The 72,089-nt window shown below is 45.2% G+C and overlaps 1 protein-coding gene, 1 long non-coding RNA gene and 1 pseudogene across 4 annotated transcripts; 1 reads left to right on the plus strand and 2 right to left on the minus strand.

Annotated features, from left to right (window-relative positions):
• Window positions 1–3,494: 3,494 nt before the first annotated feature.
• On the minus strand, window positions 3,495–24,715 carry LOC120060857 (annotated as a pseudogene).
• Window positions 23,011–34,463, minus strand: LOC120060916 (myc-associated zinc finger protein-like). 3 transcript variants are annotated; one of them, XM_039010348.1, is made up of 7 exons: window positions 33,600–34,463; window positions 29,852–30,002; window positions 29,508–29,614; window positions 28,671–28,912; window positions 28,147–28,219; window positions 26,968–27,139; window positions 23,011–25,325 (listed from the first exon to the last, which is right to left on the minus strand). In XM_039010348.1, exons 1-7 carry the CDS (start codon window positions 33,630–33,632, stop codon window positions 24,979–24,981), a joined length of 1,125 nt encoding a protein of 374 aa, XP_038866276.1. In that variant the 5' UTR covers window positions 33,633–34,463; the 3' UTR covers window positions 23,011–24,978. The 3 variants fall into 3 exon arrangements, with proteins under 3 accessions (XP_038866276.1, XP_038866274.1, XP_038866275.1); XM_039010346.1 differs by having other exon boundaries at window positions 29,217–29,614; XM_039010347.1 differs by having other exon boundaries at window positions 28,156–28,219; window positions 29,217–29,614; window positions 33,600–34,462.
• On the plus strand, window positions 33,416–40,590 carry LOC120060917. Its single transcript, XR_005478283.1, has 4 exons — window positions 33,416–35,287; window positions 37,786–37,897; window positions 39,036–39,154; window positions 39,999–40,590. It is a non-coding gene; the product is annotated as an uncharacterized LOC120060917 (long non-coding RNA).
• The last annotated feature ends 31,499 nt before the right edge of the window (window positions 40,591–72,089 follow it).

Below are 72,089 nucleotides of genomic sequence, written 5' to 3' on the forward strand. Positions count from 1 at the left end.
CATAGGCCAAGTTGTACTGCCAGGACTTCTGATTGGTCAATCCCAGGCTGGGGGGGGGGAGTTATAAATGGCATCCTGTTCCTTTGTTCAGTGGAGAAATGCTGAGGACAGGGGAGACTGAACATCTACCTCCCTGCATAACATCTTGATTTGACCTTCTCAAATAAACCTATTTTTCTCCGCCTGATTTTCTTTGGAGTTTGTTATTGAAGAATAACATAAATTGCTAACAATGGTGACTTTGCCTTGCTCCTCTGCCTCCTTGTCCTGGTTCCAGAAAAGCAGACTTTGCAGTGCCTCCGTGTGCGACTACCTTGAGCAGCAACTTGAGGGACTTCGCAGGGAAAATGCCATGCAGTGAAGCGTAGGGCATTGTCTGCAGCAGGACGGCCCCCAGTGGATGGGCGTTGAAGGGTGTGGTGCTCCTCCAGCAGCTCTCTCATGAGGTTCTCTCTGTACTTTTGGTAGGTAATTACTTATGAGGGAGTGGGGAGGATGAGGGAAGGGAGAGGATGATGAGGCAGTGGGTAGTTGGGTGAGATATCGTCACTATAATTGCATAACGGAACTGTATGTGATTTGTATGCTAACTGTACGTCCAATTAGAAAAAATACCTTGTTCAGTAATCATCTCACCTGTTAGTTGGCAGAATATATGTGGCCATTGAGGGCAGCAGTGTTGATCAAATGGAAAAGTATCTTATACCACTTGGTAGTTTTCCGAGCGCATTCCACAAAGCTGTTTATCATGTCTGCCTTATCCACTACCCCCATTTTGAGGTTATAGTCAAGCAGTCTGGTTTGATCTTTCTCTCTTCCGTCAGGTGGTCCACCTTCCCTGTGACCAACACACACACAGCAAGGATGGAGTGACACAGTGCGGGGCTTAAAGACCTGGAGAATAAACCCTCCTCCTCACAGCTGCCCATGTCCCTTAATGTTAATGTTGTGGTTGTTACTGACAAGGAGCACATGGCGGAGCTCTTTAATGACTACTTCATTAAGTCAAGATTCCTATTTGACTCAGCCGTGTCTCCTTGCCCGTCCAACATTTCCTCATCTCCCACCCCTTCTAATGCGACTAGCCCGGATGTTCCTCCCTCTTTTTCCCCTGCCCTGCTACAAAGTTTCCCCCTGCAGCCGGTCACTGAGTCTGAGGTGCTAAAGGAGTTCCTTAAACTTAACCCCAAAAAAACATCTGTGTCAGATGGTTTGACCCTTTCTTCTTTAATTCTTATGGCTGCGTTAACGGGATCAATATGACAACAGCCAGTAAAAGTGCAGGGAGCCAAATTCAAAACAACAGAAATCTCATAATAAAAATTCCTCAGACATACAAGTATTTTACACCATTTAAAGATACACTTCTTGTTAATCCCACCACAGTGTCCGATTTCAAATGGGCTTTTCGGCGAAAGCACCACAAACGATTATGTTAGGTCAGCACCTATTCACAGAAAGACACAGCCGTTTTCCAGCCAAAGAGAGGAGTCACAAAAATCAGTAATAGAGATAGAATTAATCACTAACCTTTGATGATCTTCATCAGATGACACTCATAGGACTTCACGCTTGCAAGCGTCCCTCTTTTTCCTCCAAACATAACGATGGTCATTATGGCCAAACAGTTCTATTTTTGTTTAATCCGACCAGAGGACATTTCTCCAAATGTACAATCTTTGTCCCCATGTGCAGTTGCAAACCGTAGTCTGTTTTTTTTATGGCGGTTTTATGGCGGGAAAAAACCTGATTATTTGCAGTAAGATGAGCAGAAAATTGCAGTTCTCATTTCCTGGTGGAACAACATCACCCAAAATCAAGGGAACATTTCTCACAAGACACAGAGTTTGAATAGAATTATGCTATTGATAGATGCTATTTCCACTGTTCTCTAGGTTGACTTTAGTTGGACAGTTTTTGCACTCCAAGTACTCATAGTCAAACGAGTAGATTCTAGACAGAAGCACACGTTTTGGATTTTTTTTCAGAAACATATTCAAACAACAATTTGAACTCAAACTGAGCCACCCTTTCAAGAATGTCATGTATTATGTCCACAGAAAAATTACTACAAACATGGAAGTGCTGCAAACTATTTAGTTTAGAATTGTTCTTTACATAATACACAGATAGGAGCTGTGGGTCTGATTGCAACTGATTCAAATGCATTTCAAATGGATCTTTACCACGCAAGACAATCTTAGGGTCATCCTCACTATAAACCATCTGAGCATTAGACTTTTCTATTAAACAGAACCGGTAAAAGTAATGACCACTGAAGGACTCTGAAACCAAGGACTGCACGCGTCCCCAAATTGTCTCCAGTTATCTGGCAGATAGTGCCATAAACTCTTATCAGTTAAAAGAGTCAAATTTACACCATCGCTCTCCAGTTTTTTTAACATAATTTTCCACAAAAAATGACTACAAACATGGAAATGCTGCAAATATTTCTTGAGATCTTGATAATGAAATAATGACGATAATTAATATTAATCACGGCAGAGTTAAACTTGGGTGGCAGATCACTGAGTACAAACTATATGGCACCTATCTTGTGAACACCACACATGGATCCAAGTGGGTTGGCAGTTTCAAAGTCATCATAGTACAATTATATCTGTAAAGCATTTATATGTTTTGAAAACAAGGGATGAGTCTTAAAGTAACTTCCATCACAAAAGTCTTAATAAGTGTCTTCCACAGATTTATCCCTAGGTGCATTTTCCAATAACTTACAGATTTCAGAATTGCGACACATGAATGTTAATGTTTCCAGCATAGGAATATATACAAAAGTGTCTTTCACTAGGACTTGATCATACATGCCTGTTTGTTTATTTCGCCTGCTATCATATATAACTCCCAACACTACTTCTACTGGCTCCACAACACCGCATTTCTGGTTGAAGTACTTTGTTCTCTTGGTTTCTGTGTTAAAACTGGCAAATGGGTTTTCAAAAACGATCCTTTCCAGCAGATGTCGAGGGGTTATCCATAGGCATAACTGACTGAACATCCGGTTTATTTTGGGAGTGTAGCCCAGTACTAAGCTCTTCTAAATCACACACTACTGTTGACACAACACTATCTGCAACACCACTAGCTTGCAACTTGGAAATAATGGAGGCACACATATCTTGAGCAAGACTCTGTCCATTCTACCCAAAACAATCACTTTGAGTGTTATCATGTGGGACACCAATGTCGCCACCCATTTGTGGAGCTTCTGACTGGACTGGAGAATCAGCAACATGAGAGGGCCCTTCTTAAGCTTAATGCATCAACTACTTGACCAATATCCTTATGAATACTATTCAAATGTTTTCTGAAACCTGAGTATGTTGAAAACTGCCGTCTGCAACCATCTGGCGCACAGACCAATCTAAACTTGGTGGAGGGATGGAAGCTATGCTTAATTCTCAAATGAGATATCAATGACTGGCTGTTTCTGTGCAACGCTTGACAACAAAAGCACCGTAAGATACATTTATCTAGTTAAGAAGTTTTGTCCTCAATGCTATCACGCCAGATGTCTCTTGTTTTGCCTATATCAATGTTGTAGATGGATGTCTTGCAGAAGTTCTTCTGTAGAAGTTGACAAGAGCATCATCATATGTCAAGTTAAAGACAAAGTGGGCTTTGAACAGTAGTTAATCAAACGCACGCAGACTACTAGTTGCCTGGCAGGGAACAAGCCTCTTGTCCACCACGATGTTGTCAATCTGGCTCTGTCTTCTTCCAACGGCAAGGAGGTACGGCTGTCGACCATCATGATGTTCTTCAATGCTGCAGCATGACTGCAACACACAAAGGGTCTTTCTAAGTCACTCTCCACATGTTAAGACAATGAAGAAACAACCCAAAAAATAAATTACACAACAATTACTGTATCATCTTACCTTATGAAAGTGCACTAGTCTGCCCACAGCATCACTGGCACTGATCTTGGATCTCTTCCCTCCTGCTGGTGGTGGGATGAGATGAAGCAGCAGCAGGGAGGACATATCCTTGTCTTAGTATGAGGGCAAGAAAAGGCAAACACCCCAAATCACAAAAAACAATATTGCTGAGTTTGAAACATTGCACTACCCACGAGAGAATCCACTTACTGGTTTCGCAGTCATTCTCCGGTGGTTTTTCTGCAGACTTCAGGAGGCGACGCAAAACGGTGGTCGTAGTCAGGGATTTTGCCAGTTTGATGACTTTCGGCTTCAATATTGTGTCCCACTTTTCAAGGAGCTTAGAGGATGTTTCATCGTCGAACATCGGCAAAAAGTCCTGATTCACCTAAAACAAAGTGGATCAACTGAACTTCATGACCAACACAAAATCATGTTCTCAATCAGACAAATAGCCTGTAGTTCTGATTCCAAGACACACTACATCACTCACCGATCCTTTCATGTCCAGAAACCTGGAAAAGACTGTGAGGACATCTGCGCTTCTGTCGGGACTATAAACTAGCTCCTGGCGATCCTGGAACACCTCCTTCATCTTCTGATATATGTGTTTTTCATTGGCCGAGTGGACAAGGAATGATATGGCCTCCTTGCATGCATCACCAACAAGCTGCTGGTCCAGGTCAGTCTTCCTCCTATGGGTCGGGCCTCCCGACTGGGGTGAAATACTCTTCTTGATGAGTCTTCCTTGATACCGTCTTCAGGCGATAATTCAGATATCCTTTGCCTGTGTCAGGATCATAGAAGGGTTCCTTAGATGTGGGAAAAGGTGACCAACATGGTAGTCAAATGGTTATTCTTTTTAGACTTGATTCTATGACTGTTTGTTGTCCCGTTCAGTCCACAGAACAAGTGCCAAAATATTAAAGCAAGCAAGCTCTACCAGCACTTACATAGCCTTTGGGGGGAAAAGGATCTCTCAACGAAGGAAAGAGGGTCACAATTCCAAGTGCCTAACGTTCTCTCTGTTGACGAGTTGGAAGCCTCCTGCTCAAAAACTAAAGCATACACACGCCAAATATGTTTCTACAGTCTCATAATGATGCCAAATAAAATCAATGTATAGTTTGATTGTTTTGATCCATTGTTTGTGGCCAGATTGGCTAATGAGAAGCTTACCCATGCATCTATTTCATGTGGCTGACTAAAATGGCAATCATCTCTCTCCTGGTTCTGTGGTCCAATGTTTTGGTTCTCTGGTACTCTTCTAATACGTCTTGCACACCAGGTCTACTAGTCAGGCATCTCGGATCATCTGTTAAGACAAGAGAAAGGTTTAACAATTTAGGGTTGGTTTATGCTGTCGGAATCTCCATAAAGAGCAAACACAGAAATGGGATTATCAACATCCAATATCAGTTATACCTCTTTTGCTACTGCGGAGTCGATGGCCTCATCTCCTAAAGTTGTGTTGGCCTTTTCAGATGGTCTTTCTGGAGATTTCAGGTCTAAATCACTTGACGAGAGGGATAACTAGGTGTCGAACAGCCTGCAGGAGAAAAGTCTGAGCAGAAACAATGGATCAAAGCAATCAATCTATACATTCATGTTATTTTATATCATTATGTGGGACTAGAAAGATACCTTAATCAGGATCTTTGATTGTGAGGCACAGGTCTGGATTGGCCTCAATCAGGTCCAGCAGGACATCCTCTTCCACCTCCGTTTGGGAATCATCAAAAATGTGTATTTGTGCTGCAGACAAAAAAAGAGAGACTAATCAGAACACAGGGAGATACGCCACCTAGGGGGAAACAGAATGGGTCTGACACAAATCAAGCCCAAGGGTTCAATAAAGAAAACACATCAGACAGTTCATATATTCACCTTGATCTCCATAAGAGATGAACCTCTTGCATTTTTGGTATTGGACCTTCACCCAACATGTTACACTGCACTCCTGCAAAACGCAATTACACACAGTGTCATGTTGAAGTTAAATTTGGTTGCAAACATTTTATGGTGTAGCTGTACATTACACAAAATGCCCCTTTATACCCTCTCCCCTTTGTCTTCCCTGCAGTGGATCAACCATTTGTTCCAAATTCCACTTTAATGATGTAAAAGGTGTATGCCTGCCTGCGGATCTGGAGCTTGGCAAGGCAATATTCCAGTGAAATCAATCAATCAACCTATCTAGCTAGCTATATAACTAGCTACAAACAGTTACCACAACCACTCAAATCTATAGGAAAGAAATTGGGCAATACATTTCAAGCCGTACTGGCTTGAACACAATGTCTGATCTGTGATCAACAACAAGCACACACCATAGACATGCTAATCTAAACGACCGAGGACAACCCTATCACGTCTGGCCACGTGCCCTAGCTAGCTAACGTTAGAGCTCAGTTACAAGATGTTGAGGTCGGTATTGTAGCTAGCTATATAGCTATCTATCTAACAATTTTTGACCAGACAAATATATGCGTTTTGAAGAATAAATTTGTAGATATTAGCCATGTTGTTAATGTCACTTCCTGGCTAGCTACATGCTGCACCAAAGAAGGCTCAAATTGATCACACTAGGTCACACCCCAATTAATACCATGCATCTGCTGCACCACTAATGTTAGTTGGCCTTGTGAACTCAACACGTACATGGTTGAAATCACCTAACGGTAAAGCCTAACTCTGATTCTTTAGGATTTTCATTCATTTCCTCAAATTGAATAGTTTGCTAATTTTAGCGAACAAATGAAGCTGAGACAAAGTTCCTGCTAACATTTAGCTTGATAGCTAATTAATCTAGCGCTAACTAACCACGTTAGATAGCGAGCAAACTTCTAAATCTAAACTTTGCAGATGTAGCTATATCTACAAATAAAGATCTCGACCATTCACATAGCCGGCATAACACGTTTGGCCACCAGCTAAATATACACTAGCGTTCAAAAGTTTGGGGTCACTTAGAAATGTCCTTGTTTTTGAAAGAAAAGCACATTTTTTGTCCATTAAAATAACATCAAATTGATCAGAAATACAGTGTAGACACTGTTAATGTTGTAAATGACTATTGTCGCTGGAAATGGCAGATTTTTTATGGAATAGCTGCATCGGCGTACAGAGGCCCATTATAAGCAACCATCACTCCTGTATTCCAATGGCACGTTGTGTTAGCTAATCCATGTGTATCATTTTAAAAGGATAATTGATCGTTTGAAAACCCTTTTGCAATTATGTTAGCACAGCTGAAAACTGTTGTCCTCATTAAAGAAGCAATAAAACTGGCCTTCTTTAGACTACTTGAGTATCTGGAGCATCAGCATTTGTAGGTTCAATTACAGGTTCAAAATGGCCAGAAACAAAGAACTTTCTTCTGAAACTCGTCAGTCTATTCTTCTCCTGAGAAATGAAGGCTATTTCATGCAAGAAACTGCCAAGAAACTGAAGACCTCATACAACGGTGTGTACTACTCCCTTCACAGAACAGTACAAATTGGCTTTAACCAGAATAGAGAAGAGGAGTGGGAGGCCCCAGTGCACAACTGAGCAAGAGGACAAGTACATTAGAGTGTCTAGTTTGAGAAACAGATGCCTCACAAGTCCTCAACTGGCAGCTTCATTAAATAGTACCCGCAAAACACCAGTCTTAACGTCAACAGTGAAGAGGCGACTCCGGGATGCTGGCCTTCTAGGCAGAGTTCCTCTGTCCAGTATCTGTGCTCTTTTGCCCTTCTTAGTCTTTTCTTTTTATTGGCCAGTCTGAGATATGGCATTTTCTTTGCAACTCTGCCTGGAAGGCCAGCATCCCCGAGTCACCTCTTCACTCTTCACCCTTGCACCATCGGCAATTAGATGAAAAAATACGTTTCCAGTTAAAACCGAAAGCTCAATCAACACTGCTCAGTGCTTCTTAACCTCTGTACAGTAACTCTCACCTGGGAGTTATATTAGTACAGAGGGTGTAAAAACAACTTTAAAATCAACACCTCTTAACACAAAAAAATGTAATACCAAGAAAATGAACACTTGTCTGGCCAATTTGCTGTGTATAGCATAAGGCATCACAGAGTTAAGCATTGTTATATAACTTTTATATTATCTGCATACTTTTTGTTTATTTCAAAATGTAAAGCTAAGAATAGGTATCCTTTTGCCCTTTTCCTTAACAAATGGTTTTAACCGAACACACCAAGCCCTTCCCAGACACGGCGGTATTTAAGGAGTGCATGGTGACAATATTGGATTTGGCTATACCGACAAATCTATGGATAGCATAATTGCATCTGCCAAACAGGCTTACCTCTTATTTATTTTTAAATAGGAGGAAATAGGCACCAACAAAGCCCTCTTGTTGTTTGTGAAGTCTAATTAAAATGAAGACAACTGTTGAAATGAATTACTGTCAGCACCATTTGCTGTCCAGCTCTGTTTGATTATGCCGCAGCCACTCGAAAGCTGTCTGCCCGCTTGCCTTTTCTTTCTCCTGCACTCTCTCTCATTAATGAGTTAATGATTGAAAAAGTGTCTGTCTTTGTAAAACATTTGGTCTCCAGTCTATGGGAAACAGAAAAAACACATAGGGAACTACTCTTTCTACCGTAGGTTACATAATTGATGTTAAATTAATTTAATGGCGTGTTGGTGGAGCTCTGCAGCGCTGTGTCTCTTCAACAGCGCCCTGGAGAGGTGCTGGGAATCCTCCCAGAAAACCTTAACTTTTCGTGTGTCAGAATAGTAGAGAGAATGATTTATTTCAGCTTTTATTTCTTTCATCACATTCCCAGTGGGTCAGAAGTTTACATACACTCAATTAACATTTGGTAGCATAGCCTTTAAATTGTTTAACTTAGGTCAAACGTTTCAGGTAGCCTTCCACAAGCTTCCCACAATAAGTTGGGTGAATTTGGGCCTACTCTTCCTGACAGAGCTGGTGTAACTGAGTCAGGTTTGTAGGCCTCCTTGCTCGCACACACTTTTTCAGTTCTGCCCTCACATTTTCTATAGGATTCAGGTCAGGGCTTTGTGATGGCCACTCCAATACCTTGACTTTGTGGTCCTTAAGCCATTTTGCCACAACTTTGGAAGTATGCTTGTCCATTGTCCATTTGGAAGACTCATTTGCGACCAATCTTTAACTTCCTGACTGATGTCTTGAGATGTTGCTACAATATATCCACATAATTTTCCATCCTCATGATGCCATATATTTTGTGAAGTGCACCAGTCCCTCCTGCAGCAAAGCACCCACACAACATGATGCTGCCACCCCTGTGCTTCACGGTTGGGATGGTGTTCTTCGGCTTGCAAGCATCCCCCTTTTTCCTCCAAACATAATGATGGTCATTATGGCCAAACAGTTCTATTTTTCTTTCATCAGACCAGAGGACATTTCTCCAAAAAGTGCAATCTTTGTCCCCATGTGCAGTTGCAAACCAAAGTCTGGCTTTTTTATGGCGGTTTTGGAGCAGTGGCTTCTTCCTTGCTGAGCGGTCTTTCAGGTTATGTCAATATAGGACTCGTTTTACTGTGGATATAGATACTTTTGTACCTGTTTCCTGCAAAATCTTCACAATGTCCTTTGCTGTTGTTCTGGGATTGATTTGCACTTTTTGTACCAAATTACATTCATCTCTAGGAGACAGAACGCGTCACCATCCTGAGCGGTATGACAGCTGCGTGGTCCCGTGTTTATACTTGCGTACTATTGTTTATACAGATGAACGTGGTACCTTCAGGCGTTTGGAAATTGCTCCCAAGGATGAACCAGACTTGCGGAGGTCTACAATTTTTTTTCTGAGGTCTTGACTGATTTCTTTTGATTTTCCCACGATGTCAAGCAAAGAGGCATTGAGTTTGAAGGTAGGCCTTGAAATACATCCACAGGTACACCTCCAATTGACTCAAATGATGTCAATTAGCCTATCAGAAGCTTCTAAAGCCATGACATCATTTTCTAGAATTTTCCAAGCTGTTTAAAGGTACAGTCAACTTAGTGTATGTAAACTTCTGACCCACTGGAATTGTGATACAGTGAATTAAGTGAAATAATCTGTCTAAACAATTGTTGGAAAAATTACTTGTGACATGCACAAAGTAGATGTCCTAACCGACTTGCCAAAACTATAGTTTGTTAACAAGAAATGTGTGGAGTGGTTGAAAAATGAGTTTTAATGACTCCAACCTAAGTGTATGTAAACTTGAGCTGTATGTGCAATTGTACATAGGGGGCCTGTGTTTGAGACAGAATGTTTGCATACGGGTGTTGCAGATTCTAGCAGGACAGATATCAGTGTGTTCTATGGAGTCCCAAATACTAAGGCTGTAAGGGAATTGGGAGAGAGGAATGGAATGTGACTGGGCAGGAGATCTGTGTGGCTCAAAAATGTAAGAAATGGGTAATAGAGTCTCTGGGGAACGATACCACTCCTCTGTGTATAGTAATACCAGGGGATAGCTCGTAGGAGAGGAAGGACAGCAAATTGTGCACAATATAGAGACTACTATGAAGACAAGTTCAACGTCACACACATCATGGTGGGAGTAGCAGAGATAGTGTTGACATTTCAGACACTATTGGCAACTTTCAGTGAGAAGTTCATCAAAGAACATACAACTCTTGAAAGACTAGCTACAGATTCCTGTGTACAGGAGGCCAGCTCACTGGAAGGGAAGTTCAATGTAATAATAACATCACATCTCCTGCAGAGTGGGATTTAAGAAACATGTGACTCAGAGTTTTGTAAGGTTGGATACTCTTCCAACGCCACTAATCTCTCCCTCTGTAACGATCGTCTGTTGAAGAAGGAGTGGACCAAAGCGCAGCGTGGTAAGTGTTCGTTATTTATTAATAAAACTGAACACGAAATAACAAAACAATAAAGAGAACGAACGAAACCGAAACAGTTCTGTCAGGTGCAGAAACACAAAACAGAAAACAACTACCCACAAAGCATCGGTGGGGAAAAGCTACCTAAGTATGGTTCTCAATCAGAGACAACGATAGACAGCTGCCTCTGATTGAGAACAACACCCGGCCAAAACCAAAGAAATACAAAACATAGAAAATGAACATAGAATGCCCACCCAAATCATACCCTGACCAAACCAAAATAGACATATAAAAAGATCTCTACGGTCAGGGCGTGACACCCTCATTCCTAACCGCCAGAAGATTGGGCCTGAGTGATGGTAAAAGGAAAGTGTTAGAAGGTGGCTGCCTATCAACCGTTGGGGCCCAAAGCTTACACTGTAACGAGGGTGTTCATAAAGGGCTGGGGTGTAGATCGGCCTTGGGATGAGAGATGTATCTAACCTGAGCACAGAGAAGTATTATCCACAGATACCGACTGTAGCAGAACATAGGATGTCATTGGAAATGTTGGTGGCTAGAAAACCGGGTATGAGTTGGGAGACAGGTAGGGAATATCTGAACGATTCAGTCCTAAATCTATCAGTGAACCACAAAGGCAACAGGAGATCAGGAGCAGGAGACAGATTCAATGCAATAGCTATTCTAAAGGCAGTCGCTGTAGGGACAGTAACTGAAGGAGCTGTAGGGACAGTAACTGAAGGAGCTGTAGGGACAGTAACTGAAGGAGCTGTAGGGACAGTAACTGAAGGAGCTGTAGGGACAGTAACTGAAGGAGCTGTAGGGACAGTAACAGAAGGAGCTGTAGGGAGAGTAACTGAAGGAGCTGTAGGGACTAACTGAAGGAGCTGTAGGGATGTTACGATCGTCGAAGGGAGAGAGATTGGACCAAGGCGCAGCGCGTGAAAAATACATATTTTTATTATAAGAAGGAAAAACGAAACAAAACAACAAACAGACGACCGTGAAGCTATAAATATAGATAGTGCTGACACAAACACTACACATAGACAAAGACAATTACCCACAAAAACCTAGTGCCTATGGCTGCCTTAAATATGGCTCCCAGTCAGAGACAATTAATGACATCTGTCTCTGATTGAGAACCCTTCAGGCAACCATAGACACAGCTAGACTTCTATACTAAACATAAACCCAACTACTCTAATAAACCCCCTAACCTTACAACCACCCTAGACACTACAAAAACACATACATTCACCATGTCACACCCTGACCTAACTAAAATAATAAATGAAAACAAAGATAACTAAGGCCAGGGTGTGACAAGGGACAGTAACAGAAGGAGCTGTAGGGACAGTAACTGAAGGAGATTTAGGGACAGTAACTGAAGGAGCTGTAGGGACAGTAACAGAAGGAGCTGTAGGGACAGTAACTGAAGGAGCTGTAGGGACAGTAACAGAAGGAGCTGTAGGGACAGTAACAGAAGGAGCTGTAGGGACAGTAACAGAAGGAGCTGTAGGGACAGTAACAGAAGGAGCTGTAGGGACAGTAACTGAAGGAGCTGTAGGGACAGTAACAGAAGGAGCTGTAGGGACAGTAACTGAAGGAGCTGTAGGGACAGTAACTGAAGGAGCTGTAGGGACAGTAACAGAAGGAGCTGTAGGGACAGTAACAGAAGGAGCTGTAGGGACAGTAACAGAAGGAGCTGTAGGGACAGTAACTGAAGGAGCTGTAGGGACAGCAACTGAAGGAGCTGTAGGGACAGTAACAGAAGGAGCTGTAGGGACAGTAACAGAAGGAGCTGTAGGGACAGTAACTGAAGGAGCTGTAGGGACAGTAACAGAAGGAGCTGTAGGGACAGTAACAGAAGGAGCTGTAGGGACAGTAACAGAAGGAGCTGTAGGGACAGTAACAGAAGGAGCTGTAGGGACAGTAACTGAAGGAGCTGTAGGGACAGTAACTGAAGGAGCTGTAGGGACAGTAACAGAAGGAGCTGTAGGGACAGTAACAGAAGGAGCTGTAGGGACAGTAACAGAAGGAGCTGTAGGGACAGTAACTGAAGGAGCTGTAGGGACAGCAACTGAAGGAGCAGTAGGGACAGTAACTGAAGGAGCAGTAGGGACAGTAACAGAAGAAGCAGTAGGGACAGTAACTGAAGGAGCAGTAGGGACAGTAACTGAAGGAGCAGTAGGGACAGTAACTGAAGGAGCTGTAGGGACAGTAACAGAAGAAGCAGTAGGGACAGTAACTGAAGGAGCAGTAGGGACAGTAACTGAAGGAGCAGTAGGGACAGTAACAGAAGAAGCAGTAGTTGTTGTGAAGGATGCTATAGTAACAGCATGGAACTGGACTACGGTGCAAATGAGGGGGATTTTGAAGTATGCATCATGGGCAATGTTACTGGTATCAGAGGTTACATTGTCAGCATTGTGGGGATATCACCTTCTGAGGGCATTGATGTTGAAATGTATATACAGCGCTAATTTGCCTCAAGATGAGGTAAAGTTGATTAAGGTTACCACACGGGTATATCGGGTGGCCCTGGAGGATGAAAGACGGGGGCCGAAGTAATTATCTGGCATGGGAACACCTTTTTGTAACCTGTGACTAACGGGGGAAGACTGGGTGAAAGCATGAGTTTTTTTTAGGGCCTTCATTTTTGTGGAACCCAGCAGAAAAGTATCCCAAAGGTACAGTCAGGCTAAGAGAGTGGGAATCGTCATGTTATCAAACTTCGGTTTTTCTTTGCATATATAATTTTGTATAGCTTCACACATTATTAATACTTCCTGTGTTTTGCGTTTCCTTTTGCTTTTCAAGTCTTGGGCTATCACTCTCTTAGGAACCCGAAGGAGGAAATGGAGAAAGTAAAAAGCTCCAGCTGAAATGGAGGAAGTCAAAAAGTTCCAGCTGAAATGTCATTATCAGTTGTAAGAGTGTGCATAGTGTGGTTATACAGCAGAGGCCATATATCTCTGAGGTGTAAATATTCAAATCAACTGTTAATGTTAATCATGTTTTATTTTTTCTTCCATTTATAAGTAATTTCCAAGTTAATATAATTTAAAATAGCATGGAGTTACTGTTAAACGGGAGATTTGTTGGATTCTAACTTCTAACTTGAAATATCCTTATTCATGTTACCATGTTATAACTGAGTGTATGGAAATCTACTGAGTGAGAAAAGGGGTGTAGAAAGTTTACATTCTGTCAGAACATGTTATTGTTAAATCTCATGTATCCTATGGAGAGGAGAAGGGCAGCCGTCTGGGTTCTGTCGCTGATAAGGTAGAACAGCCGTGAGTTAGGGAGCAGTGAAGAATGTGGGCCGAGGTCAGGTCAGATGAATTGAGAAAGGAACAGTCGCCACTTGAGTTCCTGCCTAGCAACAGAGATGTATTGGCTGTCCAGATGTGCAAGGAGGAGCCTCCGCCAAGAAAGAGGGTTTTGTCACGACTTCCGCAGAAGTCGGTCCCTCTCTTTGTTCGGGCGGCGTTCTGCGGTCGACGTCACCGGTCTTCTAGCCTTCATTCCCCAATTACATGTTCATGTATTTAACCCTCTGTTTCCCCCATGTTTTTTTGTGTGTGATTGTTTCTATGTTCATGTCGGTTTATGATGGCTGTTTTTTTTGACGGGTGCTGTTTTCACCCGTGCGTAATATTTACCGTTTGTATTTGGTCAAGTGTATTTGTTACCTTGTGCCTTGATTAATGAGTAAAGTACGTTGCTCACTCATTTTGCTCTCCTGCGCCTGACTTCATGCACCAGCTACACTCACCACCTGACAGGTTTACATATATGTGCTTGTGTAAACATGTCTTTGTCTTTTCAGACGTTTTACCCAGTGGGTGAATAAACTTGGTTTGAGCTTTGACTAGTTGTCCGTTAGTTTTTTACTCTGTTTGTCACACCCTACAGTATATTGAAACTAATATCACACAACAATAATAATCATCATAATAATCATATTAATAATAATATATGTGGCTTAAAGACAATATTAAATCGAGAATAGTCTGGTGTGTGACGATATTATCAATTGTCGAATAGAGAATGAAGAGACTAATGACCTGTGCAGCGTACATTGACAGCTTGCATTGACAAATAGCACTTCTTCCATTTCATGCTAGAGGCCCATGCAGGCCAGTTGTTTTGATTGCTATACCCTATCAGAAATAGCAGATTCCAACGTTTCTAATGAACCTATCTTTGCCAAACAACTGTACAAATTGTGCGGATGGTCTCTGTTTCTAAATATTACATTTTCCTAGAATTTCTCATGTCAGTAGGCTGACAATCAGCAATAGCCATTTGGGATTTTCCATTATATTCTTACTGTAAAATATGTCTGTTGACTGGGGTAGGGCCTGTGATGTCTACTTAATGAACAAGTTCATTTCATTGGCATGGAGCATCCATAGCCTTGATTACTAAGCACAGATATTCTGTTGTTTTGAAATAAATAGCCTTGTATCATGTTTTTTTATGACCTTCCTAAACAAAATATTAATGGATTTATTTGTGACTGTGTAAATGAACATCTGAAAGGCAGAGAGCGTCAATGTCTCAAAATAAATGTAAATGTTTAATAAGTCTCCAGGAGAGGACTGGCCACCGCTCAGAGCCTGGATCCTCTTTATGTTTCTTCCTAGGTTCTGGCCTTTCTAGGGATATTTTCCAAGCCACCGTGCTTCTACATCTGCATTGCTTGCTGTTTGGGGTTTTAGGCTGAGTTTCTGTATAGCGCTCTGTGACATCTGCTGATGTAAAAAGGGCTTTATGAATAAATGTGATTTGATAATTAGGCAATCACCAATTGTGAATAAATAACAGGAAGGGCCATTCTATTGTATTCATCTATTCTAATTATAATCTCACAACGGTGTACATCATATCAGTCCACCGAATCCAAGCAATTTTATTAGTCTACTCTAGGCCTACTTGGAGTGGGCTACACAGTGAGAGCTTGCATAATTTACAATGGCAAGACCAAGATGAATGGGTGCACATGCTGCATTAGCGTTGCTACAAGATGTGAATGAAAACGACTCAGATGGAAGAAATGGGTCATGACATATCTGATGATGATTATTCTGATTCGTGGTTTTTCATATGCATGGGAAGGATCCATATCGGGCAGCAGGTAAGCGAGTGTCGTATAATGGTTTGGATCGGATGGCACGGCTGTACTAGGTGAAAGGAGGAACTCGCCGCTGTCCTGTTACTGTGTTCTACAAAGTGCTTGACTTGGCTGCTATCAACACACGTGTTGTTTAAACAGTGCATGAACAACACCCTTCTGCATGAGCAGAAGAGACTTCATCGTGAGTCTGGCACATGGGCTACGAGAGAAACATATGAGAGCCAAAGCAGCAGCAAAGATTCAATGCGAGCCATTGAGCGCGCCAAATTGCGCACAGCTCCCAGGGAGGGGAAGCTGCAAGGCGGGCAGATGCACTCGGAACAGAACCCAGACACCTGTTTTTGCTGCAAGCGATTTGTTTTGTGGGAGGTGTTGCAATCAAGTGTAAGTGCCGAAGATCTGTGGTGAATGTTAGGGGTAACAGCTAAATGAGATCCAGTTGTTGAAGACACACCCTACACACCCTACACCCTATTTACCCTATTCACAAGAACGCTTGGAGCCTATACTGATATTTAGACTACTGATATTTTCTGTTATTTTCTCCCTTCACTGTGTGTGTGTCATGCGGTTTGGGTATTTTCATATGTTTTGTCGTTATAAAAATAAGCTTTTACAGTGTGTTTCAATGTACTATGCCTTTTGTTTCATGAACTCAGCAACAAAAGAAACGTCCTCTCACTGTCAACTGCGTTTACTTTCAGCAAACTTAACATGTGTAAATATTTGTATGAACATAACACGATTCAACAACTGAGACATAAACTGAACAAGTTCCACAGACATGTGTCTAACAGAAATGGAATAATGTGTCCCTGAACAAAAGGGGGGTCAAAATCAAAAGTAACAGTCAGTATCTGGTGTGGGCTGCATCAGGTACTGCAGTGCATCTCCTCTTCATGGACTGCACCAGATTTGCCAGTTCTTGCTGTCAGATGTTACCCCACTCTTCCACCAAGGCACCTACAAGTTCCTGGACATTTCTGGGGGAATGGCCCTAGCCCTCACCCTCCAATCGAACAGGTCCCAGACGTGCTCAGTCCGATGATGCTGTGACACACCGCCCCAGACCATGACGGACCCTCCACCTCCAAATCAATCCCGCTCCAGAGTACAGGCCTCGGTGTAACGCTCATTCATTCGACGATGAAAGCGAATCCGACCATTACCCCTGGTGAGACAAAACCGTGATTCGTCAGTGAAGAGCACTTTTTTGCCAGTCCTGTCTGGTCCAGCGACGGTGTGTTTGTGCCCATAGGCGACGATGTTGGCGGTGATGTCTGGTGAGGACCTGCCTTAAAACAGGCCTACAAGCCCTCAGTCCAGCCTATCTCAGCCTATTGCGGACAGTCTGAGCACTGATGGAGAGATTGTGTGTTCCTGGTGTCACTCGGGCAGTTGTTGTTGCCATCCTGTACCTGTCCTGCAGGTGTGATGTTCGGATGTAGCAATCCTGTGCAGGTGTTGTTACACGTGGTCTGCCACTGCGAGGGCGATCAGCTGTCCATCCTGTCTCCCTGTAGCGCTGTTTTAGGCATCTCACAGTACGGACATTGCAATTTATTGCCCTGGCCCCATCTGCAGTCCTCATGCCTTCTTGCAGCATGCCTAAGGCATGTTCACGCAGATGAGCAGGGACCCCGGGAATCTTTCTTTTGGTGTTTTTCAGAGTCAGTAAAAAGGCGTCTTTAGTGTCCTAAGTTTTCATAACTGCAATTTCTGAGGCTGGTAACTCTAAGGAACTTATCCTCTGCAGCAGAGGTAACTTTGAAGAAACTTCACCAAATCAATGCAAACTGGTATTGTTCCTGAAGATTTGAAAATTGCCAAAGTTATCCCCCTCTATAAATCTGGGGATCCCAGATCTTTTACACATTATCACCTAATATCTGTACAAACACGTTTCACTAAAATCCTAGAAAAATTGGTGTATAAGAGAATGTTGAAACATTTAAATCAACACTTTATTCTATATGAGCACCAATATGGTTTTCGTAAAAACTACTCCACAGATATGTCTCTTTTGCAACTTGTGGATAAAATCTTTACAGCCCTGAACAACAACGAATACGCACTTGGCATTTTTTTGATTTATCAAAAGCGTTTGATCATGAAATATTATTGATTGAATTGCATTATTACGGTTTTCATGATTATACATATAATTGGCTATAACTTTATGTTTGTGATAGAGAACAATTTGTTTATACAAACATCTGTGCCCTTACCAGGTGTCACGATCGTCTTTGGGTGAGAGATTGGACCAAGGCGCAGCGTGTGGAAAGTACATCTTCTTTTATTCAGAAGAGGGAAAAAACACGAAACGAACACTATACAACTAAACAAACAAAATAACAAACTGACGACCGTGAAGCTATAATAACAAAATGGTGCTGACACTGACCATTACACACTGACATAGACAATTACCCACAAAACAGCTAAAGCCTATGGTTGCCTTAAATATGGCTCCCAATCAGAGACAACAATAACCAGCTGTCTCTAATTGAGACCCAATTCAGGCAACCATAGACTTTCCTAGACACCTACACTGAACACTACACCATCTACTCTACTAAACCCCCTAAACCATACAACACCCTAGACAATACAAAAACACACAAACTTCCCCATGTCACACCCTGACCTAACTAAAATAATAATGAAAACAAAGATAACTAAGGCCAGGGTGTGACATAACCCCCCCTTAAGGTGCGAACTCCGGGCGCACCAGTATAAAGTCTAGGGGAGGGTCTGGGTGGGCGTCTGTCCACGGTGGCGGCTCTGGCACTGGTCGTGGTCCCCACCCCACCATAGTCACTACCCGCTTTCTTAACCCCACTGGAATAAGGGGCAGCACCGGACTAAGTGGCAGCACCGGACTAAGGGGCAGCACCGTACTAAGGGGCAGTACCGGACTAAGGGGCAGCACCAGGATAAGGGGCAGCACCAGGATAAGGGGCAGCACCAGGATAAGGGGCAGCACCAGGATAAGGGGCAGCACCAGGATAAGGGGCAGCACCAGGATAAGGGGCACCACCAGGATAAGGGGCAGCTCCGGACTGAGGGACGGCAGCTCCGGACTGAGGGACAGCACCGGACTGAAGGGCAGCACCGGACTGAATGGCGGATCCTGGCTGGCTGGCTCTTGCGGATCCTGGCTGGCTGGCGGATCCTGGCTGGACGGCTCTGGCGGATCCTGGCTGGACGGCTCATGGCTGGCTGACGGATCTGGCTGCTCATGGCTGGCTGACGGATCTGGCTGCTCATGGCTGGCTGACGGATCTGGCTGCTCATGGCTGGCTGACGGATCTGGCTGCTCATGGCTGGCTGACGGATCTGGCTGCTCATGGCTGGCTGACGGATCTGGCTGCTCATGGCTGGCTGACGGATCTGGACGCTCATGGCTGGCTGACGGCTCTGGACGCTCATGGCTGGCTGACGGCTCTGGACGCTCATGGCTGGCTGACGGCTCTGGACGCTCATGGCTGGCTGACGGCTCTGGCAGATCCTGTCTGGTTGGCGGCTCTGGCAGATCCTGTCTGGTTGGCGGCTCTGGCAGATCCTGTCTGGTTGGCGGCTCTGGCAGATCCTGTCTGGTTGGCGGCTCTGGCAGATCCTGACTGACGAATGGCTCTAGCGGCTCCTGACTGACTAACGGCTCTGACGGCTCGGGACAGACGGGCGGCTCTAATGGCTCGGGACAGACGGATGGCTCAGACGGCGCTGGGGAGACGGATGGCTCAGATGGCGCTGGGGAGACGGATGGCTCAGATGGCGCTGGGGAGACGGATGGCTCAGATGGCGCTGGGGAGACGGATGGCTCAGATGGCGCTGGGGAGACGGATGGCTCAGATGGCGCTGGGCAGACGGATGGCTCTGGCCGGATGAGGCGCACTGTAGGCCTGGTGCGTGGTGCCGGAACTGGAGGCACCGGGCTAAGGACACGCACCTTCAGGCTAGTGCGGGGAGAAGGAACAGGGCATATTGGACCCTGGGGACGCACATTAGGCCTAGTGCGTGGTGCCGGCACTGGTGGTACCGGGCTGGGGACACGCATCTCAGGGCTAGTGCGGGGAGCAGCAACAGGATGCACAGGACTCTGGAGACGCACAGGAGGCTTGGTGCGTGGTGCCGGAATTGGTGGTACCGGGCTGGAGACACGCACCATAGGACGAGTGCGTGGAGGAGGAACAGGGCTCTGGAGACACACTGGAAGCCTGTTACGTGGTGTAGGCACTGGTGGAACTGGACTGGGGCGGGGAGGTGGCGCCGGAAATACCGGACCGTGCAGGCGTACTGGTTCCCTTGAACACCGAGCCTGCCCAACCTTACCTGGTTGAATGCTCCCCGTCGCCCGACCAGTGCGGGGAGGTGGAATAACCCGCACCGGGCTATGTAGGCGAACCGGGGACACCATGCGTAAGGCTGGTGCCATGTATGCCGGCCCGAGGAGACGCACTGGAGACCAGACGCGTTGAGCCGGCATCATGGCACCTGGCTCAATGCCCAATCTAGCCCTACCAGTGCGGGGAGGTGGAATAACCCGCACCGGGCTATGAACACGTACAGGAGACACCGTGCGCTCTACTGCGTAACACGGTGTTCGCCCGTACTCCCGCACTCCACGGTTAGCCTGTGAAGTGGGCGCAGGTCTCCTACCTGCCCTCGGCCCACTACCTCTAAGCCCCCCCCCAAGAAATTTTTGGGGCTGACTCACAGGCTTCCTACCGCGTCGTCGTGCTGCCTCCATTCGCCGGTATCCCTCCTCGCACTGCGCCAGAGAATCCCAGGCGGGCTCCGGCACTCGCCCTGGGTCGATCGCCCACCTGTCGATCTCCTCCCACGTTGTGTAGTCCAGATTACGCTCCCATTGCCATTCCTCCTTGCGCTGCTCCTGTTGCCGCTTTTCACGCTGCTTGATCCTGGATTGGTGGGTAATTCTGTCACGATCGTCTTTGGGTGAGAGATTGGACCAAGGCGCAGCGTGTGGAAAGTACATCTTCTTTTATTCAGAAGAGGGAAAAAACACGAAACGAACACTATACAACTAAACAAACAAAATGACGACCGTGAAGCTATAATAACAAAATGGTGCTGACACTGACCATTACACACTGACATAGACAATTACCCACAAAACAGCTAAAGCCTATGGTTGCCTTAAATATGGCTCCCAATCAGAGACAACAATAACCAGCTGTCTCTAATTGAGACCCAATTCAGGCAACCATAGACTTTCCTAGACACCTACACTGAACACTACACCATCTACTCTACTAAACCCCCTAAACCATACAACACCATAGACAATACAAAAACACACAAACTTCCCCATGTCACACCCTGACCTAACTAAAATAATAATGAAAACAAAGATAACTAAGGCCAGGGTGTGACACCAGGGCCAAGCTATCCTGCCACAGTTTTCGATAATTGAACATTTTTTATTCCTAATTTTTATCAATGACCTTGCTGCTGTGTATTCTACCATACTTGCCATTCTCTTTGCTGATTACACCAATTTGATTTTATCACACAATAATTTGTATTCACTAATTAATGAAGCCAACTCAGGCATGGCCAAATTATCTGAATGGTTCCAGATAAACAATTATCTTTAAATGTTAACAAATGTAACTTTATTGTATTCATTAGTAATAAAAATACGTATTGTTAATAAAAAGAAAACAAAAGAGCCATAATCTTAATTGGTGGTAATGAAATGGAACATCCAGTAGATTCCTCTGAGTTCTAACTAATGAAAAGTTATCCTGGAAACATCATACTTCATTTGTCTGCAGGATAGTGATGAAATCTGTTGGTATCATCAGAAAGTTTAATGGTTTGGTTCATCGAGCTTGCTTCCTAACTCTATACTAAAGCTGAATTTACCCATATCTCATTCACTGTAATGTTGTCTGGGCCAGTATATACTGTATGCCTCCTACCTACACAAATTACTCATCATACAAAAGAAATTAGCAAGACTAGCCACCTCTAATTACCTGGCTACATCTGCATCTTTCTTTAAGAAACTCAATATCTTGTCTAATGACGACATTAATGTGCGCCAATTATGTACTTTCATCAGTTTACTTAAACCCTTCAATGGATTTTGCCACGTTAATTCTGAAATCCAACTATATAACACAAGACACTGCGATAACATTCACAATCCCCACTCTCGCACCTCACATAGTAAATTCTCTATCAGATTTACAGGTATCATATTCTGGAATTCTTATCTTCATAATGCCAAAACATCATCATCCCTCAATAACTTCAAGCGAAGACTGAGGGTCAGCCTGATGAACCAAACTACCCAGTAATCTTTTCCATATAGCCTATCTCTCTCAAACTCACATGCACACATACAGTTGAAGTCGGAAGTTTACATAAACCTTAGCCAAATACATTTAAACTCAGTTTTTCACAATTCCTGACATTTAATCCTAGTAAAAATTCCCTGTTTTAGGTCAGTTAGGATCACTTTATTTTAAATTCCCACAAAACGTTGGGTGAATTTTGGCCCATTCCTCCTGACAGAGCTGGTGTAACTGAGTCAGGTTTTTAGGCCTCCTTGCTCGCACACGCTTTTTTAGTTCTGCCCACAAATTTTCTATCGGATTCAGGTCAGGGCTTTGTGATGGCCACTCCAATACCTTGACTTTGTCCTTAAGCCATTTTGCCACAACTTTGGAAGTATGCTTGGGGTCATTGTCCATTTGGAAGACCCATTTGCGACCAAGCTTTAACTGTTTTAACAAACCTTTTTTATTTTTGTACTTATGTATTGTATTTTCTTTGTGGTGTTTTTTTTGTACAAGCCCTTGGGTTTCCAACCACACCTGCACACCTTTATAAAAACGTTAAAAAAAAAAAAATCTGTATTGTTGTCTATCACTTGTTTCCTTTGGTGCAAATAAAAAAACGCTCATCTCACACTTAATATATTTCCCTAGTCAGAGATACCAGCATACAAATGTTGTTACCAGTTGCATGCCACCGCCTACCATTCTCATTACACCTTCTCATTGACAAAAAATCCTTACACTTTCTATCTCAAGCATGTGTGTGACACACACAAACACCAAATAAACAATGGACACCCCTCACACTCATCTGTTTAGTCGTTTCACTTTTAATAGTAAAAATTACAAAATAACATTCTCTACTTCATCTACAAAATAATAACTTAATATTCATGATCGTGGTAAGCGTCAAAAATGGTTTGGCTCCAACAACTGTTCGTAGACATGCATATTGTTGAAATATAAAAATATAAATACATCCCATTAATGTCCTTAATAAATCCATGACTAAGATTTTAAATAGTTCAGAATAAAATAATTAAAACGCAGTTGAGTACAATAAGGCATTAAGATGTATCGCAAGAGCTGTACAGGTTCATAGAATATAGTTTAAAAATATAATTTGTTTTGCTTAATGCGGGAACCCTAAAATAACTTTGATTAAATCACTACTTTTCTCAACAGGAAGAACAAGTCTCAAAATTAAACATTCTACTTTTTTTTTTCTTCTCTCAAGCTAACATGCCAACACTAAACAGATGAAATGAAGCACTTCAGTACAAAAGCAGGACTTGTTGAAAGCATACTAGGGGTGGGGCATAGAACACTAGTAGTACCTGGATATACTTATCTCAACCTGACCGTTGACCTTTAAAGCCCTTCCATGACATCACACCTTAACCACTGAAAAAGTCTTAACAACCAAAATGATCGGAGGAAAAGAGATCCTTCTCAGATTCATAATATGAGTTGTGATCAGAACACTGTGCACTATACATGGTGGTGTCTAGAATTCAAATGAATGAGTTTTAATACGGTAAACTCGTACAAGGAACAAAACAAAGGAGACTATAGCAATGACAGTTACAAACAAAGAAAATGGCAGACATGGGTACAATTCATTTGACTGAATCAATGGCCACTCGACCTGTAGTGTAAGGGGAACCGCTGCTAACGTTCTTGTAGCATGATCACTTTTTACTTTTAGGAAAAGTAAAGTTGTCTTAGTTTCACTTTCATGCAAATTGTGTTTTAGGTGCAAGTGAACTGTGTCATGAGCCTGGCTGTACAGTAGCAGTCATGAGCATCTCCATTGTGTATTAAAAATGTGGCCATCCCAGAGAGGAGGACGCAGAGCAAATACCTGTCTGAACCTTCGGCGAAATTAAAACGTCAACATTTGTAAGGTGCTTGATACTCCTTAACTCAACTTTGCCAATGTTTTTTTTTCTCTCTACTGTACCTGAAACAAATAGATAAAGTACACTGTTCATAATCACCATTACAGTATGGGCTAACCTCCAGATACAGTGTTGGCCCTATTTAAAACAGACTACATCCATATACTCTATGATAACACAATTTATAGTGTCTACTCCTCTCCATTTCTGGAAGGTAGCAGCCCCTGACTTATGTGCTATTCTCCCCCTCAACCTTTCATTCTCTTTCAGAATATCCTCTTACACGCACCCTTTTATAATATAATTTCCCTGTTACTCTTTTATATCATCCCCCAACTTCTTACTACAAGCCTTTCTTTTGAAGGCTCGGGAAAAGAGAGCGACAAAATGGAGGCAAAAGGAAAGTGTTTCTGACATACAGTTACAAAAGATGGTACATTACTAGCAGAGGGGAGTAGTTGCTGGGCCCGTGGGAGACAAAGGGTGGAAGGAGGGAGGGAGAGGGATAGAGTAGATGCACACAAGACCACAGTGTCATAGGAGTCCTGAAAGTGCAAGAAAGTTCAGCCACGTTGGGGACACTCACTTTCGTATTTGTCGTTATCTAGCGTCATCGAATCAGCAGCGTACAGGACATATGTCCCCCCTCCTCTCGCCACATTCTCCTAACTGTTCTCGCATACTTTCTCTCTGCCTCTTTCTCTCCCCTTAGCCAGCCCGCTCTGTCCCTTTCGACCTTTTCCACTAGCTATGGGATTTCGAGTAGCTACATTCTTTACTGTGGCTCTCCCCTAAGCAAGCTCCCTTTGTCCTCCTAACCTCTCACTATAGGACTTAGGGACTCAAGGGGCTGTGGTTCAGATGAGGCTCCACTCTGCTAACTGTGGGACTGAGGCTGGATGCTGGAGCAATCCGACACTAGCAGGTCCACCACCGTGTTGCCGCTGACGTAGAAGTTTGGGGCGGACACCATGTTGCCAAGGGACACGGAGGAGCTGGATGCCCCACTAGAGGTGACAGGGCCAGGAGATCCCCCTTGGCCCCCTGTGCTGTGGGTGCCCATGTGGCCCTGCAGCTGGGTGGGGGTCTTGCAGTGCACCCCGCACAGCTGGCACACAAGGACACCGCCGGAGCTCGTGCCGCCGAAGACGCCAGCGCTCTCCTTCCACTCCTGGCCATGGTGCTTCTGGGCGTGGACGCGCAGGTAGGTCAGAGTGGTGAAGCCTGGAGGAGACGCAGAGAGTTAGCAGTTAGTATCATTTCAAGGCTTTACAAGTAATGCTTTATAGCGCGGGTCCCCAAAAGGCAGGTGATTTTATTTGGCACTCCCAAGTTTTCTGAGCAAAAAAATAAACATTGTTGGACTAAGACTGTAAAAACAACAGCAATTCTGCTCCAAGTGATTTTGATTTTAGAAATCTGTTCCAAATTATTCCCACGCATGATAAAGATATACAGTACAGTCAAAGGTTTGGACACACCTACTCATTCAAGGGTTTTTCTTTATTTTTTACTATTTTCTACATTGTAGAATAATATTGAAGACATCAAAACTATGAAATAACACATATGGAATCATGTAGTAACCAAAAAAGTGTTAAATAAATCAAAATATATTTTAGATTCTTCAAAGTAGCCACCCTTTGCCTTAATGACAGCTTTGCACACTTTTGGCATTCTCTCAACCAGCTTCACCTGTAATGCTTTTCCAACAGTCTTGAAGGAGTTCCCACATATGCCGAGCACATGTTGACTGCTTTTCCTTCACTCTGCGGTCCAACTCATCCCAACCCATCTCAATTGGGTTGAGGTTAGGTGATTGTGGATGCCAGGTCATCTGATGCAGCACTGCATCACTCTCCTTGGTAAAAATAGCCCTTACACAGCCTGGAGGTGTGTTGGGTCACTGTCCAGTTGAAAAACAAATGATAGTCCCACTAAACGCAAACTAGATGGGATGGCGTATCGCTGAAGAATGCTGTGGTAGCCATGCTGGTTAAGTGTGCCTTGAATTCTAAATAAATCACTGACAGTGTCACCAGCAAAGCACCCCCACACCATCACACCTCCTCCTCCATGCTTCACAGTGGGAAACACACAAGCAGAGATCATCGGTTCACCTACTCTGCGTCTCACAAAGACACGGCAGTTGGAAAATCTCCAAATCTCATGACTCGTCAGACCAAAGGACAGATTTCCACCGGTCTAATGTCCATTGCTCGAGTTTCTTGGCCCAAGCATGTCATTTCTTCTTATTGGTGTCCTTAAGTAATGGTTTCTTTGCAGCAATTTGACCATGAAGGCCTGATTCACACAGTCTCCTCTGAACAGTTGATGTTGAGATGTGTCTGTTATTTGAACTCTGTGAAGCATTTATTTGGGCTGCAATGTCTGAGGCTGGTAATTCTAATGAACTTATCCTCTGCAGCAGAGGTAACTCTGGGTCTTCCTTTCCTGTTGTGGTCCTTATGAGAGTCAGTTTCATCATAGTGCTTGATGTTAATTGTGACTGCACTTGAAGAAACTTTCAAAGTTCTTGAAATGTTCCAGATTGACTGACCTTCATGTCTTAATTTTATCTTTGCTTGTTTGACCTGTAATTGCCATAATATGGCCTTGGTCTTTTACCAAATGGAGCCATCTTCTGTATACCACCCCTACTTTGTCACAACACAACTGATTGGCTCAAAGGCATTATGAAGGAAAGAAATTCCCAAAATTAACTTAAGACACACCTGTTCATTTAAACGCATTCCAGGTGACTACCTCATGAGGCTGGTTGAGAGAATGCCAAGAGTGTGCAAAACTGTCATCATCAACTTTTCGTGAACCCATCAAACAATCTGGGGTGTTGACAGACACTCACTGCGGTTACAGAGATGGCAGGCGTGGTGCTGCGATTGGTTGTGCACCCTCATGTGATCGGTGATGTAGGCAGCAGACAGGAGCTTGCCGCATATATGGCACGGGACCTTCTCCTCGTGGCGGATCATATGGGCACGTAGCCGGTCCCTCGTGGCGAAGCTGGATTCGCATGTCTAAACACATCGAGAGTTATGAGGTTATCATTAAAGATACAGAGAAAGCAGTAGTTTAACCCTCTAGAGTTCAAGCTCTGTCTCAGCCGGTTTTTATTACATTTTTTATTTTAAGACCGCTTAATGTATCCAAGAAATGTATAAAAACATTATTGGATTAATTTGGCATTACTGCTATTAGCATTGAATAACAGATAGTCCTCACAAAAAATCTAAAGGAAGTTTGTTCTGAAGTGTCTCTCCTATATCTGAGAGATAAGGAAGTTTTTATTTTTAGACATGTATTTAACCCCTTATTTTAGGCACTAAACTATCTCAATATATACAGTGCATTAAGAAAGTATTCAGACCCCTCCACTTTTCCCACATTTTGTTACGTTACAGCCTTATTCTAAAATGTATACAATAAAAAAAAAATCATCATCAATCTATACACAATACCCCATAATGACGGAGAACACCACCACGTTCGTGAGAGTCATCTTTCAACAGATTGGTCTTAATACTTTGTAGGCCAAACCAGTTGGACGCTACAGCCGTTTTTATGAGAACAGCCATTTTCGGGATGTCTCATGGTCTGACAAACACCGCTCTAGCTCTGCCACCACCGCAGATGCAGAAGGGCGATATCAGCGGATGCACAGCCCATGCAAAAAAAAATCTTTAGCTTAAACAGATGGATTTTGATGGGGATTTTTGTATTATGATAATTAGATTTCCGCGTGGGAAGCGGAAATTGTAGACTCAGGGTTAATTGGGTTTGGGATCAATTCCATTTCAATTCAGTCAATTAAGGAAGTAAACTCAAATTCCAACTCCAAAGAAAATTAGAATTTCAGTTCACTTCCTGAATTGACTGAATTGAAATGGAATTGATCCCAACCCCAATTTTATTACAATGGATAATTATGGTACAAAGGATTTAAGGTACAGAGAAGCAAATTCATGGTTAACAATGACTGTATTGAGATTTGAGAGGTGTAAAAAATATATAAAGTAGCACAAACATCAAGTACCGGACACTTGAAGGGTCGTTCAGAAGAGTGGACTTGTCTGACGTGACTGTTGAGATGGTCAGGCCTGAAAGAAGTAAGACAGGAAGGGTTGAGATCACAATACCTTGTTATACACTTTCTCCAGCTGAAAATGTGAACTTCCAAACTCAAACTTTGTCAGATGTCTTTTGAGATAAGTTCAAGTTCCAGGGCGTGTGTTGTGTAGATACAGCTAAATGCCACAAACCAATATGAATGAAAAAGATAAAAGATTTGTGGTGCTTAAATTTTCCATTCATTTTGGGTTGAGCCTTACAGCTGCATCTTCACAACTAAAGGCATGGGATGTGGACTCTTCTTGACTACTTATGAGGTCTAAAACATCTGACAAACTCTTTGGAGTGTATCACAGACACAAAGCGTAAGAAAGCGGCTTGAAATACAGAGAGAGGGAGATGCAATATATGAAAACATTTTCTGTTGCCTGCCCTAATGAACACAACCCTGCTCTCTGGCCTATAGCGTGCCATTCTCACCTGGAGAAAGCCTTGGCACAGTGGGGGCACACGTAGGGTTTCTCCACACCACCTTGGTGAGAGCGCACGTGGTGGCTCATGCGGTCCTTCCTCTTGAACCTCTGCTGGCAGATGGGGCAGGAGAAGGGTTTCTCATCCGAGTGGGAGAGACGGTGTCGGTTAAGGTGGTACACATCTCGGAAGGCCTTCCCGCACGTTTCACAAGCGTGATTCTTCCGCACAGGGTTTGGGTTCGATGGCCTCTGGGGGGGGGGGGGGGGGGGGTGAGGAGGAGAACAAACATAGTTTTTTTATGTATTGTCGGACATGACTATTACACATGCCTTGTTGATTATTTACATATCACATTGTCGATTCTCTGTGTCTTTCCGAACCACGCAGACACACATCATTTCTCTGGACCGTTTGCATAAAATGCTGAATTCCCTCTATTGAAAATAAGGCTTTTCCACAATCTCCATAAAGACCATGCAAGAGAAACCTAAAGTATAGTTTTCCTTTTCACGGACGACGACAACAACAACCTCCAGAAGCACCCTGACCCACCTGTACTGTCGCCCCCGCCCCCATGTCAACAGCTGCAGGAGGAGCATGGGGGTTAACGCTAGCCACTACGCTTGCCATGGCAACCTCTTCGCCATCCTGACTACCCACAGTTGGCTGCTGGGACGCCAGCAGTCTGGGAGGGGGGAGAGGGGGAGGAACGGAGAGGTGGAGCAGAGTGAGGGGGACCGTGTACCTCTCCGTCCTACCTCCCGACACCACCTGCGCTGGGCCGGCACCATTGCCACCCTCCTTTGCCCCCTCCTCCTGCTCCCCTGCTCGCTTCATGCGTACCCCGGTGTGGACCGACTGGTGCCGCCGCAGGTTGTAGTTGTTCTTGAACTGCTTGCTGCATATGGCACAGATGTGGGGCACACGGGCAGGCCGGGACACCGTCTTCACTGCAGGACGGAAGACGGGAAGAAGAGAGGGAATGAGAGAGGAAGACAGGGAGAGGAAATGCACATTAATAATAATATCCCTATCAATTCAAAATATAATAGTATGAAGACTAACACGTTATGCTTATAACAGGATAACAGACCACTTGTTTGACAATCTACATTACTTCCTTTTCAACTTAATTGCTGATAACGGCTGAAGAAGCAATGGTGTTTCACAACCCATGATTCTCTCACCAGGTAAGGGTTCTTCATTGAGGGCAGCAGTGTCCACCGTGGAAGGAGGATGGATTATGTGCTCTGTGGGAGGGGTCTGAGGAGAGGCCATATGGACTGGTAAGAGTTCGGATTGGAGGGCCCCCTCCACTTGGTTTTGGGTGGGAGTAGTCTGGAGAAATAAACACAGCCATCAGCAAAAAGTCACTGCATTGTCTAGGGCAGCTATTCCCAAACTGGGTACGTGCAATGCCGTCGGGGTACACCAAATAAAAATGTGATTCACATTTAAAAAAAGAAAAATAATTTTTAAATATAAATATATAAAAAATATATATATATATATTAAAAAAACATTCTTCACATTTTCAAAACATTTATATTTTCCAACGGGGCTATACATTTGGGTGAGGTTTTTTTCCTCGCCTGAGTAGCCTCGTTTCACTGCAAAAATACAATGAAACCATCTAGTGTTCAGCGAAACAACAACACAATGTCAAATACAGGTAGCCTAGTCAAATAATTAACATCCAATCACATTAACCGTTACTCTTGTGGGAATTCCACTAACGGTCAGTACGTAGCTGCTGCTCATTCCGTTTGCTCGAAAATTGATAAATGGTTAAAACAAGTAAGGCCATAGAAACACATACCAACTCTACTGGTAGTACTGCTACTACCAGCAGTACTACACCTGCACCTGTCGACAACACAAGTTGTTCTGCTTCCACGAGCACATCCAATGCTAGCATCAGTAATTCTACATTTGTTGTTAGCCCAACTAGCATGGACACTGACAGTTGTGAATCTGATGCAGCCGAAGAGCTCCTACCCCCTTACCCGGGAAAGCACCGAATAACAGACAGGGACGTTGGACCATCGAAGAGGCACAAATATGATGAGAACTACATTGATTGGGGTTCATTTATACTGGGAGTAGTACCTTTCCTCAGCCACAGTGTGTTATATGTGCAAAAGTACTATGTCACAACTCAAGGAAACCTTCACTCTTAAGCAGACATTTAGAAACAAAACAGACCAATATGAAAAATAAGCCACGGGAGTTTTTTGAGCGAGAATTAAGACAACTTTCGAGTAGTAAGACATGTATAAAAGCAACAGATACCATTAATAAGGAGCTAGAAGCATCTTATATGGTGAGCTACCAAGTGGCTAGGACAGGCAAGCCCCATACTATTGTGGAGGACTTAATTATTCCCGCTGCTGCGGATATGGCTGGGACAATGCTGGGGGAAAAGGCAAAAAAAACTATACAGACAATATCTCCATCAAACAACACTGTTTCACGATGCATCAGTGACATGGCAGATGTTTTGAAACAATTACTGCTTCATATACAAGCCAGTGAATTCTATGCGTTACAGCTGGATGAGTCAACAGACGTGGCGGGCCTGGCACAGCTCCTGGTATATATCCGTCACGTTTATGGGGGGTCAATTAAGGAAGACATTCTCTTCTGCAAACCACAGGAAACCAGAACAATATTTTTTAAGTACTGGACAGCTTTGTGACATCAAATGGACTTTGGTGGTCAAGATGTGTTGGTAACTGTACTGATGGCACAAAAGCCATGACAGGGAGACATAGTGGAGTGGTAACGTGCGTGCAAGCAGTTGCTCCTGACGCCACTTGGGTACACTGCAGCATCCACCAAGAGACTCTTGCTGCCAAAGGAATGCCTGACAGCTTGAAAGACGTTTTGGACACTACAGTGAAAATGGTTAACTTTGTTAAAGCAAAGTCCCTGAACTCTTGTGTATTTTCTGCACTATGCAATGATATGGGCATGTTACGCTTTTACAACATACAGAAGTGCGATGGTTATCAAGGGGCAAAGTATTGACACGTGTTTTTTTTTTATTGAGAGAAGAGCTTTGTTTTCTTCACTGACCATAATTTTCCCTTGTCTGACCGCTTGCATGATGACGAGTTCCTCACAAGACTGGTCTACCTGGGTGATGTTTTTCTCACCTGAATGATCTGAATCTAGGATTACAGGGACTCTCCGCAACTATATTCAATGTGCGGGACAAAATAGAGGCTATGATTAAGAATTTGGAGCTCTTCTCTGTCTGCACTAACAAGGTCAACACACAGGTCTTTCCATCATTGTAGGATTTTTTGTGTGCAAATGAACTCAAGCTTACGGACAATGTCATATGTGATATAGCGAAGAACCTGAGTGAGCTGGGTGCGCAATTACGCAGGTACTTTCCCGAAACAGATGGCACAAACAACTGGATTCGTTATCCCTTTCATTCATAAGTCTCCAGTCCACTTACTGATATCTGAACAAGAGAGCCTCATCGAAATTGCAACAAGCGGTTCTGTGAAAATTGAATTTAATCAGAAGCCAGTGCCAGATTTCTGGATTGGGCTGCGCTCAGAGTTTCTTACCTTGGCAAATCGCGCTGTTAAGACACTGACGCCCTTTCCAACCACAGACCTATGTGAGAGTGGATTCTCGGCCCTCACTAGCATGAAAACTAAATACAGGCACAGACTGTGTGTGGAAAATGATTTAAGACTGAGACTCTCTCCAATACAACCCAACATTGCAGAGTTATGTGCAACCTTTCAAGCACACCCTTCTCATTAACCTGTGGTGAGTTATTCACAATTTTCAAGGAACAAAAAGTTGTATATGTAAGATGGCTAAATAAAGAGAAAAATTATTGATTATTATAATATTATTATTTGTGCCCTGGTCCTATAAGACCTCTTTGTCACTTCCCACAAGCCGGGTTGTGAAAAAAACTCACACTAATTCTTATGTTTAATAAATGTATCGTATGTGTCATTCTTTTCCCAATGCAGTTAAGCCAAAACTACGCCCCATTATTTAGAGGGGCGTTCTACTACGCTCCCATTGGCTAGCTAACGTTGTCTCACTCACAGGCGTTCAGTGCAGAGACAGTGACCTTTCAAGGTAAGGATGGAAAGTGTAATTTAACAATTAGCTGCCTACCACAATGCAGCCCTATTATTATCATGTTTGGTAACATTTGCCCATGTATTTATTTTTAGTTTCAATGACTTGTAAAAATACCTCAGAACTCTGCTGAATTCCCTCAATTGAAGGTCAGCTAAGTTTACCTAGGCTACTTAACGTTACTAGGTTGGCATTTGAAGTTGTTATATTATCATTAGTAGTCTATTATCAGGTAAAAGCATATGCTTATTATTCATAATTTCTCAAATATTTTAGCTAATCATTCAGTCGAATTACGCTATGCTACAGCCATTGAATCTGTATTTGCGCGTTAAAGGACGTTAATGGATAGCTCTGTCCACATTATGTTATTATATTTTTCAATCTTGAAATACAAGGGCAAACGTTATTAATCAGTGACTGAAATTTCGCGCTAAGTGATATTCACTTCCGGACTTGGAGATCACTCAAAGCGTTGTAGAACGCCTCTCTGAATAACGGGGCGTGGTTTTGGCTTAACTGCGTTGGGAAAAGAAATACGTTTTCACACGTAGTGTGTGGCAGGCTTACAAGGAGTGCAAAAAACAACATTTGAGAGTGCGCTGACCCTGGTGCTAGAGGGGGTACACAGCTGGAGGTTGAATGTTTGAAGGGGTAACGGGACGATAAAAAGTTTGGGAACCACTGGTTTAGAGTAAATGCTACTTCGTTTACCTAAATGGCCAGGCCCCTGGGGCTGCAGACAAAAAAATTATTCAACAGCCATTCATCAGAAAAGCACACACACGACTAGAAAGAAGGTCAATTAAAAATTACCTGGAAGAGAAAATTGCTCCAAGCAGCATCCATTTTGCACCAAAGCGATGAAGAGTATAAAATCAGCTAAGTAATCCTGATGGCGATTCGACAGTAAACCGTTGGCATAATATTTAATCGCACTGTTAATGATTGTGGCGAGAAGATCTATGTTGACAGTATTCAAATGCAGGAAGAAAAGTATGCTATTGATCATCCGAAAGGGACATGCAACTATCAAAAATGTACTTTGTCAAAATATTTATCTAACAGGAGTATTCAAGCTATTCAAATTCACACAGGCGTTTCGACTAGGCTGACTGCCTGAGTAGAATTGCCAGCTCCAATAGTGGCCTATTTATCTTTCTTTGGTTTCTAACTGTAATTTTATCAAAGCATAAGGAACGCATATCTCTTGGCATTGATGACTTTGAAACCAAATATCTGTGCGCACAAAATCAATGTTATTTATATAGCCGTAGTCATATAGTAATAGCTCGATCTTAAAATTAAAAGTAATGCATTACGCACAATGACAACTACTATCAGTGTTACAATAAACGCATTTGAAAGAGTAGCAGTTCATTATTTTAATTTATGAATCTATTCTTCCGATTTCCCCCAACAGGCCAATCGCTTGTTTGTCGAAGCCTCGCTGTTGGATTCAAGCCCTGACCCTAGCTAAGAGCGATCGCGCCGGGACGCAGCCTATCGCTCCACCTCGGCTGTTCAATTGCGAGGATGTCATCTTTCTTTTTTTATTGCTCGCTCTCCCTCCTCCCTCCATGTATCTTTCTTCCTTTTCTTTTTAAATCCTCTTTCTTCTCCCCCTCCTCTCCTTTTCTTGCGCCGCTATGTCCCAGTTGCTCTTAAAGGGATATCATTTATATTCGTTGGGCGCCCTCTTTAATTTCCCTCTCCCTCATTGGAGCATATCCTTTCTGCCCCCTCCTACTCGGGTTTTCGGCCGACAGATATTGCACTACAGTATTTTTCAGACCATCATAAATAGATCTCGGCCGTTGCTAAAGAGAGAAATATTAATGGAGTCTTTTTGTAGGCCCTAACTCCGCCATGTTCGTTGGACAAAGCCTATGAGGAAAATGAATGGCGTATTTGTAGGGTTTTGGATAAACGCCGAAAATAAGGTCTGTGGGAAACACAGATATAGGATATCATAGTTGTTCTATTAGATCAACTTCATTAGCTAACGTCACTTTTAGTTCACGTTGGACGTTTTTTGGTAATAATAAAAACCACATACATCTCATAAAGTTAATGTAAACTGACTGCTATTATCTCATAGAACACAACATATAAGATCTCCTAAACCTGTGTTAAAGAAGCATTATGTCGAATTGTTGCATTATAATATATCTGCAGTATAGTAGAATGATAGTGTTTAACATACATATATATATATATATTGCTTCGGGCTCTTACAAAACACTCCATACAGAACCAATCAGTCGATATAATGTACAAGTATCATCAGAAATCACGCGATGTGAGTCACACAGTGGGGCGGTGCCTGTCCAAATCGTTGGTCAGAAGATTCAAATCAACGTTTTATGTCATAATTTCCGAGTAGGCAAACAGCGTCAACCACAACTGTTATTACACCCCGTTTACGTTGGTGGCGGTAATGACCATTTTTATTGTGCTGTAACTAAAACTAGAAGATCTGACGTCCTTTCCCTTCGCCAAAGGTACGTATTTGTGTTTTTTTTTTTACTGTGATTTACAAAACTAATGTAATGGATTTTAAAAAGTGCTTTTACCCCGTGATAGCCCGCTAATATGACCCATAGTAGGGAAGGACATTTCTTGAGAACAATTCGATCTGAATATATAAGTAGAGAAGAACATTTCTTTAGTACAATTCGATTAGAATATATAATCAATTTTAAAAAGATGTGCAATTTTGCATTAGCAGTCTTTTCAGCTTAAATTTCCGGGGAGCCGTGGCATGGTGTCATGACAGAAGTGAGGGAGAGGCGCGATCAATCGTTGATAAACAAACAACTTGACTCGTTTCGGCACGGCTGTGCTTTGCTGTGACTGAGTCAGAGATGTTAGGTCCCTCAGTCTGATTCAGTATCAGCAGGCCCAGGCTCTGGTGAGGAGAACTATCTGTCAGTCTGATTCAGTATAAACAGGCCCAGGCTCTGGTGAGGAGAACTATCCGTGAGTCTGATTCAGTATCAGCAGGCTCTGGTGAGGAGAACTATCCCTCAGTCTGATTCAGTATAAGCAGGCCCAGGCCCTGGTGAGGAGAACTATCCCTCAGTCTGATTCAGTATCAGCAGGCCCAGGCTCTGGTGAGGAGAACTATCCATCAGTCTGATTCAGTATACACAGGCCCAGGCCCTGGTGAGGAGAACTATCCCTCAGTCTGATTCAGTATCAGCAGGCCCAGGCTCTGGTGAGGAGAACTATCCCTCAGTCTGATTCAGTATCAGCAGGCCCAGGCCCTGGTGAGGAGAACTATCCCTCAGTCTGATTCAGTATAAGCAGGCCCAGGCCCTGGTGAGGAGAACTATCCCTCAGTCTGATTCAGTATCAGCAGGCTCTGGTGAGGAGAACTATCTGTCAGTCTGATTCAGTATCAGCAGGCCCAGACCCTGGTGAGGAGAACTGTCTGTGAGTCTGATTCAGTATCAGCAGGCCCAGGCCCTGGTGAGGAGAACTATCCCTCAGTCTGATTCAGTATAAGCAGGCCCTGGTGAGGAGAACTATCCCTCAGTCTGATTCAGTATAAACAGGCCCAGGCCCTGGTGAGGAGAACTATCCGTCAGTCTGATTCAGTATCAGCAGGCCCAGGCCCTGGTGAGGAGAACTATCCCTCAGTCTGATTCAGTATCAGCAGGCCCAGGCCCTGGTGAGGAGAACTATCCCTCAGTCTGATTCAGTATAAGCAGGCCCGGGCTCTGGTGAGGAGAACTATCCCTCAGTCTGATTCAGTATCAGCAGGCTCTGGTGAGGAGAACTATCTGTCAGTCTGATTCAGTATCAGCAGGCCCAGACCCTGGTGAGGAGAACTGTCTGTGAGTCTGATTCAGTATCAGCAGGCCCAGGCCCTGGTGAGGAGAACTATCCCTCAGTCTGATTCAGTATCAGCAGGCCCTGGTGAGGAGAACTATCCCTCAGTCTGATTCAGTATCAGCAGGCCCAGGCTCTGGTGAGGAGAACTATCTGTGAGTCTGATTCAGTATCAGAAGGCCCAGGCCTTGGTGAGGAGCACTATCTGTGAGTCTGATTCAGTATCAGCAGGCCCAGGCCCTGGTGAGGAGAACTATCCCTCAGTCTGATTCAGTATTAACAGGCCCAGGCCCTGGTGAGGAGAACTATCCCTCAGTCTGATTCAGTATCAGCAGGCCCTGGTGAGGAGAACTATCCCTCAGTCTGATTCAGTATCAGCAGGCCCTGGCTCTGGTGAGGAGAACTATCTGTGAGTCTGATTCAGTATCAGAAGGCCCAGGCCCTGGTGAGGAGCACTATCTGTGAGTCTGATTCAGTATCAGCAGGCCCTGGTTCTGGTGAGGAGAACTATCCGTCAGTCTGATTCAGTATTAACAGGCCCAGGCCCTGGTGAGGAGAACTATCCCTCAGTCTGATTCAGTATCAGCAGGCCCTGGTGAGGAGAACTATCCCTCAGTCTGATTCAGTATAAACAGGCCCAGGCTCTGGTGAGGAGAACTATCCCTCAGTCTGATTCAGTATAAACAGGCCCAGGCTCTGGTGAGGAGAACTATCCCTCAGTCTGATTCAGTATAAGCAGGCCCAGGCTCTGGTGAGGAGAACTATCCCTCAGTCTGATTCAGTATAAGCAGGCCCGGGCTCTGGTGAGGAGAATTATCCCTCAGTCTGATTCAGTATAAGCAGGCCCGGGCTCTGGTGAGGAGAACTATCCCTCAGTCTGATTCAGTATAAGCAGGCCCAGGCCCTGGTGAGGAGAACTATCTGTCAGTCTGATTCAGTATCAGCAGGCCCGGGCTCTGGTGAAGAGTACATACAGTTCATTTTCTATAAAAGTTACAGTTCTCTGCAGTGGTAAGGTAAATGTGACAAAATCTCTCGTGCCAAGCACAGAGTTGATTTAGAGTTTTCTAATAACTTGTGCAATATCCCCCTGATGGTGGAGTTTCAAATCTGCAGCTACTGTAGTCTGTTCTACAACAACTTTGTGTCTGCCTGTCTGTCTTAGTCAGGGCAGTTCATCCCATGTGTTCCTGTGGCCCTACGATGGGAGTGGAGGAGACAAGATGCCCATGACTGTCACAGCCAGTACAACTGTATTCTGACTGTTAACATTAGAGGTAGGACTTATATTACATTTGGAAACTAAGACATCTGCGTCCTTCACCATTTTGCAAAGTGTATCAGAGCATCAACTGTAGCAGCACCATGCTCAGAGACAGTTTCTCCCGCCAAGCCATAAGACTGTTGATGAAAACTAGTAGTTTTCTGTAGTTATCTACTTATTTCATTGTAGATGTATAACTGGAAATCAGTTAAGTATTGAGACGACCCATTGTTCAGGATTGTGTTGATATCATTTTGCAACAAAAGAAACGCTGATGTTACAGCACCGGCAATACAACTCTGTCGGCAGAAGGTCCTGAAGGAGGAAGCCGAGGCAAAGGAGGAGTTGGTGGTGCTAAACAGCATTCTAGGTTAGATTCCATGTGGTTTGCTCAAAACTTTTATTTATATTCAATGATCCTTTTCTGCAAATTCAATCAGATGAATTGGAAGCAGGGCTTCAGTAGCTGGAGGCTTTCTCCTTCAGAGCTCCTCTTTATGGAATGGTTTGCCGATGTGAAAGAATCTGACTCGGTCTCAACCTTCAAGTCTAGACTGAAGACCTCTCTCTTCTGTCAGTCCTATGATCGAGTGTAGTCTGGCCCGTGGGTGGGAAGGTGAACGGAAAGGTACTAGCCCCCACAACCCACCCCACCCATGAACCTCGACATCCTAAAACATGAAAGCCATCTGACCCTAGAGTGTTTTGCACCCTCTATAGCCATTGCGGTCTTTGCCTGACCCTGCCGGTCATCTACAGTATGAACGCTTGAGTGTGTTTTTGTGTGCCCTATGCTGTTCTGATTATCCATCTGTCTGACAAGCATGCACACCAAGAACTGCTTGTGTTGTGGTTCTGACTCAGCATTGCTTGCTCTTTGGTGTTTTCAGGCAGGGTATCTGTAACGCACCATGTGATGCTTTTTTACAATTGCTGATGTAAAAAGGGCTTTATAAAATACATTTGATTTGATGATGAAGTCCTTGCTGTCGTTTCACTGACAATTTGATATTTTAGTAAAATTCCTAACATTGTCCATAAGATATTTCTCTCTAACCTGTGAGCATTGCACATGTAGAACTCAGCACAACTGCCAGTGTGGTTTATTATGTTCTGCAATAGATTTAATTAAGCCCTTGATTATGTTGTAGGCAGCACCCAGTTGGACGTGGAAGTTTGGGACCCGTCAGATAAAGGAGACCCTCACGGACAAGAGGACGTTGTTCCTGACCTGGCAGGAGAGATGCGTGGAAACTCTGGCAGAACAAGAGTAAGTCGCGTAAGCAGTTGCTACATCTCTGACCTAAGGTTTTATCCCATCTCTAAACACCCCTTTCTGTCTGGCTTAGCCCTACCAGTCATGACTGCCAGGTTCTGTGTCCTAGTCTCACCATCTCTTGGATCTGCACAGCTACTTCCTGTTACTTTATACTCTTATCACCACCTCCTGCTTTCACCCTTTCCACGACATATCCCAGAAACATGAGTACCCCCCTGCTTTAATCTATTGAACATGATGTACCAACACTTCACACTGCATAATCCACTCTGCACTCCAAATGGATTTTGCCTTCCTAACTGGTTAGTTTTATGTTGAGATGCTTTCATACTGTTTATATTTTCACTGGTATATCTGTATAATATTTTCAAGGTCTGACATGATGTCCCCGGCAATCACAGATGAAAGGAACGCTCAGTTGACTATTCGGCTTGAGAAGTCAACTGCTTTTTTAGGATGTTGTCTTCATATTTGTCCCACTGTATTGGGGCTAGTCGATATAGGTTCTAAACCTTTTAACATAAATGTTCACGTTTCAGCCTGGAGAAAAGGTTGAAGGCCATGGAGAAGAGAAGCTGGTCTCTTCAACACTGTGCAGCAATTTTGGAAAGCCTGCAGACTAAGAAAACTCACTGTCTGCTGGCTACAATCCATAGGCTCGTCCTGTAGCGCTCTTTCTATTGTGGCCAGGTACTGCAGCCAATTCAGTGTTGTTGAACACTGCATCAAACCCTGGCATATCACTGCTGTTGTTATCTACGTCTCATTCACCCAGGTGTTTTGAACTATATGAAAGATTTCAAACTTCAAGATTTTCATTACCATTTCTAAAAAGAGTTTTTCAGATGGACAAACCATTGCTGTGCGGCTCTCCAGAAGAATCGAGCGGACATCGGAGAGAATTAAACGGCAGACAATGGGAGGAACTGGAGTACGTGGCTGTTCTCCTGCAAGATCATCCAGTCTGGTCCCAGGTGTCCAACAGCTTGGGGGACAGTCTGCTCCGGGCAAAGCAGCGTGCAGTGATGCTGCATAACATGTGCCTTAGGAGAGGCACACAATACAGGCAGACCTACACAATGGACTTTTTGTATTGCCAGCAAGAGCTGGGGCTTTTTAAAGATGCAGAACATATCAAATGCAGAACATGGTAAAGCTCTAGCAAGCATTTTCAAGGTTGGCTGTTGATGGCTTAGTCAGCACAGATGTAAAAGAGGACAGTGGATCGGAGGACAGTGATTCAGAGGATGAAAGTGGTTGAGGAATGAATGTCTATGCGTGAGTTTTATAGGGCAAACTATACACTGAGTATTTCTCACATTAGGAACACACTTCCTAATATTGAGTTGCACCCCCCCCCCAGCCCCCCTTTTCCCCTCAGAACAGCCTCAAATCGTCGGGTAATGGACCTGTACCCCCGCACATTGACTCGGTACCGGTACCCCCTGTATATAGCCTTGTTATCGTTATTTAATTGTTACTTTTTTTAAACTTTATTTAGTAAATTTTCTTAACTCTATTTTCTTAACTGCATTGTTGTATAAGGGCTTGTAAGTAAGTATTTCATGGGCAAGTTTACACCTGTTGTATTCGGTGCATGTGACAAATACAATTTGATTTGACTACAATGTGTCGAAGCGTTCCACAGGGATGCTGGCCCATGTTGACTCCAATGCTTCCAACAGTTGAGTGAAGTTGTCTGGATGTCCTTTGGGTGGTGGACCATTCTTGACACACATGTGAAACTGTTGAGTGTGAAAAACCCAGCAGCGTTGCAGTTCTTGACACAACGGTGCGCCTGGCACCTACTACCATACGCCGTTCAAAGTAATTTAAATCATTTGTCTTGCCCATTCACCCTTCTGAAGGGCACACAATCCATGTCTCAATTGTCTCGATGCTTAAAAATGATTATTTAACCTGTCTCCTCCCCTTCATCTCCACTGATTTAAATGTATTTAACAAGTGACACCAATAAGGGATCATAGCTTTCACCTGGATTCACCTGGTCAGTTTATGTAATGGAAAGAGTAGGTGTCCTTAATGTTTATTACACTCAGTGTATATGTTTGTCATACTTGGGACAAATAGGATGTTATGCAGAAAAATGTTGGTAAGACAAGGCTATGTATGTTTGTGCACATGGAAGTCAGTGATTTTATGTTTACTATACTGTAGGTTAATTAGGCAATACAAATGTGATGTGACCAAAATATGAATAAAATGAAAGGGCAGGGCCGAGATTCACAAAACCTTTAGACATTTCTTAACTGCCATTTTTTTCTTAACTATAGTCTTATGAAGAAAGTTCTATAACTCAAAAAGGTTATTGAAAATGTTATTGTGCAATTTCTTATGTTTCTCATTAAGCATAAAGTTGGGAAGTAATTAGATTCTTGAAAATGAATTTGTTCTTAATTCCAAAATGGCTAAACCCTTGTATTAAACTCAGTGAGAGAATACGCTCATGAAAGCATTTGAACATGTTTAATTCACTCACAAACTTCATCTGAAATTTTCAGTATGGTTATTTTAAACCCAAGAACATGTTTTAGAACCGTTATCTCAGTATGAAATATGCTAACATGATTGCCATTTCTAGCTACAGTTGAAGTCGGACGTTTACATACACTTAGGTTGGAGTCATTAAAACTAGTTTTTCAACCATTCCACACATTTCTTGTTAACAAACTATAGTTTTGGCAAGTCGGTTAGGACATCTACTTTGTGCATGACACAAGTAATTTTTCCAACAATTGTTTAGACAGATTATTTCACTTAATTCACTGTATCACAATTCCAGTGGGTCAGAAGTTAACATACACTAAATTGACTGACTTTAAACAGCTTGGAACATTCCAGAAAATTATGTCAAGGCTTTAGAAGCTTCTGATAGGCTAATTGACATAATTTGAGTCAATTGGAGGTGTACCTGTGGATGTACTTCAAGGCCTACCTTCAAACTCAGTGCTTATTTGCTTGACATCATGGGAAAATCAAAAGAAATCAGCCAAGACCTCAGAAAAAAAATAGTTGACCTCCACAAGTCTGGTTCATCCTTGGGAGCAATTTCCAAACGCCTGAAGGTATCACATTCATCTGTACAAATAATAATACGCAAGTATAAACACCATGGGACCACGCAGCCGTCATACCGCTCAGGAAGGAGATGTGTTCTGTCTCCTAGAGATGAACGTACTTTGGTGCGAAAAGTGCAAATCAATCCCAGAACAACAGCAAAGGACCTTGTGAAGATGCTGGAGGAAACAGGTACAAAAGTATGTATATCCACAGTAAAACGAGTCCTATATCGACATAACCTGAAATGCCGCTCAGCAAGGAAGAAGCCACTGCTCCAAAACCGCCATAAAAAAAGTGGACAGCTTGACTCTGGGCCAGTTTTCTTCTTTCATTGCCTAACCAATTCTAGAGGAAACCATAGGAAGACAACATAATAGTAAAGAATACTGCAACACATTTTCAAATCAGAGTTATTGCACAAAATACTTTATTGAAAGAGTAGACACAAAAATATTGCTCAACCAACTCAGCTTTTTATCTAGTAGATGATTCAAAAAGGAGCCCTTACATACTATGAATTATCTGTATTGTGTCACAACCAGAGGGACAGTGATGGGTGTTCTGAATCTGGGTTTTACCAGGCAATATGAAACGAGGCAAAACACAAATAGCTACTGGAAAAAGTTTAAATAACATAAGAATCACCATTATTATCACAACAGCAGAGGATAGGATCCAGGATTTGCATGTTATTTTTTCATACATTTGAAGTCATAACCCTCTGATAGCTAGCCAAGGGGAAGAGGTAGGGAGTGCATTGGGACCAGGTGAGGGAATCCAATAGCCCGACAACAACGGATGAAGGAATACTTCGTTGTTCCATAGCTGCATTTGTTTGGGAATAATGGCACACGTAACACATCACAGGACATTCAACACTTCACTTAAATACAACATAAATGTCACAGGACATACTCCACAAGGTCAGACAAACAAATAGATAGAGGTGTACTGTAGGTGCTGGTTTACGGTTTAGTCATCCTGGATTTAGGAACCTGATGCTGGTTGATATGAAAGACTTGTGTGCCCTGTTTGTTCTACAGAGTGGGGTTTTGAACCTTCAATCTGCCAGTAGCAGTTGGTACTGGTTGTACAGTGGGTGTGTCTTAGTAAAAATGTCTGGATTTATGGATGGTTCTTGATTTGTAGTGATGGGATGCTTTGAGACTTGATGCTGCCGAACCATACCAACCAAGGAAGCAGAAGGTTAGGATGCTTTCAATTAACGTCTTATATAAAAGGTGAATCATCAGTGAGGTCATAGGAAGTTTCTTAAGTAGTCCTAAGCCAAATGTTTTGCCCAGAACCCAGGGAGATATTACAAAAAGACAAAACCCTTTCTTATGTTCACAGAATACAAAACAGAACATTGATGACCCTCGCCACCACCACGCTCTCCGACAGTCCTGTTCTGGTGGCTGCCTCAGCCAGCAGAGGCGATCCTCTGCAGGTCATTCCCTGGTCAAATAAGGATTTCAAAATGTATCTTTGATCAGGAAAAATTGACGATCTTCTTTGTCCTAAGAACAGGATGACACTTGTTTAAGACATATCCTAATTCAGTGTTAAATATGGATCAGTATACATATCACAGACACCATATGAGAAGTGGGCAATAATCAGCTAAGAAATCAGGCATAATACAAGATTACACGCAAGGCAAGCCCCATGGCAGATGATATTGACTTCACATTATTCACATCCAGCCATAGGTACCGTATGATGCAATAAGGCATGTTTCAGTATAAGCGTTGTGCCCTTAGCCAGTAACACACTAAAAACCTACTCCACTGATTATTGCTAGGACTTAGTAGTGAGGTTGTTTCCATGAAATGTTGGCTGATGCGGTACACTATTGTTATGTTACTGTGTTATGTTGTTATTGATATGGTGATTTTACTTCTTCAGAATAAACTTCACCAAGAACATTTACATGTACCAGGAATTTGACCTGGTGCTGATATACAGTATATGGATTATAAGAATAATATAACAATATTACAAGGGCTCATGTATTCTAGTATGCTGTGCTGGAGTATGGTGAATGTTCAGCTTGTCAGCTGCACCAAAGAGCTAGAGAAGGAGCTTGAGCGAGTACAATTGTCACACCCTGATCTGTTTCACCGGTCTTTGTGATTGTCTCCACCCTCCTCCAGGTGTCGCCCATCTTCCCCATTATCCCCTGTGTATTTATACCTGTGTTTTCTGTTTGTCTGTTGCCAGTTTGTCTTGTTTGTTCAAGTCAACCAGCGATTTGTCTCAGCTCCTGCTTTTTCAGTCTCTTTCTCACTCTCCTGGTTTTGACCCTTGCCTGTCCTGACTCCGAGCCCACCTGCCTGACCACTCTGCCTGCTCCTGAGCCTGCCTGCCGAACTGTACCTTTGTCCCCCTCTGGATTACCAATCTCTCCCTTACCCTGACCCTGCCTGCCGCCCGGTACTGTTGCCCCACCTCTAGTTTACTGATCCCTTCCCGTCTTGACCTGTCTATTGCCTGCCCCTGTTGGAATATTAAACTATTGTTTATTCAACGTGGTCTGCATCTGGGTCTTCCCTTCATACCTGGAACAATGCTGATTACTATAATTTGCTACCCTGCTCCACAGCACTACCCTCACGTTTTTGGCAATGGATGGTGTCTTTAACGGAATGTAAACTCAGCAAAAAAAGAAACGTCCTCTCATTGTCAACTGTGTTTATTTTCAGCAAACTTAACGTGTGTAAATATTTGTATGAACATAAGATTCAACAACTGAGACATAAACTGAACAGACATGTGACTAACAGAAATGGAAAAATGTGTCCCTGAACAAAGGGGGGGGGGGGGTCAAAATCAAAAGTAACAGTATCTGGTGTGGCCACCAGCTGCATTAAGTACTGCAGTGCATCTCCTCCTCATGGACTGCACCAGATTAGCCAGTTCTTGCTGTGAGATGTTACCCCACTCTTCCACCAAGGTACCTGCAAGTTTCTGGGGGGAATGGCCCTAGCCCTCACCCTCCAATCCAACAGGTCGCAGACCTGCTCAATGGGATTAAGATCAAGGCTCTTTGCTGGCCATGGCAGAACACTGACATTCCTGTCTTGCAGGAAATCATGCACAGACTAAGCAGTATGGCTGGTGGCATTGTCATGCTGGAGGGTCATGTCAGGATGAGTACAGGCCTCAGTGTAACGCTCATTCCTTCGACGATAAACGTAAATCTGACCATCACCCCTGGTGAGACAAAACCGCGACTGGTCAGTGAAGAGCACTTTTTGCCAGTCCTGTCTGGTCCTCAAACGTGACACTACTCACATGAAATTCTGATTTGTCTTATTAAATAACTTTATTGTCTGGAACCTGCTGAGTTACCAGCCATGGGTCATATTCACTAGGGGGAATTCAGACCTGAGTTAAAAGCACGTAAATGGAACTTCATTCCCTTTTTATACACTTTTCTCTCTGCCTATTCTGACCTTGAACTCAAACATGAGGAGAAGCCCGTGCCAGCAAGGTAAGCATTTGGGGTGGAGATCAAAGAATGAAGGTGTGTCGGACGTGTGTCTTAAGCCTTACTCTAACCTAGACTTGATTCCCCTCATAATTCCATCACCTTTACACGCAAGGAAACAATGAATCAGGTTGGTTCCAAGTGGAAAACATTTCATTGAGTTTTTCCCGATCGAAATAACACCATTCTCCATGCACTGTAATTTACCAATGATAAGAGCTATTGATAAGAGATAGGTAAAATAGTAATCTAGTTGGATGAGGGGATTGTAAATACAAAATACAATTGTTTTAGATCTATGTTACCTTATGATCGGTGGAGACAAATATGAAACCAGTCATATGGCAGCAAACTGAAGTGTATCAACATGAAAGTAGGCTGTGTGTGCCCCTTTTCCTACCGGGAAGTATTGTGAAATGCTGTGCCATTATGCAGAATTTTAATTGTATGGCCTAACTTGCAGAGATGAATGTTGGAGACGCAAGCCAAATAAGATGACAAGTCAAATCCATGCAGAGTGACGGTCAGGCAAAATGTAACCTTTGTGAGCTCTACCATGTTATAATTTCAGCCCAGACAATTTGTATTATGTTAAATATTACCTACTATTGGTAGCCACTGTCAGTAATACCCACACATAGGGGATACAAGGGCAGATTTGTCCTGTTTTTATTAATAAAAAAAAAAAATGTAACAACAAAAATGTTTTGTTGTTGTAACACTACTAGCATAGCTACCAAGAAGCCATTTCAGGCTATCAATCAAGTTAGAGTAGCTAGCTTGTCTAACTATCTTAGCTGGCATGCCTGCTAGCAAGGTTGATAGACTTTAGAAAAGCAAGCAATAACTACATTTACTGAATAAGACCCACATTAATTTAAATATTTTGCCCAGATTTTAGCAGAGATGCAGATAAGCATATGTTGTTTCTTCAAAAAAAGAACCACCAGTCAGGAGGAAACAGACAGCTTTTTTTAAAAACATAGAATAAGCTAAATGATCATGGCTCTAGATCGCAAGGAAAATGCTGTTTCAGGTGTTTAAAAAAAGTAAAAATTCTCCACTTAAAGACCGGGGACCTAGTCCCCTCCAGGCCACGCCCCAGCCATCCTCACATACTTTGTTCCCCCTCAGATTTTTGACGTGTTAGTTCCCTTCATTTTGTAGCCTACATTTGGCATCACTCCAATATATCGTTAGTTTCCCTTTCTTTCTCTGTCATGTCCGTGTGTTTGTTTCTGAGGGTCGCTAGCAATAGCGGATAATATTTAATTACAAGTTGTGCAATAATTTGGGACATGTAGCCTATATGAATCATTACGGTAATTTAAACCTGGAGCCAGGCGCACGGTTCATGACGACTGGACCGTTGTCATCATAGTTCCATGATCAGATTAGGTTATAGGACAATTGTTCAAACACTATAGTACACTCTTCTACCCTTCCAGGATTTCATGGATTGAACAACTGAATATGGCCACTTTCAGGATGAATCAAACCACGGAATGTTTGATTCACCAATATATTTTGTGCCTAATTGCTCTCCAAACCTGTGTTTTTATGAAGTAGGTAGATTCATAAATACTTTGCGAAACAATAATATACAAGATCAGACTGTTTTTACATCTACCAAACAAAGACAAATGTATATTTTTATGTCTTTCTTTCATTGATCCCTAATATTCAAAATCATCCTCTTGCTATATAAGCGAGTCTGTCGAGAATTTCTTTATTAAAGTTAAACAGTATTTAAAAAGATGGCTTTAGATAAATGGATTGAAACCTCTATTAAATGAAAACTCCATGACAAAATCTGTTGGCCAACAGGGTTTTCCACAGTTGAATTAAATGTTTTCTGTGCGCATAAGGGAGCCACACCCAAAGAGATCGTTATGCACCTGCATATGGTAAATCTGAATACCAAATACTAAAAGGTTTTGCTAAGGTGGCCTCTAATGAATAAGGCCCTTGTGAGTGGAGGCCTACTCAACAAATGGTTGCCATCCCTTGGCCTTAAAACCTAGCTCAACTTGCACCACAAATTCACTGACAAGTGGCTCGCACCTTGCAATGATGGGAATGCACTGTGAGAATGTCATCTAAGATTTGAACTTCATTTTGTTCTTCATGCTAGAGTGTGTGAGGGCTCAGTAGCAAAAATCATCATCTTGAAATCCCTAGAAAATTCACCTAACGTTTTCATTTCAAAATCCAACAAATAAACATAAACAATAGTGTTATTTTCAAGATGACAATTGCAATCCAGAAGGATTAATAATGTTCGTGTGAACCAATGATGCTTCATTTGGATAAGTCACGTTCCTTTTTTAGTGGGGTCAGACCTTTTAAAAGGTTCACACAAGTTTCTTTAAATGATATATGTTTATCTACATAGGTGGCAATATAACTAGACTGTGTATTATTAATAATCATTATTACCTGTTACACACACACCCTACCTGACAATAAAACAAAATACTTTCCAACCTTTCCCTGTCACGACTTCCGCCGAAGTTGGTCCCTCTCCTTGTTCAGGCGGCGTTCGGCGGTCGACGTCACCGGCTTTCTAGTCACCACCGATCCATGTTTCATTTTCGTTTTGTTTTGTCTTGATCATACACACTTGGTTTCCATTCCATTAATCATGTTCCTTATTTAACCCTCTGGCTTCCCCTTTTGTTTTGTGCGTGATTGTGTTTGTCAAGTGGTTCCGTGTATGTGTTCTGGATTGTTTATGTTTATCCTTGTTGGATTATTGTTGATATTGAGTGAAGATCGTGGCTTTACTCATACCTGTGTCCTGCGCCTGACTCCGCTTCATTGCATTCACCTGGAACACTGACAGAATCACGCACCAAAAGAATGGAGTCAGGTGTGGAGCGCGTCCAGCAGCATGCGACTATGTTGCAGAGTCTCGGTACTGCCATGGATCGCGTGCTGCAAACTATGGAGAGATGGGAGAGAGGGGGTTTTCCGGCAACCCCATCATCATCACCCCCGCTCCCACAACAACCTCCCTCGATGTCTATCCCTCCTTCACCAGCATCCAGTGGAATTCGGCTATCGCTCCCGGGGGTATATGACGGAACAGCTGCCGGGTGCCAGGGGTTTCTTCTCCAGCTAGAGCTCTACCTGGCAACTGTTCAGCCGGCTCCTTCGGGACGCGAGAGTGTGAACGCCCTCATCTCCTGTCTGACGGGTAAAGCATGGGCCAACGCCATCTGGGGAAGAGAAGGACCGGCGTTGGACGATTACGAAGATTTCACCCGCCGCTTCCGGGCGGTTTTCGATCATCCACCTGAAGGGAGAGCGGTGGGGGAAAGACTATATCATCTCAGACAGGGGATGAGGAGCGCACAAGAATTTGCGCTGGACTTTCGCACTCTGGCCGCCGGCGCGGGATCGAATGAGCGGGCCCTGATCGACCACTACAGGTTGTAGTTTACGCAAGGACATTCGCAGGCAGCTAGCCTGCAGGGACACCACCCTTAACCTTGACCAGCTGGTAGACCTATCCATCCGGTTGGATAACCTGTTGGCCTCCCGCGGACGTCCGGATCGGGGTCCGTCAGTTCCATCCCCCAGCACTTCCGATCCAACGCCGATGGAGCTGGGAGGTGCTGCTATGAGGGGGACCGGAGGGGAGACGATTCCCTGCACCACCTGTGGCCGCAGAGGGCACACTGCTGGTCGGTGCTGGGGAGGTTCCCCATGGAGTCGAGGTAGCAGGCGGAGCGCTGGTGGATCATCCCGGGTGAGTAGGCACCCGACTCACCCAGAGCTCCCTGTTGCGCACATGTGGTTGTTTATAGAATTTCCTGAGTTTTCCCCGCATTCCCAGCATAAGGCGCTAGTCGATTCAGGCGCGGCTGGGAACTTTATTGACCGTTCCTTTGCACGTAGATTAGGGGTCCCTATTGTTCCCGTTGATGTTCCCTTCCCTGTACATGCCTTAGATAGTCGTCCTTTGGGGTCAGGGCTAATTAGGGAGGTCACAGCTCCACTCTTTATGATAATGCAGGAGGGTCATGAGGAGAGAATTAGTCTCTTTCTGATGATCGACTCTCATGCTTTTCCTGTTGTGTTGGGCCTTCCCTGGTTGGCCTCACATGACCCCACTATTTCGTGGCAACAGAGGGCTCTCAAGGGATGGTCCCGTCAGTGCTCAGGGAGGTGTGTAGGTGTTTCCTTTGGTGCAACTACGGTGGAGAGTCCAAACCAGGTCTCCACCATGCACATTCCCCCCGAATATGCCGATTTGGCACTCGCCTTCTGTAAGAAGAAGGCGACTCAATTACCACCCCATCGACGGGGGGATTGTGCGATAAATCTCTTGGTAGACGCAGCACCTCCCAGGAGTCACGTGTATCCTCTGTCACAGGAGGAGACGGCGGCTATGGAAACATATGTCACCGAATCTCTGGGACAGGGATACATTCGGCCTTCCATTTCACCTGCCTCCTCGAGTTTCTTTTTTGTGAAGAAGAAGGATGGAGGTTTACGCCCGTGTATTGACTATTGAGGTCTTAATCAGATCACGGTAAAGTACAGTTACCCGTTACCTCTCATAGTCAGTGTGACAGAGTCATTGCACGGGGCGTGCTTCTTCACAAAATTGGATCTCAGGAGTGCTTACAACCTGGTGCGTATCCGGGCGGGGAATGAGTGGAAGACGGCATTTAGTACCACTTCTGGGCACTATGAGTACCTCGTCATGCCGTACGGGTTGATGAATGCTCCATCAGTCTTCCAATCCTTTGTAGATGAGATTTTCAGGGACCTGCATGGGCAGGGTGTGGTGGTGTATATATAGATGACATTCTAATATACTCCGCCACACGCGCCGAGCATGTGTCCCTGGTACGCAGGGTGCTTGGTCGACTGTTGGAGCATGACCTGTACGTCAAGGCTGAGAAATGTCTGTTCTTCCAACAGTCCTTCTCCTTCCTAGGGTACCACCTTTCCGTGTCAGGGGTGGAGATGGAGAATGACCGCATTTCAGCCGTCCGTAATTGGCCGACTCCAACCACGGTAAAGGAGGTGCAGCGGTTCTTAGGGTTTGCCAACTACTACCGGAGGTTTATCCAGGGCTTTGGTCAGGTAGCGGCTCCCATTACCTCCTTGCTGAAGGGGGGACCGGTGCGACTGCAGTGGTCAGCTAGGGCGGACAGGGCTCATCCTGATCCCTCCTTGGCATTCATAGTAGAGGTGGACGTGTCCGAGGCTGGGATAGAAGCTGTGCTGTCTCAGCGCTCAGGTACGCCACTAAAGCTCCGCCCCTGTGCTTTCTTTTCGAAGAAGCTCAGCCCGGCGGAGCGAAACTATGATGTGGGGGATCGGGAGCTGTTGGCTGTTGTCGGGGCTCTGAAGGCGTGGAGACATTGGCTTGAGGGGGCTAGACACCCTTTCCTCATTTGGACTGACCACCGCAATCTGGATTACATCCGGGCGGCGGGGAGACTGAACCCTCGCCAGGAGAGGTGGGCCATGTTTTTCACCCTATCATACAGACCAGGTTCCCAGATCGTGAAGGCAGACGCGCTGTCCCGGGTGTATGACACAGAGGAGCAGTCCGCGGATCCCACTCCCATAATTCCGGCTTCTTGCCTGGTGGCACCGGTGGTATGGGAGGTGGACGCCGACATCGAGCGGGCTTCACAGAGCCCACTCCCGCACAGTGTCCAGTTGGGCGTCTATACGTTCCGTCTGATGTCCGCGATCGTTTGATCTGTTGGGCCCACACGTCACCCTCCTCTGGTCATCCTGGCATCGGTCGGACAGTGCGCTGTCTTACTGAGAAGTACTGGTGGCCCACGTTAGCTAAGGACGTGAGGGTTTATGTTTCCTCCTGCTCAGTGTGCGCCCAGTGCAAGGCAACCAGACACCTGCCCAGAGGGAAATTACAACACCTTCCCGTTCCACAACGGCCGTGGTCACACCTATCGGTGGATTTCGTGACGGATCTTCCCCAGTCACGGGGTAATACCACGATCCTGGTTGTTGTGGATCGGTTTTCTAAGTCCTGCCGTCTCCTTCTTTTGCCCGGTCTCCCTACGGCTCTACAGACTGCGGAGGCCCTGTTCACCCACGTCTTCCGGCACTACGGGGTGCCTGAGGATATAGTTTCTGATCTGGGTCCCCAATTCACATCTAAAGTCTGGAGGGCGTTTATGGAGCGCCTGGGGGTCTCGGTCAGCCTTACCTCAGGTTTTCACCCCGAGAGTAACGGGCAGGTGGAGAGAGTTAACCAGGATGTGGGTAGGTTTCTGCGGTCCTATTGCCAGGACCGGCCGGGGGAGTGGGTGGTGTTCATCCCCTGGGCGCAGATGGTCCAAAACTCCCTCCGTCACTCTTCCACTAACCTATCACCTTTCCAGTGTGTGCTAGGTTATCAGCCGGTCCTGGCACCATGGCATCAGAGCCAGATTGAGGCTCCTGCGGTGGATGAATGGTTTCGGCACTCGGAGGAGACATGGGACGCTGCCCATGTGTCACGTTCGTCATAACGATGACCAAGGCGCAGTGTGATTTGAATACATTCTTCTTTAATAAACAAAATAAACACTAAACAAACTAACAAAACAACAAAACGAACGTGAAGCTATATGTCTAGTGCAGAACAGGCAACTAAACATAGAATAACAACCCACAAAATACCCAAGGAATATGGCTACCTAAATATGGTCCCCAATCAGAGACAACGATAAACAGCTGCCTCTGATTGAGAACCAATCTAGGCAACCATAGACATATAAACACCTAGACTAGAAAAAACCTGAGACATACAAAACCCCCTAGACAATACAAAAACTTAACAAACCACCCTTGTCACACCCTGACCTAACCAAATAATAAATAAAACAAAGATAACTAAGGTCAGGGCGTGACAGTACCCCCCCCAAAGGTGCGGACTCCCGGCCGCAAACCTAAACCTATATGGGAGGGTCTGGGTGGGCATCTAACCTCGGTGGCGGCTCTGGTTCTGGACGCCGCCCCCCATCTTTACCCTGGTCCCTCCGCCTTTGTTGAGCTGAACCGTGGCTCATCGCCGGAGACCCCGGGCTGGGGACCGTTGCTGGAGACCCCGGGCTGGGGACCGTCGCTGGAGACCCCGGGCTGGGGACCGTCGCTGGAGACCCCGGACTGGGGACCGTCGCTGGAGACCCCGGGCTGGGGACCGGTGCTGGAGACCCCGGACTGGGGATCGTCGCTGGAGGCTCCGGACTGAGGATCGTCGCTGGAGGCTCCGGACTGGAAATCGTCGCTGGAAGTTCCGGTCTGTGGCCCGCCGTCGGAGGTTCCGGACTGTGGCATGTCGTTGGAGGTTCCCGGACTGTGGCCCGTCGTTGGAGGTTCCGGACTGTGGCCCGTCGTTGGAGGTTCCGGACTGTGGCCCGTCGTTGGAGGTTCCGGACTGTGGCCCGTCGTTGGAGGTTCCCGGACTGTGGCCCGTCGTTGGAGGTTCCGGACTGTGGCCCGTCGTTGGAGGTTCCGGACTGTGGCCCATCGTTGGAGGTTCCGGACTGTGGCCCGTCGTTGGAGGTTCCGGTCTGGGTACTCTCGCCGGAAGCTCTGGACTGGGTACTGTCGCCGGACGCTCTGGACTGGGTACTGTCGCCGGACGCTCTGGACTGGGTACTGTCGCCGGACGCTCTGGACTGCCGAGGCGCACTGTAGGCCTGGTGCATGGTGCCGGAACTGGTGGTACCGGGCTGAGGACACGCACCTCAGGGCGAGTGCGAGGAGCAGGAACAGGGCGTACTGGACTCTGGAGGCACTGGAAGCCTGGTGCGTGGTGTCGGCACTGGTGGTACTGGGCTGGTGACACACACCTCAGGGCGAGTGCGGGGAGCAGGCACAGGACGTACTGGACTGTGGAGGCGTACTGGAGGTCTGGAGTGTAGAGCTGACACAACCCGTCCTGGCTGGATGTTTATTTTTGCCCTGCAAATGCAGGATATGCCCTGCCGGCGCAGGATATCCTGGTCCAAGGAGGTACACTGGAGACCAGGAGCGCTGAGCCAGCATCCTCCTTCCTGGCTGGATGCCCATTCTAGCCCGGCCAATGCAAGGAGCTGGAATAGAGCGCACCGGACTAGAATAGCGCACTGGAGACACCGTGCGCTCCACCGCATAACACTGTGCCTGACCAGTAACACGCTCCCCACAGTAAGCACGAGGAGTTGGCTCAGGTCTCCTCGTGTGCCCCCTCCCAAAAAAAATCTTGGGGCTGCCTCTCGGGCTTTCGTGCCAGCCGTGTACCCTCATATTGTTGCCGTTCCTCCTGTGCTATCTCCACCTGCTTCCATGTCTTGTCCCCTGCCATTACCTCCTCCCAGGTCCAGGATGTCCTCCACTCCTCTTTCTCCCTGGTCCAAGATGTCCACTCCTCTTTAGCATGATGCTTGGTCCTTTTTTGGTGGGTTGCTCTGTCACGTTCGTCATAACGATGAGACCAAGGCGGAGCGTGATTTGAATACATTCTTCTTTAATAAACAAAATAAACACTAAACAAACTAACAAAACAACAAAAAATTCCACTGCATTTCATCCCTGCCACAAAATGACCAGCTGACATCATGTCAGTGATTCTCACGTTAACACAGGTGTGAGTGTTGATGAGGACATGGCTGGAGATTACTCTGTTATGCTGATTGAGTTCGAATAACAAACTGGAAGCTTCAAAAGGAGGGTGGTGCTTGGAATCATTGTTCCTCCTCTGTCAACCATGGTTACCTGCCAGGAAACACGTGCCGTCATCATTGCTTTGCACAAAAAGGGCTTCACAGGCAAGGATATTGCTGCCAGTAAGATTGCACCTAAATTAACCATTTATCGGATCATCAAGAACTTCAAGGAGAGCGGTTCAATTGTTGTGAAGAAGGCTTCAGGGCGTCCAAGAAAGTCCAGCAAGCGCCAGGACCGTCTCCTAAAGTTGATTCAGCTGCGGGATCAGGGCACCATCAGTACAGAAATGGCAGCAGGCAGGTGTGAGTGCATCTGCACGCACAGTGAGTCGAAGACTTTTGGAGGATGGCCTGGTGTCAAGAAAGGCAGCAAAGAAGCCACTTCTCTCCAGGAAAAACATCAGGGACAGACTGATATTCTGCAAAAGGTACAGGGATTGGACTGCTGAGGACTGGGATAAAGTAATTTTCTCTGATGAATCCCCTTTCCGATTGTTTGGGAATCCTGAAAAAAGCTTGTCCGGAGAAGACAACGTGAGCGCTACCATCAGTCTTGTGTCATGCCAACAGTTTTGCATCCTGAGACCATTCGTGTGTGGGGTTGCTTCTCAGCCAAGGGAGTGGGCTCACTCACAATTTCGCCTAAGAACACAGCCATGAATAATGAATGGTACCAACACATCCTCCGAGAGCAACTTCTCCCACCATCCAGGAACAGTTTGGTGACGAACAATGCCATTTCCAGCATGATGGAGTACCTTGCCATAAGGCAAAAGTGATAACTAAGTGGCTCGGGGAACAAAACATCGATATTTTGGGTCCATGGCCAGGAAACTCCCCAGACCTTAATCCCATTGAGAACTTGTGGTCAATCCTCAAGAGGCGGGTGGACAAACAAAAACCTACAAATTCTGACAAACTCCAAGCATTGATTATGCAAGAATGGGCTGCCATCAGTCAGGATGTGGCCCAGAAGTTAATTGACAGCATGCCAGGGCGGATTGCAGAGGTCTTGAAAAAGAAGTGTCAACACTGCAAATATTGACTCTTTGCATCAACTTCATGTAATTGTCAATAAAAGCCTTTGACACTTATGAAATGCTTGTAATTATACTTCAGTATTCCATAGTAACATCTGACAAAAATATCTAAAGACACTGAGGCAGCAGACTTTGTGAAAAATAATATTTGTGTCATTCTCAAAACTTTTGGCCACGACTGTATGTATTCAATTATTTATCTAATTATTCACACTTTCGTCCATTTTATTCATTTATATACACTGAACCAAAATATAAATGCAACATGCAACAATTTCTGAGATTTTACTGAGTAGCAGTTCATATAAGGAAATCAGTCAATTGAAATAAATTCATTAGGCCGTAATCTATGGATTTCACATGACTGGGAATTCAGATATGCGTATGTTGGTCACAAAAAAAGTTAAGATACCTTAAAAAGGTAGGGGCGTGGATCAGAAAACCAGTCAGTATCTGGTGTGCCCACCATTTGCCTCATGCTGCGCGACACATCTCCTTCGCATAGAGTTGATTTGGCTGATGATTGTGGCCTGTGGAATGTTGTTCCACTCCTCTTCAATGCCTGTGAGTAGTTGCTGGATATTGGCAGGAATTGGAACACGGTGTCGTACACGTCGTAAACGTGCTCAATGGGTGACATGTCTGGTGAGTATGTAGGCCATGGAAGAACTGGGCCATTTTCAGCTTCCAGAAATGGTGTACAGATCCTTGCGACATGGGGCTGTGAATTATCATGCTGAAACATGAGGTGATGGCGGTGGATGAATGGCACGACAATGGGCCTCAGGACCTCGTCACGATATCTGTGCATTCAAATTGCCATCAATAAAATGCATTGTGTTTGTTGTCCGTAGCTTATGCCTGCCCATACCATAACCCTACCGCTACCCTAGGGCACTCTGTTAACAGTGTTGACACCAGTATCCGCTCGCCCACACAACGCCATACACACTATCTGCCATCTGCCCAGTACAGATAAAACTGGGATTCATCTGTGAAGAGCACACTTCTCCAGCGAGCCAGTGGCCATGGAAGGTGAGCATTTGCCCACTGAAGTCGGTTACGACGCCGATCTGCAGTCAGGTCAAGACCCTGGTTAGGATCACAAGCACGCAGATGAGCTTCCCTGAGACGGTTTCTGACAGTTTGTGCAGAACTTCTTCGGTTGTGCAAACCCACAGTTTCATCAGCTGTTCAGGTGGCTGGTCTCAGACGATCCCACAGGTAAAGAAAGCGGATGTGGAGGTCCTGGGCTGGCGTGGTTACACGTGGTCTGCGGTTGTGAGGCCGGTAGAACGTACCGCCAAATTCTCTAAAATGACGTTGGAGGCGGCTTATGGCTATGCCTTAGATAGTCGTCCTTTGGGGTCAGGGCTAATTAGGGAGGTCACAGCTCCACTCTTTATGATAATGCAGGAGGGTCATGAGGAGAGAATTAGTCTCTTTCTGATGATCGACTCTCATGCTTTTCCTGTTGTGTTGGGCCTTCCCTGGTTGGCCTCACATGACCCCACTATTTCGTGGCAACAGAGGGCTCTCAAGGGATGGTCCCGTCAGTGCTCAGGGAGGTGTGTAGGTGTTTCCTTTGGTGCAACTACGGTGGAGAGTCCAAACCAGGTCTCCACCATGCACATTCCCCCCGAATATGCCGATTTGGCACTCGCCTTCTGTAAGAAGAAGGCTACTCAATTACCACCCCATCGACGGGGGGATTGTGCGATAAATCTCTTGGTAGACGCAGCACCTCCCAGGAGTCACGTGTATCCTCTGTCACAGGAGGAGACGGCGGCTATGGAAACATATGTCACCGAATCTCTGGGACAGGGATACATTCGGCCTTCCATTTCACCTGCCTCCTCGAGTTTCTTTTTTGTGAAGAAGAAGGATGGAGGTTTACGCCCGTGTATTGACTATTGAGGTCTTAATCAGATCACGGTAAAGTACAGTTACCCGTTACCTCTCATAGTCAGTGTGACAGAGTCATTGCACGGGGCGTGCTTCTTCACAAAATTGGATCTCAGGAGTGCTTACAACCTGGTGCGTATCCGGGCGGGGAATGAGTGGAAGACGGCATTTAGTACCACTTCTGGGCACTATGAGTACCTCGTCATGCCGTACGGGTTGATGAATGCTCCATCAGTCTTCCAATCCTTTGTAGATGAGATTTTCAGGGACCTGCATGGGCAGGGTGTGGTGGTGTATATATAGATGACATTCTAATATACTCCGCCACACGCGCCGAGCATGTGTCCCTGGTACGCAGGGTGCTTGGTCGACTGTTGGAGCATGACCTGTACGTCAAGGCTGAGAAATGTCTGTTCTTCCAACAGTCCTTCTCCTTCCTAGGGTACCACCTTTCCGTGTCAGGGGTGGAGATGGAGAATGACCGCATTTCAGCCGTCCGTAATTGGCCGACTCCAACCACGGTAAAGGAGGTGCAGCGGTTCTTAGGGTTTGCCAACTACTACCGGAGGTTTATCCAGGGCTTTGGTCAGGTAGCGGCTCCCATTACCTCCTTGCTGAAGGGGGGACCGGTGCGACTGCAGTGGTCAGCTAGGGCGGACAGGGCTCATCCTGATCCCTCCTTGGCATTCATAGTAGAGGTGGACGTGTCCGAGGCTGGGATAGAAGCTGTGCTGTCTCAGCGCTCAGGTACGCCACTAAAGCTCCGCCCCTGTGCTTTCTTTTCGAAGAAGCTCAGCCCGGCGGAGCGAAACTATGATGTGGGGGATCGGGAGCTGTTGGCTGTTGTCGGGGCTCTGAAGGCGTGGAGACATTGGCTTGAGGGGGCTAGACACCCTTTCCTCATTTGGACTGACCACCGCAATCTGGAGTACATCCGGGCGGCGGGGAGACTGAACCCTCGCCAGGAGAGGTGGGCCATGTTTTTCACCCGCTTTGTTTTCACCCTATCATACAAACCAGGTTCCCAGATCGTGAAGGCAGACGCGCTGTCCCGGGTGTATGACACAGAGGAGCAGTCCGCGGATCCCACTCCCATAATTCCGGCTTCTTGCCTGGTGGCACCGGTGGTATGGGAGGTGGACGCCGACATCGAGCGGGCTTCACAGAGCCCACTCCCGCACAGTGTCCAGTTGGGCGTCTATACGTTCCGTCTGATGTCCGCGATCGTTTGATCTGTTGGGCCCACACGTCACCCTCCTCTGGTCATCCTGGCATCGGTCGGACAGTGCGCTGTCTTACTGAGAAGTACTGGTGGCCCACGTTAGCTAAGGACGTGAGGGTTTATGTTTCCTCCTGCTCAGTGTGCGCCCAGTGCAAGGCAACCAGACACCTGCCCAGAGGGAAATTACAACACCTTCCCGTTCCACAACGGCCGTGGTCACACCTATCGGTGGATTTCGTGACGGATCTTCCCCAGTCACGGGGTAATACCACGATCCTGGTTGTTGTGGATCGGTTTTCTAAGTCCTGCCGTCTCCTTCTTTTGCCCGGTCTCCCTACGGCTCTACAGACTGCGGAGGCCCTGTTCACCCACGTCTTCCGGCACTACGGGGTGCCTGAGGATATAGTTTCTGATCTGGGTCCCCAATTCACATCTAAAGTCTGGAGGGCGTTTATGGAGCGCCTGGGGGTCTCGGTCAGCCTTACCTCAGGTTTTCACCCCGAGAGTAACGGGCAGGTGGAGAGAGTTAACCAGGATGTGGGTAGGTTTCTGCGGTCCTATTGCCAGGACCGGCCGGGGGAGTGGGTGGTGTTCATCCCCTGGGCGCAGATGGTCCAAAACTCCCTCCGTCACTCTTCCACTAACCTATCACCTTTCCAGTGTGTGCTAGGTTATCAGCCGGTCCTGGCACCATGGCATCAGAGCCAGATTGAGGCTCCTGCGGTGGATGAATGGTTTCGGCACTCGGAGGAGACATGGGACGCTGCCCATGTGTCACGTTCGTCATAACGATGACCAAGGCGCAGTGTGATTTGAATACATTCTTCTTTAATAAACAAAATAAACACTAAACAAACTAACAAAACAACAAAACGAACGTGAAGCTATATGTCTAGTGCAGAACAGGCAACTAAACATAGAATAACAACCCACAAAATACCCAAGGAATATGGCTACCTAAATATGGTCCCCAATCAGAGACAACGATAAACAGCTGCCTCTGATTGAGAACCAATCTAGGCAACCATAGACATATAAACACCTAGACTAGAAAAAACCTGAGACATACAAAACCCCCTAGACAATACAAAAACTTAACAAACCACCCTTGTCACACCCTGACCTAACCAAATAATAAATAAAACAAAGATAACTAAGGTCAGGGCGTGACAGTACCCCCCCCAAAGGTGCGGACTCCCGGCCGCAAACCTAAACCTATATGGGAGGGTCTGGGTGGGCATCTAACCTCGGTGGCGGCTCTGGTTCTGGACGCCGCCCCCCATCTTTACCCTGGTCCCTCCGCCTTTGTTGAGCTGAACCGTGGCTCATCGCCGGAGACCCCGGGCTGGGGACCGTTGCTGGAGACCCCGGGCTGGGGACCGTCGCTGGAGACCCCGGGCTGGGGACCGTCGCTGGAGACCCCGGGCTGGGGACCGTCGCTGGAGACCCCGGGCTGGGGACCGTCGCTGGAGACCCCGGACTGGGGACCGTCGCTGGAGACCCCGGGCTGGGGACCGGTGCTGGAGACCCCGGACTGGGGATCGTCGCTGGAGGCTCCGGACTGAGGATCGTCGCTGGAGGCTCCGGACTGGAAATCGTCGCTGGAAGTTCCGGTCTGTGGCCCGCCGTCGGAGGTTCCGGACTGTGGCATGTCGTTGGAGGTTCCCGGACTGTGGCCCGTCGTTGGAGGTTCCGGACTGTGGCCCGTCGTTGGAGGTTCCGGACTGTGGCCCGTCGTTGGAGGTTCCGGACTGTGGCCCGTCGTTGGAGGTTCCCGGACTGTGGCCCGTCGTTGGAGGTTCCGGACTGTGGCCCGTCGTTGGAGGTTCCGGACTGTGGCCCATCGTTGGAGGTTCCGGACTGTGGCCCGTCGTTGGAGGTTCCGGTCTGGGTACTCTCGCCGGAAGCTCTGGACTGGGTACTGTCGCCGGACGCTCTGGACTGGGTACTGTCGCCGGACGCTCTGGACTGGGTACTGTCGCCGGACGCTCTGGACTGCCGAGGCGCACTGTAGGCCTGGTGCATGGTGCCGGAACTGGTGGTACCGGGCTGAGGACACGCACCTCAGGGCGAGTGCGAGGAGCAGGAACAGGGCGTACTGGACCCTGGAAGCGCACTGGAAGCCTGGTGCGTGGTGCCAGAACTGGTGGTACCGGGCTGAGGACACGCACCTCAGGGCGAGTGCGGGGAGGAGGAACAGGACGTACTGGACTCTGGAGGCACTGGAAGCCTGGTGCGTGGTGTCGGCACTGGTGGTACTGGGCTGGTGACACACACCTCAGGGCGAGTGCGGGGAGCAGGCACAGGACGTACTGGACTGTGGAGGCGTACTGGAGGTCTGGAGTGTAGAGCTGACACAACCCGTCCTGGCTGGATGTTTATTTTTGCCCTGCAAATGCAGGATATGCCCTGCCGGCGCAGGATATCCTGGTCCAAGGAGGTACACTGGAGACCAGGAGCGCTGAGCCAGCATCCTCCTTCCTGGCTGGATGCCCATTCTAGCCCGGCCAATGCAAGGAGCTGGAATAGAGCGCACCGGACTAGAATAGCGCACTGGAGACACCGTGCGCTCCACCGCATAACACTGTGCCTGACCAGTAACACGCTCCCCACAGTAAGCACGAGGAGTTGGCTCAGGTCTCCTCGTGTGCCCCCTCCCAAAAAAAATCTTGGGGCTGCCTCTCGGGCTTTCGTGCCAGCCGTGTACCCTCATATTGTTGCCGTTCCTCCTGTGCTATCTCCACCTGCTTCCATGTCTTGTCCCCTGCCATTACCTCCTCCCAGGTCCAGGATGTCCTCCACTCCTCTTTCTCCCTGGTCCAAGATGTCCACTCCTCTTTAGCATGATGCTTGGTCCTTTTTTGGTGGGTTGCTCTGTCACGTTCGTCATAACGATGAGACCAAGGCGGAGCGTGATTTGAATACATTCTTCTTTAATAAACAAAATAAACACTAAACAAACTAACAAAACAACAAAAAATTCCACTGCATTTCATCCCTGCCACAAAATGACCAGCTGACATCATGTCAGTGATTCTCACGTTAACACAGGTGTGAGTGTTGATGAGGACATGGCTGGAGATTACTCTGTTATGCTGATTGAGTTCGAATAACAAACTGGAAGCTTCAAAAGGAGGGTGGTGCTTGGAATCATTGTTCCTCCTCTGTCAACCATGGTTACCTGCCAGGAAACACGTGCCGTCATCATTGCTTTGCACAAAAAGGGCTTCACAGGCAAGGATATTGCTGCCAGTAAGATTGCACCTAAATTAACCATTTATCGGATCATCAAGAACTTCAAGGAGAGCGGTTCAATTGTTGTGAAGAAGGCTTCAGGGCGTCCAAGAAAGTCCAGCAAGCGCCAGGACCGTCTCCTAAAGTTGATTCAGCTGCGGGATCAGGGCACCATCAGTACAGAAATGGCAGCAGGCAGGTGTGAGTGCATCTGCACGCACAGTGAGTCGAAGACTTTTGGAGGATGGCCTGGTGTCAAGAAAGGCAGCAAAGAAGCCACTTCTCTCCAGGAAAAACATCAGGGACAGACTGATATTCTGCAAAAGGTACAGGGATTGGACTGCTGAGGACTGGGATAAAGTAATTTTCTCTGATGAATCCCCTTTCCGATTGTTTGGGAATCCTGAAAAAAGCTTGTCCGGAGAAGACAACGTGAGCGCTACCATCAGTCTTGTGTCATGCCAACAGTTTTGCATCCTGAGACCATTCGTGTGTGGGGTTGCTTCTCAGCCAAGGGAGTGGGCTCACTCACAATTTCGCCTAAGAACACAGCCATGAATAATGAATGGTACCAACACATCCTCCGAGAGCAACTTCTCCCACCATCCAGGAACAGTTTGGTGACGAACAATGCCATTTCCAGCATGATGGAGTACCTTGCCATAAGGCAAAAGTGATAACTAAGTGGCTCGGGGAACAAAACATCGATATTTTGGGTCCATGGCCAGGAAACTCCCCAGACCTTAATCCCATTGAGAACTTGTGGTCAATCCTCAAGAGGCGGGTGGACAAACAAAAACCTACAAATTCTGACAAACTCCAAGCATTGATTATGCAAGAATGGGCTGCCATCAGTCAGGATGTGGCCCAGAAGTTAATTGACAGCATGCCAGGGCGGATTGCAGAGGTCTTGAAAAAGAAGTGTCAACACTGCAAATATTGACTCTTTGCATCAACTTCATGTAATTGTCAATAAAAGCCTTTGACACTTATGAAATGCTTGTAATTATACTTCAGTATTCCATAGTAACATCTGACAAAAATATCTAAAGACACTGAGGCAGCAGACTTTGTGAAAAATAATATTTGTGTCATTCTCAAAACTTTTGGCCACGACTGTATGTATTCAATTATTTATCTAATTATTCACTTTCGTCCATTTTATTCATTTATATACACTGAACCAAAATATAAATGCAACATGCAACAATTTCTGAGATTTTACTGAGTAGCAGTTCATATAAGGAAATCAGTCAATTGAAATAAATTCATTAGGCCGTAATCTATGGATTTCACATGACTGGGAATTCAGATATGCGTATGTTGGTCACAAAAAAAGTTAAGATACCTTAAAAAGGTAGGGGCGTGGATCAGAAAACCAGTCAGTATCTGGTGTGCCCACCATTTGCCTCATGCTGCGCGACACATCTCCTTCGCATAGAGTTGATTTGGCTGATGATTGTGGCCTGTGGAATGTTGTTCCACTCCTCTTCAATGCCTGTGAGTAGTTGCTGGATATTGGCAGGAATTGGAACACGGTGTCGTACACGTCGTAAACGTGCTCAATGGGTGACATGTCTGGTGAGTATGTAGGCCATGGAAGAACTGGGCCATTTTCAGCTTCCAGAAATGGTGTACAGATCCTTGCGACATGGGGCTGTGAATTATCATGCTGAAACATGAGGTGATGGCGGTGGATGAATGGCACGACAATGGGCCTCAGGACCTCGTCACGATATCTGTGCATTCAAATTGCCATCAATAAAATGCATTGTGTTTGTTGTCCGTAGCTTATGCCTGCCCATACCATAACCCTACCGCTACCCTAGGGCACTCTGTTAACAGTGTTGACACCAGTATCCGCTCGCCCACACAACGCCATACACACTATCTGCCATCTGCCCAGTACAGATAAAACTGGGATTCATCTGTGAAGAGCACACTTCTCCAGCGAGCCAGTGGCCATGGAAGGTGAGCATTTGCCCACTGAAGTCGGTTACGACGCCGATCTGCAGTCAGGTCAAGACCCTGGTTAGGATCACAAGCACGCAGATGAGCTTCCCTGAGACGGTTTCTGACAGTTTGTGCAGAACTTCTTCGGTTGTGCAAACCCACAGTTTCATCAGCTGTTCAGGTGGCTGGTCTCAGACGATCCCACAGGTAAAGAAAGCGGATGTGGAGGTCCTGGGCTGGCGTGGTTACACGTGGTCTGCGGTTGTGAGGCCGGTAGAACGTACCGCCAAATTCTCTAAAATGACGTTGGAGGCGGCTTATGGTAGAGAAATTAACATTCAATTCTCTCACAACAGCTCTGGTGGACATTCCTGCAGTCAGCATGCTAATTGCACGCTCCCTCAAAACTTGAGACATCTGTGGTATTGTATTGTGACAAAACTGCACATTTTAGTGGCCTTTTATTGTCCCCAGTATAATGATCATGCTGTTTAATCAGCTTCTTGATATGCCACACCTGTCAGGTGGATGGATTATCTTGGCAAAGGAGAAATGCTCACTAACAGGGATGTAAACAAATTTGTGCACAACATGTTTGAGAAGTCAGCTTTTTGTGGCAGCCTAGTTAAGAGCGTTGGGCGAGTAACCAAAAGGTCGCTGTTTTGAATCCTCAAACCGACTAGGTGAAAAATCTGTCAATGTGCCCTTGAGCAAGGCACGTAACCCTAATTGCTCCTGGAAGTCACTCTGGATAACAGCGTCTGCTAAATGACTCAAATGTAAAAAATGTATTGAACATTTCTGGGATCTTTTATTTCAGATCATGAAACATGGGACCAACACTTTGTGCTTATGTTTTTGTTCAGTATATTTATGCATTTATTTATTTATGTATTTCCTTAATATGATAATGAGGGGGTTGTCAATAAATGTGGTATCTAAAACACCATTCGTTGTAGCTAGCTTCTACAACGAACACAGAAGTGGACCTGGTTAGTTCTTAACAATTTCAAGAAATTTGCCCTACGACTTCACCAGAGTGCAGGTGATAACAGAGTCCTAGTGCAACACACCATAGACAATTGCCCTCTGGTAACCATAATCGCACAGTTTTTCAACTGTTCGTTCAGTATATTACCGTTTCTGTTTAATTCAACGTTGAACACAGTTCTGTCGTACTGAATGCAGCCCAGGCAAATTAAATTGAGCAACGTGCCGTGATATTTATCAACCAATGGTGTGTTAGATACGACCCACATATGTTTGCTTGACAACCCTCATCATATTGGAGGAAGAAATACAGAAATAAATAAATTAAGAAAATGTAAATGAATGAAAGTGGGATTACTTATTTAAATAATGATTTATCTTCTTTTTTTTAAAGGCAGACCCTCTTAACCTGACCTTCAGACCTGTCAATCGCCTATCTCAATTCCAACCAATCAGGGCGCTTGGACACACTCCAAGGCTCTGCCCACGCAAACCTCAAGTCAGAGCATGTTCACCTACCGACATCTTTCCGCTCCGAGCCATGAGAGACCTGAAAGGGGAAGTTTTTGTGTCCTGAGAGGAACGGGAAGATGGCGGAAACTGAGGTTTTGTTTCAAACTGCTAGTGAGTCGGGTGAAGATAGTAACACGGAGAGTGAGAATGAGTGGCAAAGAAAAAGGGAAACAAGAGAAGTAAAGCTGTGGTGGAAAATGGGAAACCACTAGATTCATTTTTAGTTTGCTTTGTAGTTGGTTTTGGATTAATGCTACCTGGGAAATCCGTGTAACGTCTCGAGGAAAATCTGGAATGTGTTGGAGGAAAGTGTGAAATCGGTGAGAGTCACAAGAAGTGGTCTTATATAGATTTTTTGTGCTTCTGCAGAGGAGAAGAAGCGTGTATTAAGACTACCAAAAGATATCGAAGTGGAATGTTTCCTGTATGGATTTTTGTAGCAGGGCGCCTATAAAGGGGTCATTTCTGGGGTGGCACTAGAAGTAAAGGCAGAGGATATAACTGAAGACAGATGGAGTGGTTAGGGCACCTAGACTGACCTGTATGGTGGATGGAGAAAATAATTTTACTGCATCCATGCTACTGTTCTTTTATGAAGAGTCTCTCTCTTCTCATATAAAGTTAGGATTCATGAGATACCCTGTCAGAGCTTTTGTGCACAAAGCCCCTTCAGTGTCATAAATATAAAATATTTGGTCATGTGTCAAGTGTGTGCAGGAGGGAAGATTATCATATGCCAGATCAAGTGAAATGCTCCAATTGTGGAAGCGAACATGCGCCTGAATTCCCGGAGTGCAATGTTAGACCGAGGTGAAGGAGACCGAGGTGCCAAGGGTAAGGAATGTCCAGCATGTCTCCTATCTGGTGGCTGTGAGAAGATTGGAAGGAACGAGTGGCGGGGAAGAAACAATGGTAGTAGAGCCACCACAACTAGTGAAGGTTTCTCATCATCATCCGAGGGATAGTGAAATGCTACATGTTTAAAAGGTGGACTTTGTATTATTTAATGCAATGATCATTAACTGTACAGCACAAGCAGAGAAGAAAATTTGAATCATTGTGAATGCAGCTGAACGTTTTTTGGGGTCTTTGTGATTTCACAGCTTAGGACGTGCAAGAAATCCTGTCTGTGAATGACCCGCCATCACAGGCCCCTGAGCCTGTGTAGGGATGTATTTTGGAGTGGACTGTGATTGAAGAATTGGGATGGGTTTTGTTAGTTGACGTGTCTTATTTTGTATCATGTTTTTTATTTTCTCATTCAATACCTTGTCCAGCTGGCGGCGGTAATGCACCATAAACATTGGATGCCAACCTCTGTTAAACCCCATCAAAAAAGAAAAATGCAGTTTTGAGAAAATGCAAGCTATGTAGTGACCGACTCTCACATGCTGTTTTTCTATCTTGAAGTGTTGTGCGTCCATCGAACATGTACGTGTTGTGAAATGTGCATATTGGTGTGGGCAACATCTGACCCTAGCAGGATTAAGCTGAGTTTACAAGCATTTCGCTACACCCACAATAACATCTGCTAAACACGTGTATGTGACAAATAAAATTTGATTTGATTTGATGTGAGTTGTTAGGTTTAAAGGGGAACCGCACCCGCTTATTTGGCCTTGTTTTTTGGCTTGCTCCTCAACAAATGCTGGAAGCCATGACAGAAGCAAAACATGATTTGGCTTGGGGGTGTGGTTTGACATGGGAGTTTTTTGGGTGTGTCCTTGCCACCACCAAGACACACCCATTTGTCAGAACCTTGCCCTCAGCTGTTTCCCACCACTCAATAAAAACAAACTTAACACTTGCAGGTTGAGTTCAATAACTACAGGCAGATGTATAGTGAGATGATGGAGGAAGCTTTGAATAGGTCAGTAGCCTACAGAGTATTATGAGTAGAATGCAATTGCTGAATTTATGTAGATATTCTAAACAAGGGTTTTGATAACTTTCAAATGTAGTAACAGGTCCATGTCGAATAAACAGCCTTTTACATACAGTGGCTTAAATCAAAAGTGGTGTAAATCAAATGATATAAACCTCGAAAAATCAATTTAAATTACAGGTTGTAATGCAACAAAATAGAAAAAACGCCAGGGGGATGAATACTTTTGCAAGGCACTGTAATACCATAGAAGCACTGTTCTGCTAATATGTGGCCCACCATCTCTTTTCAGTCTTACTTTCAAGGCACAAGGCGAGACCCAGATGAAGACACAGGAGGCAGATATTTGGAGTCTTACAATGTTTATTAATCAAAAGGGGTAGGCAAGAGAATGGTCGTGGACAGGCAAAAAGGTCAAAACCAGATCAGAGTTCAGGAGGTACAGAGTGGCAGACAGGCTCATGGTCAATGCAGGCAGAATGGTCAGGCAGGCGGGTACAGAGTCCAGAAACAGGCAAAGGTCAAAATCAGGAGGACTAGAAAAAGGAGAATGCAAAAATCAGGAGACCGGGAAAACCACTGGATGTCTTGGAAACATACAATACGAACTGGCACAGAGAGACAGGAAACACAGGACTAAATACACTGGGGAAAATAAGCGTCACCTGGAGGGGGTGGAGACAATCACAAGGACAGGTGAAACAGATCAGGGTGTGACCCAGACATATCAGCAATGGTTTTTAAAAAGGCAGTAAATGAAGCTGAGTGATCTGTTTCGCTGCCATAGGAGGCTCCGCCGATAGCCAGCTGTAGCGGTGGTAAGGATTCACTCCATGGTGCTGAAAGGAAAGCTCTGCTGTCGGGAGAGCTCTATGGAGGCCCTAACAGTTTGTGGACACCGTTTGTCGCTGTTAAATTGCATTTAATCTATTGTTTAGATGCATGCATCTAAAAAAAAACATTGGCTGAGTTTACCCCACCAAGATTTATAAGCTAAAATTGCCAATGGTGGTCGTATCAACCAGTCTTATTGCCATTGAAAAAAAGAGACTCGGAATGATTTAGGTGTAGGCATACTACTACAGTACCTGTTTACGACCACTAGATGTCAGCCATGCATCATATACAGAGTAGTGCTCAAAGGTGCTGATTGGTAGACTCCCTGGCACATTCCACTTTGTAGAACACACTTTAATGCATTTAACCAACTTCAACCCCTTATGAGGGAACAGAAACAGAGGCATACACTATAAGGGCATATAGGCCAACATATCTTAATTTAGGGTTGTTGATAATGAGGTAGCAGGTAAGGTTCTCAACCAGGGGGGCTAGGACCCCAGGAGGGCCTCAGAGAGCTTTTCCCTGAAGGCAGGGAGAAAACATACACATTTTAAATAGCTACAGTAAGGACAAAATATCTTACCTTTTAATAGGAGAGTACTGTTTGTCAGGAATTAAAATATTTAAAACAATGTTCATTTTCACATTTTGAGCGTTGACAATGAATATCAATCACAATTTGCATATACATTTTTATCTCTGACGTAGGAGGTCCCCAGATTTTCTGAAAGCATTTTAGAAGGGCCTTGGAAAAGAAAAGGTTGAGAACCACTTGCCAAGAGGTTCAGAAGGCAGACTAGTAGATGGAATGTTGTTTCAAGCCCAAGCAGGGCATATAAACTGAACTGTGGGAACCTGATGGCTGCTGGTCTCTGATCCCAGATACCTCCTGTCGTGGCCTAGAGCAAGACACTTAAGCCCTAAAACTGCTCGCCATCCTGTGGCACTGTGCTCCATGGCTGACCCTTTGCCATTCCGTGTGTGTATATGAGGGAGGCAGAAGACACATTTCTGTTCCTCAAATGGACAATAAAGTATCTATTCGATTTTGAGAAAAAGTATCCTATAGCCGGCAGCCGCAGAGTAATCCGCTTTTGGGCAGCCTCTTTTCCGCCGCAACAACAACCAGCAGAAATAACCTGGGTGGGAATTAAACCCACAACTTTGTTAATGCTAGTACCTTAGCCATTAATTGATCTGAAATGCTTCCATCTTGCCTGTAACGTATAACAAATATAATTTCATAATAATGCCAAAACCAGCAACTGGATCTAGACACACTGCTGTGCACAGGTTTTTCTCTTCCTTTTTTGCGTGCGAGCCTTGTGGTTTACTATACTGCTGTTTTTCTTTATTGATTGAATGTCATTGATTGGCCGTGAGAGCCCACTCCCCTGAGGTGCGTTCAGTTTGCTTGAACGTTTGCTAAGTTGCAGAACGGTTTGTACTGAACACGTTTCCCCCCAAAAGTTATTCAACAGACTTTGAGGTACGTTTGCCACCGTTTGGTGGGTGTGCGAGGTGTTTCTTGAAGCATTGAGTGACATATATTCAAAAGGCAGTGGCCATGCTGACAGCGTTCCCGCAACCCACAACCCAACCCCTCCCTGTTTTTCAACTGGTCGTTCAGTAAAGCACCGTTTCCATTCAATTAAAGGTTCCAGAACGTAAACATGTACTGAACGCATCCCAGGTTTCCCCATTCAGCCCTGTATTAGTCCCAGAATAGAGAAGATTGAAAACCAGCAGTGTTGTGGACCTCAAACCCTGTATCTGAGACTGTGTCAATAGCTTTAGGCCAGATAGTTTTGGCATTCTTATTATTTCCTTTGAAAAGGTTTAATGTCAATCAATGTAAGCATACCTGAGTGTCCTGCTTTGACGCTTCTTCTGTTTCATGCTCTATATCATGCTATCATCAAAGGTATATAGGCCATGGCAATTACCATATGGTATAGCCAATATTATAACATTTAAAGGAATATGGCTATTGTTGCATTCAGTTCAGGGGCAGAGCTTAGCTTTCACCCCCATGGGTGCGAAGCATAGTCTGGGGCCCCCCTCCTGTGCGTAAAATCTTACTCGGTAAGGGCAATCGCTAACTGATTTCCCAAGTTGAATATGTACAAAGTATATTGCTTTTCAATATAATTTACTTATGATTTAAGCAAGTTGTATCTACCATGATGAACACAATTTACAATGACGGCCTAGGAACAGTGGGTTACTGCCTTGTTCAGGGGCAGAACGACAGATTTTTACCTTGTCAGCTCGGGGGTTCGATCTAGCAACCTTTTAGCCACAAGGCTACCTATCACCCTATATTTAGTTTAGAAAATAAGTATTTTGAAATTGATAAGTGATTTATATGCATTTGTTTAAGATATTAAGACCCATATCATTGGCGCATTCGTCCGTTGCCATGGATTTGCAGACTGCATTTTTGGATCCAACCAATCTGTGACCGTCTAGGCGTCAACGTCAGATCTCGCCAACTAGCTAGCTAAAAAGAGATCTGGGGCCTTGTAACTGCTGGTACACATTTCTGTAGCCTAATACAAAGAATTTGTTCTCAATTGACTTGCCTAATCAAATAAAGGTTAAATAAATAAAATTAACATCATTCAAAATATAATTTTATTCAGCTTGTGACAATTATATTCAATGACATGACAAACCCGCAACCCATATGCATGCTGGCACAAATTGGGCACCTGGGTCCGTAAGCCCCTCTCCCCATATCCAGATGGATATCCTGCCGAAAATTCAGGGTTTGGACGATTATTAAGAATGTGGCTATTGAAGCTTATTCTCAATACAGTTTCCTTAACATATGCCTCTCTATCTCTTCTTTTGCCCCTCTTTGATTCCACATTGTCCCACCACCCATCAGTATCCTGCCCACTAGCACTGCCAGGCATGTGGGCATCTCTAAGCTAGGAGGCTCTCTCAGAGCACAGCCCTGATTATCTCTGTTCAAATGACTCATTTAGCCAAATGAACCTTGGTGGTCTTTGTGGTTAGCTTTGTGGTTTGGTGTGGAATTCACATTGATTATATATTTTCTCTAATTGCAAGAAACAGTGATATACACTATATATACAAAAGTATGTGGACACCCCTTCAAATTAGTGGATTCGGCTATTTCAGCCACACCCGTTGCTGACAACTGTATAAAATCGAGCACACAGCCATGTAATCTCCATAGATAAACATTGGCAGTAGTCGATTAGCCTTACTGAAGAGCTCAGTGATTTTTAACGTGGCACCATCATAGGATGCAACCTTTCCAACAAGTCAGTTCGTCAAATTCGGTCAACTATAAGTGCTGTTATTTTGAAATGGAAACGTCTAGGAGCAACAACGGCTCAGCCGCGAAGTGGTAGGCCACACAAGCTCACAGAACGGGACTGCTGAGTGCTGAAGCTCGTAGTGCGTAAAAAATAATCTGTCCTCGAATGCAACACTCACTTCCGAGTTCCAAACTGCTTCTGGAAGCAATGTCAGCACAATAACTGTTCGTCGGGAGCTTCGTGAAATGGGTTTCCATGGCCGAGCAGCCACATACAAGCCTAAGATGTGCAATGTCAAGCATCGGCTAGCGTGGTGTAAAGCTCGCCTCCATTGGACTCTGGAGCAGTGGAAACGTGTTCTCTGGAGTGATGACTCACGCTTCACCATCTGGCAGTCCGAAGAACTAATCTGGGTTTGGCGGATGCCAGGAGAAAGCTACCTGCCCCAATGCATAGTGCCAACTGTAAAGTTTGGTGGAGGAGGAATAATGGTCTGGGTCTGTTTTTTATGGTTCTTGCTAAAGCCCTTAGTTCCAGTGATGGGAAATCTTAACACTACAGCATACAATGACATTCTAGATGATTCTGTGCTTCCATCTTTGTGGCAGCAATTTGGGGAAGGCCATTTCCTGTTTCAGCATGACAATGCCCCCGTGCACAAAGCGAAGTCCATACAGAAATGGTTTGTCGAGATCGGTGTGGAAGAACTTGACTGCACAGAGCCCTGACCCCAACCCCATCGAACACCTTTGGGATGAATTGGAACGCCGACTGTGAGCCAGGCCTAATC

The sequence above is a fragment of the Salvelinus namaycush genome, chromosome 16 (genome assembly GCF_016432855.1).
Source record: "Salvelinus namaycush isolate Seneca chromosome 16, SaNama_1.0, whole genome shotgun sequence".
NCBI lineage: Eukaryota > Metazoa > Chordata > Actinopteri > Salmoniformes > Salmonidae > Salvelinus > Salvelinus namaycush.

Bases quoted from the DNA above. Each gene is read 5' to 3' on its own strand.
- LOC120060916 (XM_039010346.1), bottom strand. From the start codon at position 33,632: ATGGATGCTGCTTGGAGCAATTTTCTCTTCCAG. The intron at 28,913-29,216 runs GTGGGTCAGGGT...CCCCCCCCCCAG, and splicing joins GGGCGGGGGCGACAGTACAG to AGGCCATCGAACCCAAACCC. The intron at 25,326-26,967 runs GTGAGTGTCTGT...CGTCTCCTCCAG, and splicing joins CTGCCATCTCTGTAACCGCA to GCTTCACCACTCTGACCTAC.